Source organism: Hylobates moloch, unplaced genomic scaffold (genome assembly GCF_009828535.3).
Source record: "Hylobates moloch isolate HMO894 unplaced genomic scaffold, HMol_V3 SCAFFOLD_17, whole genome shotgun sequence".
NCBI lineage: Eukaryota > Metazoa > Chordata > Mammalia > Primates > Hylobatidae > Hylobates > Hylobates moloch.
In genome coordinates this window covers 436,261-504,738 of record NW_026652292.1, presented here as the reverse complement: position 1 = coordinate 504,738, position 68,478 = coordinate 436,261, and the positions used below count along the sequence as shown (strand labels likewise).

Genomic DNA, 68,478 nt, shown 5'->3' with positions numbered 1-68,478 from the left:
TTCCCTGACGGGACCCACGCGGCCCCCTCTCCGTGTGCTTGTCCGCATGCACGTGTCTTCTCTGGTGGTGTCTGCTTCAAATATTCCGCCCGTCTTTTCACATGGATTTTTTTTCTCACTGCTGAGTTTTAAGGTTCCTTTGTGTATCTCAGAGACAAGTCCTTTCTCAGACATGTCTCCTAGTCTGTGGCTTGTCTTCTCATTCCCTTAACGGTGTCTTCTGAGAGCACAGTTTCGAACGTTTTGATGAAGTCCAGTTCATCTATTTTTTCCACTACAGGCCATATTTTGTTGCCATTTCTAAGAAATCTTCACCTAACCCCAGGTAACAGAGATCTTCTCTTTGGTGTTCTTCTGGAAGTTTGTTTTAGCTTCATAATTAGGACTGTCATCTATTTTTAGTTTTGTATGTAGTGTGCAGTATAGACCAAAGTGCATTTTAATTTGCACAGGGATCACCAGTTGCTCCAGCTCCACTTGTGGAAGAAACAGTCCTTTCTCTCTGGCTTGCCTCTGCACCTGTGGACATCGGGGGGGCGGCATGCGTGTGGCTGAGCCGGACTCCCCTTGGGCTGCGGGGCTGGCCACCTGCCCGTGCCCACGTCGCTGCCACTTTGTAGTCAAGCCTCGATGAGCTTTGGAGTCGGGTAGTCAGTCCTCTGACTCTGTTCTCATTTCTTGAAATCGTTTTGGCTATTCTAGGCCCTCTGCTCATTGACTTCTGGAAAGGCTTGCTAGGGTTTTATGGGTCATGTGTCTCCTGACTCTTGGTCACTGTGGATTCTGCAGCTGGGAGTGCCCTTGGAATGCTTGGCCTGCTGGGTGCAGCCTTTCTCGCGCTGTCCAGAGGCTCCCTGGTGAAATGCACGTGCCTTTTGCAGTGCTGAGTCTCATCCACAGGATCTCGTTTGAAACTTTGAAAAACCCCACTTTGGGTTAGTTGTGGTAGATCTGGTCAGAGAAGAGAGATATTTTCTAATTAGTATTATTATATAAAAGACCAAGAATCAGTTTAGAACCCTCTGAAAGCGTCTGAATGGCCTGTGGTGGTAGGATGTTTGTAAGGCGTGGAGTGTGTTTAGATGCAGCGTGTTGTGTGACCAGAAGCTGCTCACGGCACCTCTGGCTCACGAGGCTCTGCACCCTGAGGCCAGGACAGTGCAGGGGCACAGCGGGGCCGCCTGGCGGGTTTTGGAGCCAGGGCGTCTGAGGTGTGGGCCTGCGCCCATGCTGCCAAGTGTCCAGGGGCGGCAGCCCCTCCTAACCATGTTCCTGTGTGGGGGACACCTCCACCTAGGACCCCAACACACACAGAGCCGGGGCCCCAGCAGGTCCTAGGACCCCCAACTCCCGACGCAGCTGGGCGGGGCTGTGGTGGCCCCGGGAGGAGGAGGTGGGCGCCGCTGCCTAATGGCCTCCCGCACCGCCCCGGCAGAGTGCAGACCCGCACACACCGTGTCAGAGCAGCCTGCAGGGCCGTGTGAGCATCCAGCTTTATAGAGGACCTGCTTCCGCCAAGCTTTCTTCCAAGACAGTTTGGATTTGCAGCACTACCAGGCCGGCCGCCTGCGGGTGAAGCCTGTGGGCTGCTGGGCCATGGCCGGCCAGCTCTGCTCGGACCCACGCTGGGGGAGAGCAGCCCTGGGCCGGCCCGCGCCCAGCCCTAAGTCGCCTGTGCCCCTGCAGAGGGAAGTCTTGCCGGACCATCACCTTTGAGCAGTTCCAGGAGGCGCTGGAGGAGCTCGCCAAGAAGCGATTCAAAGACAAGAGCAGCGAGGAGGCCGTTCGCGAGGTGCACAGGCTCATCGAGGGCAAGGCGCCCATCATCTCAGGGGTGACGGTGAGCAGGGCGGGGATGGAAGGCGGGGCCTGGAGGGGTGGGGGCGGGGCCTGGGGAGGGGTGATCAGGAGGGACATGGATTGGGGCGTGGCCTGGGGGGTGGGTGGGTCCTGGGAGGCGTGGTCAGGAGGGCATGGCCTGGTGTGGGGTCTGAGGAGGTGTGGTCAGAAGGGACATGAATGGGGCATAGCCTGGAGGGTGAGGTCTAGAGAGGCGTGGTCAGGAAGGGCATGGACTGGGGGCTTGGCCTGGGAGGGGGTGGGTGGGTCCTTGGAGGCGTGGCCAGGTGGGCGTGGCCAGGGGCGGGGTCTGGGGCAGCTTGGTCCGAAGGGGCATGGATTGGGGGGACGTAGCCTGGAGGGTGGGACCTGGCTGTCCTGACAGCCCCTTCCCTCTGAGGGTGCAGGTGGTAGGGTCCCCAACTGCATAAACACCAGGTGGACCTGGGCAATTGTTAGGGTCGTGGCACCCGGCAGGCCCAAGGCTGCCCCAGGGTCAGGAGAGGTAAAAATAAGAATTAAAATTAAAAGGGGCATAAACCCCAGGGTTTATGCCCCTTGCCCACTGCCCCACTGCTGGGAGACCTGCCCAGGGCACAGCCACCTCACTTGCTGGCCTCACCTGGCTCGCAACTCACCTGCCCCCTTCCTCCTGCTCCTCTTGCAGAAAGCCATCTCGTCGCCCACAGTGTCGAGGCTCACGGACACCACCAAGTTCACGGGCTCCCACAAGGAGCGCTTCGACCCCTCTGGCAAGGGCAAGGGCAAGGCTGGCCGTGTGGACCTGGTGGACGAGTCGGGCTATGTGTCCGGCTACAAGCACGCGGGCACCTATGACCAGAAGGTGCAAGGGGGCAAGTAGCCCCCGCTCCATGCCCCGTGGCACTGCCGGTGTCCCCGGAGCAGGGACTCTGTCACCTCGCACTTCATTACATTCCTGTGCTCACTCGGGCAGAACTCAGACGGGTGCCCCAGAGGGGGCTGGGGGGAGGCCAGGCCCAGACCTCCCTCCTGCCCCTCCTCCTGCCGGATGCCCCCAGTACTCCCCTCTCAAACCAGGTTTGGGCCCCAGTTCACTGACCCTCCTAATACACCTGCCTCGTCCTCAGCCATTTCCAAAGTGTCTCCCGGATCACACCACATTGGGCACGTGGTTTGCATGTCAAAGGGGTGTTTTAAAGGAGCTGGCTGTCATGGCAACAGGAGGCTGTGCTGACCTGCTGAGCGGCAGACACCTTCCAGGAGCCCTGAGGGCGGCAGGAGCTAACCCCAACCAGCAGGCAACCAACACAGAGTTGGCCCCACACCCGATGTGGGAGGTGTGTGTGGGGCCCGAGGCCTGTCCTGCGTGCAGCGGACACCACGGGGCCTTCCTGCTTTCCTGGGCAGAGGGCAGAGTGAGGCCACCTGGCGGTGGTGCTGGGCGCCTGGCACACGTGTGGGGAAGCCGGTCACATGGACACACGTGTGCACACATGCCTACGGGCCAGCTCTGCGCCAAGGGCAACCTCGGTAAAACGAAAGCTGTGGGGGGCAGTGGGCGGCTTCCTGGCTGACCACATTGGCTTGGACTGTGAGGGTGGAGCGGGCTCGCTTTGCTTTCCTGAGAAGATGTGGTGGCTGCCTGTGTTCTCAGAGCGGGTCTGGGAAGATTCAGAATGTCTGGTACCCGCGGTGTTGCCAGGCAAGACACACGAAGTTCCAAGACACTCCTCGCCTCACCGCGTGACAGGGCCTCTGCCCGGCCCTCCCGCTCGCCCGTCCTCGCTGCACCCTGTTTGCTCGCAGACCGCCCATTGCCACAGCCCAAGCACCTTCTTCAACTCTCCGGAAATGGCTTGGCCTAGCCTCTCCTGCTCCCCCCCACCCCACCGGAGAGCAGGACATTAGGGAGGACCCCCAGGCCTGCAGTGTCTGTGGGGGTTTCTCTGCCAGCAGGGGGCTGAGCAGAGCCCATCCAGGACGCTCCACACTGCCAGGACACACCCAGGCGGCCCGCCCTTACCTGTCTGCACCTGGGGAGAAGCCGGCGCTCCTGCTCCCTCCTGGGGAGGCTGAGGGTGTGGCCACCCGCTGTCAGAATGGCACACTGCCACTGTCCCTTGGCACGCACACAGCCACAGCCGCACGTGTGACGTGCTGGGCCGTGGTTCTGGAGTCTACCTGCGGATGAGCCTGCGGCAGTCTTGGGGAAACTCTTCCAGAGCCTGTTAGCCCGTGGCTACGGTCAGGCTCTGGCCAGGGCAGGGGGCTGCCCAGGGCCAGGCTCACAGTACAGGAGGACGGCGAGGCCCCTCCCTCACTGACATGCATGAGCGCCACCCGCCTCCGCTGACTCCCAAGAGTGCACCTGCTGCAGCCACAGCCCCAGCAGCAGGACTCCCCTGCTGGAGGAGTGGAAGGACTCCCCCTGCCTGAGCAGAGCAGGAGCCCCAGGGCGGAGCTCCCAGCCAGCATGGTCCACTGAGGGCTGGGGGTCTCCGAGGCCCCTCAACAGAGAAGCCTCCACCTGAGGACGGGGAGGACCTGGCAGGCAGCTTCCATGGCAGGGCTGGGAAGTTCATGGTGCCTGGCAATAAAGACCAAGGAAAAATGGACCTCAGGCTTCGTGGCTCTTTTAGGATGTCACCTCACCGGCCTGGGGAAGGCGGGGGGTGCCCAAGCCCAGCCCTGTGCCCCCGCTGAACCTGGGTGGACCGCGTGTGAAAGGCAGAACGTGCGGAAACATTTGAAAACAACTCTGAATGTGCAGTGCAGAATCGCCCGATCACAGCCCATCACAACTCCAAAGCCCTTGTGTTGAAGAGGCCGAGGACGAGTGCTCACCAAACAGCGTGGCTCCCCAGGTCCCGAAGCCTGAGACCCCGAAGGCCCTAGCACCTTACACCCTCAGACTCCTGCCCTCCTCGGCCTCCCTGGCCCCAGCGCGGCTCCACCCTGGGCTGCGTCTCCTGGTCCCAGGCTGCGTTTCTCCTTTTCTTCTGTCCGTGGGCAGCCCGGTCCCCACAGTCACGGCCAAGCCACGCAGAACAAACGTGACTCCAGAGGACCTCGCCCTGGAGCTGAGCCTGGCGCCGGGTCAGGACGGAGGGACAGGCGGGTTGGGGTCCGCGGGTCCTCACACCGCACGGCAGGCACAGAGGCTCGTCGGGCCCTGGTCTGGTCCGTGGGGACAAGGGACACTGAGGAGAGGTGCTGGGCACCAGGACGCTGCCTCCTGGTCCCTGGTTGGCCTCAGGCAAGAACGGCCTCGAGAAAAGAGCCAAGCGCATCGGGAACACACCAGAAACCGGCCCTGAGCATGAGAAGCACCTCCGCCCGGCCCGGGCACCACCCGACCTCGCAGGGAGCAGGCCCTGTCACCGACGGGTCACCTCGTCCATGCGGCCAGCACCGACTCACCACAGCCCTTCCCAGACCCGGCTGGAGTGGCCGGAGCGGCGGGACTCATGGCTCCCATCTTGGCCCCTGGAGGTGAGCTCCTTCACAGAAGTGCTCCCTTCACTGAGGAAAATCGCGGCATGCATCCCGAATCCTAGGACATGCCTGTGGGTTTCGTGAATGAGATCGAGGCTGCTGTGGCACCCAGCCCGTCCTAGCCTGGAGCACCCTGGGATCCTGGAGGGAGAGGCCCCACGCCCCCACTCTCCCTCCACGCTTCCAGGGTTGGTGCCCACGAGTCAGAGGCACGGCCTCCCCGGTGTCCCGCCCTCCCCCAACGGCCCCCAGGCTTTCCTCAGACATGCGGGAGCCAGGAGAGCACCCTTCTCCACTCGGCTCCAAAGCGAATCTTTGAAAACACCCACTCGGCTCCCATCTCTGTCACCTAGCCAGGAGGGGTAGCAAAAATAAAGTCACGAGGACATAGCGGTCACCATTGTCAGTTACAACTTGTCTGTGGAATCTGTAATTGCATCTGTGTGCCACCTCCAAACACAGAACATTGTTTGTTTGGACGGCAGCCCCACTGCACATAACAGACCCGTGCATCTTCCTCAGTTTCTGAATATTGTGAATTCAGGCAGGTGTGTGTTCTCTTCTGCATGTTTTTATGCACTGCCAACTAGCTTCTACTAACCATGGTTCAACAGAAAATAAATGTGTATTTGTTAATAACAAACTGCACAGCCTGCAAACCAGGAGAGAGGGACAGGTTCTGTCAGGGGTGACACCAGGACACAGGGACAGGTTCTGTTGGGGGTGACACCAGGACACAGGGACAGGTTGTCGGGGTGACACCGAGAGAGGGATAGGTTCTGTCAGGGTGACACCAGGACACAAGGACAGGTTCTGTAGGGGTGACAGGAGGACACAGGGACAGGTTCTGTGGGGGATGACACCAGGAGAGAGGGACAGGTTCTGGGGGGGGGTGACACCACGAGAGAGGGAGAGGTTCTGTCGGGGGTGACACCACGACACAGGGACAGGTTCTGTCGGGAGGACAGCGCTGATCGTATCTCAGCATCAGGAAAGGAGAAAGCAGAGGGAGAGCGTTGAGAAGACTGTTCGCACCAGAGTACTTATTTATTTTTATTTACTGCTATAGGATAAGCAACCAGGTAGTGTTCATAACAGTTAGCGTTACCAAAATTAAAGTTCAAATTATATGTTTAAAATATTGTAGCAGAAGATATATATTTATACTGGACTATTTTTACACCTTCTAATATCCTGTCCAAGTATGGGCGCAGATGGTGGTGTTGGGCTGGCATCATGTCCTGTGGCTGTCCCACTTGCCTGTTGGTGCCGCTCCATCCCGGGCCTCAGGGATGCCAGCTCAGGGCCGACCACAGCAGCCCTGTGTGGGTGTCACCTCCTACCCCAGCCCCTGTCCTGGGCTGCTGCAGCTGCCTGCTTTTGTGAATGGTGTTTTGTTGGCACAGGGCCTGTCCTGTGTGTTCACACATGCCTGTGGCTCCTTCTGCTGTACAACTGGAGTGGGGAGGAGTTGAGATGGAGATGCCTTGGCCCTGGACACTTATCTGTCCCTCTACTGGCCTAGCTCATCTCCTCCTGTGGGCAATCACGCATGCACTGGCCACCCTCCCACCCCACAGCACACACCACGAGGGGATGGCACAGGGGGACGATGAGGCTGGACCGTGATGTTATCAATAGGCTAGAATGTCCTTCAAACACTGAACCTGCATCTTTCCTCCTCTTACTACTGAATACTTTGTGAGCTCTGGTGATCCAGGGTGCAGCGTCTGTCCCCAGGCATGTGATGGGGAGTCCTGGGCACATCGAGATGCTTTACTTCTTTCTTTTGACCTCTTAAAAAACTAAACCAAGCCAAACCACAAAGGAAATCTGCACAACTTAAGAGAAACTTGAAAGGGATCGTGTAACTACTAGTTTGTACTAAGTTTTTTTCAAGAAAGGGAAACAAATTTATATATATATATATATGTGCAATATATTTTTACACTGTGTGATTAACATTAGGGAGTACTGAGCGCACCACTTTATCAGTGTGACGGGTGACGTCCACGTCATGGCTGTTCTGACTCTGAAAGGCACTTCTGCCGACGTCTAAACCGCACTCACTGGGGACGTCCGCGGGGTGGGGTGGCCCTGCTGTCCCTCCTGCAGGTGAGAGGCGTGCTGTTGCCTGTTGGACTTGCTGTTGAGCCTGGCTTGCAAACCTGTAGTGAAACAGCTCGTGTCTGTGTGCACACTACCCCTGTGTCTGCTGTCGTTAACATTGTGTGTCAAATTGGTAAAGTGACAAATAAAGGTGTTAAAACATGGATTTCTCTGTTCCTCGGAGCACACGTGTCTGTAACAGGTGATAACAGGGGACGGACACTGGAGGGGCCCCAGGTAGGGAGTGTGCTGAGGGCCTCCACTGGGCTGAAGCTCACAGGGCCCAGGGCATTGTGTCCCCTTTGCCCGAGGGAGTCTCGCTTCCTCATCTAGACAGGAGGTCTGTGAAGGAGAAGCAGGCAGACCAGCCATCTGTCAGGTGTGAGTCCTGGTCTAGCACTGGTGTAGCGCTGGGTGGGGTCTAGATTCAAGGGGAATGGACATGAACACTGTGAACACCACCACAGCCCCCCAAAACAGGACGATGTCATCACAGGCTGCTATAAAAAAAAAATGCCAACCTGAGATACTAGCCCAGCGAAACAGTTTTCCAAAATGAGGATACAATAAAGGCATTTTTGGACAATGAAAAGAGAATTTGTCACCAGCAGACGTTAAAAGAAATTCTAAATGCAGAAAGCAAAGGTGATCTCAAATGGCAAGTCTGGTTTGTGAAGCAAGTGGAGCAAAGAGAATAAACAGGTCGGTAACTCCAAATTAACAGGGGCTGTATCAATACTTTGTGAGATTAAAATGTTTCATAAAAATACTTGGGAACCCCCGCAGGTGAGCAGTGTTCCATCAAACATCCATGGAAGAAATAATTATAATCTTAAGTAAATTCTCCTAGAGAATGGAGAAAGAATACACAACCTAGCTCATTTTACGGTGGTGTAAAGACGCAAATCCTTTCAAGAGCAGCATTACAAAGGAAAATCGTTTAAGTGGCTGTCACCCGTGAAGAGAGACACTAACCACCTCACTAGAGCACGCAGCTACCCCGTGCTCAGGACGCACCAGATGCTGCCGAGAGTCCTATTCACAGTAACTCATTTCACCTTCACAACAATCCTGTGAGGAAGGCACTATGTCCCCATTTTACAGATGAGGAAATCAGGGCCCAAACACAGGTGGTAGGTGGTATAGCTGGGCCACAAAATGCTAAACAAAATATTAACAAACTAAATATAACAACATGTATGTAAAAGAAAATCCATAATTATTAAGTTGGACTTATCTCAGAAATTCAAGGTTTATTTATTTATTTATTTTGAAACGGAGTCTCGCTCTGTCGCCCAGGCTGGAGTGCAGTGGCGCGATCTCGGCTCACTGCCAGCTCCGCTTCCCGGGTTCACACCATTCTCCTGCCTCAGCCTCCCGAGTAGCTAGGACTACAGGCGCCCACCACCACACCTGGCTAATTTTTTTGTACTTTTAGTAGAGACGGAGTTTCACCGTATTAGCCAGGATGATCTCGATCTCCTGACAAGCCTTATTTTTAACAACAGCAAATTATGGTCGTTAACCACATCAATACATTAAATGATAAAAATCATGTGGTCATCTCAATCGTTGCAGAAAAAGTGATAAAATTCATCCATTCTTGATGCAAATTATTGATAGAAGAAGGTTTAAAACAAACAAACAATCTATTACAAGTGAGAGGATAAATGGTGAGAATTTATCACCCCTTTGAATATGAGGAAGAAGACAACGATGCCCACTCTGTTACCACCTCTAATCAGCATTGCTCTAGGAGTTCCGACCAGTGTAGAAAAGCAAAAAACAAACCAAAAATAAAAACATAAAGTAAAAATCCAGAACAACAGGAATGGGAAAGAAAACCCATTACTTACCGAAAACATGACTGTGCCTAAAAATCAGAAAACAGCTACAGGCAAATGATTAAAGTTACTAGATTGCTGGATACAAATTAATGCACAAAAACTGAATTTCCATGAAATGGCAACACATAATTAGGAAAATGAAATCCAAGCACATTTTTAAACACAGCATCACAAAATAACAAGGACCTAGGATTAAATGGAACAAAAGACATACAAGAGCACTGTGGGCCGGGCGCGGTGGCTCATGCCTGTAATCCCAGCACTTTGGGAGGCCGAGGTGGGCGGATCACGAGGTCAGGAGATCGAGACCATCCTGGCTAACACGATGAAACCCCGTCTCTACTAAAAACACAAAAAAATTAGCCGGGCGAGGTGGCGGGCGCCTGTAGTCCCAGTTACTCGGAGAGGCTGAGGCAGGAGAATGGCGGGAACCCGGGAGGCGGAGCTTGCAGTGAGCCGAGATCGCGCCACTGCACTCCAGCCTGGGTGAAAGAGCGAGACTCCGTCTCAAAAAAAAAAAAAAAGGCACTGTGAAAAGTATCAGGCTGTGTTAACACCCACCGAAGGAAGCCTTAACATTTGGAGAGACAGACACCGTATTCAGGGTTTGTAAAACCCAGTATTACAAGTATGTCAATGATTCCCAAGTTGATCTACAGGTTCAACACAATCCCAAACAAAATCCCAACTCAACCGGCCAGTTCTAAAATGTATGAAACACAAAGGGTCAAAAACAGCCAAGACGCCCTAACATAAGATGGAGGTACGCGCCCTAGAGTGTGTGGTATTGGCAGAGACAGACAAGGAGATGCAGAAACAGACACAGATCATCCTGACAAAGGAATCTTCAGCGGCCGGGGCTGGGAAAACTGGGCTTATGTCTGCAACACAATGAAACTGGATCCTTAAGCTTCACAACAGGCACAAAAATCAATTCTGGGTAGAATCTATATCTAAAATCCAAAATATACAAAACTATAAAATCTTATGGAAGATAACAAAGCATCTTTATGATCAAGGAAAAGTAAAGATTATTAAAAATTAGGATCCAAAATGCTTTAACCATGAAAGAAAATACTGATACATTGGGCCATATTAAAGTTTAAAATTTCTCTGAAAAGACACCATGAAAGTAAAAACACAAGAAAAGCGATTTGCAAATGTAACTCACAAAGCACTACTACCCAGAATCATAAATAACACCCGCAAATAAATGAGACAGACCAGCCAATAGAAAAGCAGGGAAAATACTTGAATAGGCACTTTACAAACAGGAAATCCCGATGAGCCGCAGACATGTGAGAAGGTGCTGAACAAGGAGAAGCCAATGAAACCAGAAAGAGGGTCTACCCCGCGGCCTCCGCCACCCCGCGCCCTCCGCCACCCCGCGCCCTCCGGAGCGAAGGTGCTCACACTTCAGGCAACGGGTGCTGAAAACATGGACCGGCAGACGTGGTCATACACAACTAGCAGTCGGGCCTGCTGGTACAACCACTTTGGAACAGTTGGGAATTTCTAGTAAACCTGTTAAAAACATGGTTAAGGAGTTAATGGAAACGTGAACATAATGGGATATAAAACTAATGAAAAGAATCAAATGGAGTTTTTTTGTTTTTGTTTTTTTTTTGAGACCAAGTCTTGCTCTGTCATCCAGGCTGGAGTGCAGTGGTGCAATCTTGGCTCACTGCAACCTCCGCCTCCCAGGTTCAAACGATTCTCCTGCCTCAGCCTCCCAAGAAGCTGGGACTACAGGTGGCCACCACCATGCCCGGCTAATTTTCATTTTTAGCAGAGATGGAGTTTCGCCATGTTGGCCAGGCTGGTCTCAAACTCTTGGCCTCAAGTGATCCTCCTGCCTCAGCCTCCCAAAGTGCTGGGATTACAGGTGTGAGCCACCCTGCCCAGCCTCAAATGGAATTTTAGAACTAAAAATATATCTAATTTCTGATATAAAAAATTCACTATACAAGCTTAACATCAAATTAGGCAAGTGGAAGAAAAGATTAGTAAGCCTCGCAACAGGACAATAAAACCATCTAAAGGAAAGGATGAGAGAAAAAGGATGAAAAAGCATCACGTTTAGTGACCCGTGAGATAGTATCAGTCTAACAGAAAGCTAACTGGAGTCCCAGACGGGGACAGGGAGGGTGAAGTGAGAGAGAGAGATGGGGTCAGACAAGAAATATGAATAGTGGCTGAAACTTTGCCAAATCTGATGAAAAATATGAACTCACAGGTCCAAGAAGCTCAATGAAACCCAAACGAGGTAAGCATCTATAAGCTTAAAGTGGATTAATAGTAACATCTTCTAACACTCTTACATACATAAATTACGTGATGACAAATTAACCCCATCCTAACCCTACAGAAAATAAATTTGGTATATACACATACACACACACACACACACACAGCACACACACACAGAGCACACACACACAGAGCTAGCACAGCGCATTTTCTTCTTAAGCCTGCTCATTCTTCCCAAATCAGTTGAACGTCATTTAAAAAAAGACCTTATCTTACCAATCACAGCCAAGTATGACATAAGATATGAAGTTTCCAAACTAAAAATCTAGTTTTGTGTCCCATTATGACATAATTTTCAGAACTACACTGCAAATGAGAGAGAGAGCCAGGGCTTGGGTAGATGTTTCCGCTGTGATATGTTAATATCATAAGACAATATTTTTAAGGTTTTTTCCCCCACCTCTATAAGTGTTAGTTTTGTTAAGTCTTTGAACTTAATTATTCCCGCTCACCTATCATGGTGCAGTTTGTTCTATAAAATAACTCAATGACAAACTCAGTTCTAATTTGTATACAGCCACTTAAAAAGTTAACTTTTCAGAACAATGTATTCGTTTATTAAATAAAGATTGCTTGTTACACAGAAAATTATTTTCTTTAATTATCATACATAGCTCTCTCTCACATCAGGCAGTAAAACACTGCATTTACTTCATCTCAGGATACTGGATAAAAGATTAACGGTCAGTTTGTCTCCAAATATGATTTTTTGTCTGAAAACATGCAAAGGGCTTGGAGTAATCATATCATTTGGAGGTGCTTTAGAAAACCAAGCTACAGGCCCTGAATGCATTCCAAAAATCCTAAATAATTACCAACAGAAGAGAGAACTCTTGCCAGCCAGTACACTCAGTTAAGAAGTATAAAGGTGCAGACAATGTAACTTTACCAGGGAGCTTAAGGGGCGGCCCAGCTTCTCGGCAGGAGTCAGCAGGCCTGGCAGCCTCCTTGGCTGGCGTTGCTGTGTGGAAACAGGGCCATGGTCTTCTTAAGCTCCTGGTAGCTCCAGTGCATCTGCTCCACCTCGGCTCTGTGCTGCGCCTGCACCTGGCTCAGCTCCTGCAGCAGGTGTTCATTGGTGCTGACCAGGGAGCTGCAGAACGACAGGGAAGCGGCTGATTGGCACTTCCGTCCTCTCCAGCGGTGTCGCCCTCATCTGCTGGGCCTGCCCACCTCCCTGCATGGGCACGAAGCTGCCCTGGCCCTGCACACAGACCTGTCTCTGTGGCCCCATCACCTTCTGTGTCCCACTGGCTACTGCCCACCTGCCTCCTTCCCAACCACTGCCCTGACCCCTGGGAGCAGCCTTGGAGGTGCTGCTCAGCACCTATGGAATGAATGAATAGGCTGAACAGGCTAATGAGTGACTGAATGGCGCCTTTGCTATTCCAGCTACGCATGGTTTTATGAGAAGATGATAAATGTCATGGCTAGCAATTCTATTCTAGTTCTAATTCTAGAAAAGATACAGGGACTGAAATATTTCTAATTCCCAGTCAAATACAATAATTTTGACATCATAATAGTGTAATAGGAGAGTCCTAGTCTTTAATGCTGTTGACCATTTTTATTTTAGAAGTAAAGTGCTACTGCATTTTACCAACTCTGTCACCTCCAAATTGCCCTCATCACCCAGTCAGTGATGACTTGAGGACACTCGGGACATTACACGTATTAGACAAGGCAGGGCCCACTGACCTCGGCCACATTAGCAGCAGAGATGGGCACCCCACTGGCAGGGCCACTGTGCAGGCCCCGGCCCTGTTCGCCTGAACAGCAAAGGAGCCGCAGGCCAGGACTGGATGGAGCCAGCATGAATCCTGGGGGCAGAAGCCCGATGCCACCATGTTTGGGAGCTGTGCACCCTGCCTTGTCCACATCCAGGCCACAGTGCTCAAGGAGAATGACCCCCAACTCTACCGGGACCTGCCACAGACAGGCCCACCAGGTTCCAGGGAGTGACATGGCCCTGCCCACAACTGTGCACTGCACCCGCGGCTGCCACAGTCCCCTTTCTGCTCCGCTGCGTCTCCTCTTGGCCCAGTCTCATCTTTTAGGACCCTTCCCCACTGTAACTTACACCTGTGATGGGCCCCAGGGGGGTCTGTGGCCTTTATCCTGGAAGGGGCAGAGCCTGGCTACGCCTATGAACAGACTGTAGTCAAACCCAGGAAAGTGTGGCAGCCTCAGCCTGAGGAGTGAGGGAGGGAGCGGGAATGGGAGGTGGCGGGAAAGGAAGAGGGAATGGGAGGGGAGGGGGAGGAACTGACCACAGACCAGCCTTCCCTGCTGAGGCCACAGGAACAGGGGTTCACACAACAGCACCCACAAAACCGCCCAGAGCAACGTGTCCTTGCCTCCTCCAGCAGCTCACCTCTTCCTTTCTGCACCCAGCCTCCAACCACTTCCCGGCACACAATTCTTTAAAGACAAACTAAGATTCTGCCTTGAAGATCCCCTCACACCCAGCCCCCTTCTCACCATCCCCCTATAGCCAGGGAGTAAAGGTGAAATCTCCATGTTTCCAACTGAACACGAACTGCAGTGAAGCGGGAAGCACAGCTGCCAGACTACGGCGCAGGGGAACCAGGTTGCCCCACCGTGCCCATCTCTCATGCGCCTGTCTCCCCGGTCACACTGCACACAGGTCATACCTCATAGTCCACCTCACATTCACAACTCACAGTCACACTTCACAGTCACGCCTCATAATCACGCCTAACAGTCACGCCTCACAGCCACACCTCAGTCACACCTCACAGTCACACTTCATAGTCACACCTCATGGTCACACCTCACATTCACACCTCAGTCACAACTCACAGTCCATACTTCACATTCACACTTCATAGTCACACCTCACGGTCATGCCTCAGTCACGCCTCACAGCCACACCTCAGTCACACCTCACAGTCACACTTCATATTCACACCTCACAGTCACACTTCATAGTCACACCTCATGGTCACACCTCAGTCACAACTCACAGTCCATACTTCACATTCACACTTCATAGTCATCCCTCACAGTCACACCTCACAGCCATGCCTCACAGTCACACCTCACGGTCCACACCCCACAGTCACACCTTACACTCAGGGTTGATACCTCACAGCCAACACCCCATGGTCACGTACCTGACAGTCCCATCTCACGGTCCATGCCTCATGGTCACACCTCATGGTCAGACCTCACATCCACACCTTGCAGTCACACCTCATGGGTCACACTTCATGATCCATGCCTCACACATGCGACAGCAGGAAGGGCCTCCGTTTTCAGAGAGGAAAGTTTATGGAAGTTTCAAATCAGCAGTGGTCCTGGATATCATCGGCCAAGGCTCATCAGGAGCTGCTCCTCTGTGCCTTCTGGGTGTGACCCAGTCCGGCCCAACCCTCCCTGTGCCTGGTCCTCCTCCCCTCGGGGGCCCACCCAGGCCTCATGGGCGGCACCTATGGCTCTCCTGCAGCATCTGCGTGAGCTCCTGGATCTTGTCGTAGTGCTCCAGGTGCTGCTTCAGTTCCACAATCTCCCCGCACAGCCTCCTCACGCTTGTTTGAAGTCCTGAAAGAAAGAAAAAAAGTACCATTATTGAGTAAAACTCATTCATACATTTTGAAAATGAAAACAATTCGATATTTAAACTGGATCTTGGTTACTAGAAAAAGAATATAGCTGGGAAAGATCAGTTTTAATGAGACTCAAAGACAGGGCGAGCATGAATGCCATGGCCCCACCCTGTGCTGTTTCTACCCTGGGCCCTCCCCAGGCTGAAGCTGTGTGGTCTGCCCTCCACAGGCCCCCACGGAGCCACATCCCTGTGTGAGGGCAGGGAGAGGTGGCACTGGCTGGCAGTCCCTCCACTGGGCCTGCCTGCTGGTTCCTCCTCCAAGAGGAAGCACACTCTGCCCCTGAAGGGAGGGCCTGTGGGTTTCGGGAAAAGCACCAAGCAGCCCACAGTGGCCACAGGTCTCTGAAGTGCCCTCTGACTCTGCATCCATCAGTGACGGAATATGTGGCTGGTTTCCATCTACAGACTCCTGCCTGTTTCTGGATTTCCAGCGCAAGAGGAGAAGAGGGATACTATTTAGTGGTTCCCCAAATCCAAACACGGGATACAAATAAACCCACATGTAAGACACACTCTTGCAAAACCACACGGTGACAGAGGCAGTGAGAAAGCCGGGGCAGGGGGAGGACGGTGGTGGGCAAAGGGTGACGGTGACACCGATGGCAGGCTCTTCTCACCCACAAGGCAGCAGTGCCGCAAGAGCATCCAGCGTGAAGGCCACGCCACGTGGAGTCTATGTCGACGGCCATGTTCACGGAGGGCATGAATGAAGGAAACGCAGGGCGGCACAGCTTCAGGACCTTCCAGTCCCCGTGGTGGTCAAACCAAGAGTCCTTAGACGGCAAAACCAGAACCCCGGGGACAACACTACAGCATCCCAGGGACAAGGAAGCCTTGGGACCCCAAACACAAGAGGCTGGGACAAACCCCCAGAGGCCACAAGTCACACATCATGTCCACCTCTGCGGGGGTGAGGCAGCCGTCAGCAGTGGGTGGCTGTCAGCTCTGAGAACGGGACAGCCCCCAAGTGTCCTTGCTCCCTTGGGAAACCCAGTGGGCTGACCAGGGAACCACGGCCCTGCCCCTCCCATGAGGGTGAGGCCAGGGGCCCCCGTGCAGTCTGGAAAAGCTGAGGCAGCCGTGCGATCCCTCAGAGCTGACCTGTCTGGTCCCTTCTAGAACAGAGCCTGCACCAAGAGGAACAGCTGGTGTGGGGTCAGGGTCAAGGTCAACCAGGATGACGGCATCAGAGAAGGGTGGAGGAGAGAACAGGGCCTGAGAATCCCCAAAAGGAGGCTGCCCTATCCTTGATGCGTGAGGTCAGAAAAGCTGCCCTGACCCTGCCTCCTCCTTGAAATTCAGAAGCATAATTTTCACGTAAAAAGCAGCAGAAAGTATTGAAGCCAAATCTCAGTTTCTGTAAGGCAAAGGGTTAGGGCGCAAGAATATCCCTACGAGACAAAAAGGAAATGACAGAAGAAACGAAAAAACAACGTAAGTCATAATCAGAAATGTCAGAAAAGAGGGTTCTGAACTCAGGGAAGAATTCCCAATAAAAGAAAAAATTCACACTGGAAGTGAAGGCTAAGAAGGAGTCTAACAGAAAGTCCAGAAAGTCCTTGCTTCACGCTGATAAGTTCCAGAAACGGCCACGAAGCAAAGCGACTGCCGTGGAACGAAGCCGAAGTCACCGTCCACACAGGCCGCCGACGGGAGCAAGAGTGACGCTCACACAGTGTAATGAAGGCGAATTCACCGTCCACACAGGCTGCTGACGGGAGTAGGAGTGACGCTCCCACAGCAATTTCTAGTCACAAGAACATCACCAAACCACCAAACAAAGACCAAAATACCTCTAACATTAAACATGAAAATAAATGGGAGCTATGCATACATTTAAGACCGAGTAATAAAAACAAGTTAGACCATTATTTACTCTGTTGTCCCAGTTCAGGGGCAGAGGTGGCTGCAGCCTATCCCAGCAGCTCAGGGCGTGGAGCGGGAACCAGCCCTGATCAGATGCCATCGCACGGCAGGGCGGCTCGTGCCTGCGCTCACTCGGGACGGGACAGGTCAGACACGCCAACGCCCTGGCGTGCACAGCTTTGGGGCACGGGGGGAAACCAGCGCACCCAGAGAAAGCCCACACAGCCGGGAGAGCAAACCACACACACAGTTCTCCCGGGCAGAGAACTGATTTTTTTTTTCTCATCACCTTTACGACGAAATGATGTTGAATGGACAGGGTTATTCAAGGAGCCGTTGTAAATATAACAATATCTTAAAGAAACAGAAGATAGAAAAGCAAAATTTATAAATAAAAAAGGAGACTCTAAGGAACTCTTACCGCTCGATAAAACAACCCAATAAAAACCAACGGGCGAAAGGTCCGAGGAGACGCTGCCCCAGAGGAGACAGAGCAGCCACAGGCCTCATCCGCGGCCGCCTCCCTGCCGCAAAGGCCACGGCTGGTTGGGACAGACACCGTGAGACCCACACGCCCTGAAACGGTTACTACCTGGCCTTTGAGAAAAAGTGCGTGAGCCCCTGAGACCAGGAAAAGATGCTCCACTTGCCAACCTCAGGGAAGTATTAGTTAAAACTTCCAAGAGACTCCACGCCACACCGAGAAGATTACCACGGACAGCAGACTCCATCAGCATTTCCTTATTTAAAATCCAGGTATCTAAACTTGAAATACTGAATACACTTTTGTAAAAACCGCAAAATAGAACAAAAAAAGTGAAGACAGGGAAATGAGAAAGATCTGGATCTGGACGAAACAGTGACCACAGCAGGCCTGCTCGGGAGAGAGACACGGTTCACCAGAAATGCAACCTGAATCTGGAACGCTGAGACGCTGGGCAACAGGCTCATTCACCAAATTCGATGGCAGCATAACCGTGGGAGGACGCCAGACAGGAGCAGCGAACCCCACAGCGACCAGGCCACTCCAGCAACTGCAGCCCCGACACCCTGTGCTGAGGGGAGGACGGCCGGGCAGGGTGAGGACAGGGGTGGCTTTGCCTCCCACATCCACGCCAGGACTGCCCCAGACACGCGCGTGTGCCACAAACTCCGGCCGAGGCAGCCTCCACGCCAGCCAGCGAGGCAGGGGCTCGGCTCCCCACTTACCAACTGCGTCTGCTGCTGCTCACTTCCCTCAGTGAAGAATTTAAAACAAAGTCTACGTAGGCACATTTGAACACTTAAAGTTTACAAAGTGACCAAATACACAATCAACTTACCAGCGATCTGCAAATTTAACGTGGCTGCAGTGTCTGCATTCTTCACTTCCTTTTTCATACTCAACAAAACTGATTTTAAGCTACTGTTCTCTTCCAAAGATTTATCTAAATGTTGTCTCAAATCATCCTGGGGACACAGAAAATACACTTAAATGCACAAGTCAAATTCAGTAAAATGCGTATAGAAAAGAAAACTGAACCCTGAGAATCCCCAGAGGGTTCCTTCTGCATACTTGGAGTCATGACGTGAAGGGCACTAATTCGGTTTCACGGTGCATCTCCTTGCTCCCAGCCCGCCCTGCCAGCCCTGCAGCACCCTCAGGGGAGGGGGCAGTGAGGGATGGAAAGGAGCACCCCAGCCCTGTGAGAATCCCACTCCTGAGTCTCCCTGAGACATGTGCTGCAGCGGGACCTGCAGGCCTGATGCTGGGCAGGGCAGCCGCTGGCGGCTGGGGGAACCCTGCCTCTTCCAGGACGCCCTCACAGACACTGCAGGTCCCAGGCCTTGGTGCCAGTGTGAGGCACCAGTGGCCCTGCAGGAACCCCCTTCTGTTCTGGCTCCTTTCATATCCTCAAAGTATGGAGAAGACCCGGAGCACGGACGAGCTGTCATCGAGGAGGGGAAAGGGCCACGCCTGCAGCCACATGGCAGCCTCTGCCCCTCCCCGGCCCCAGGGTGCCTGGTGAGGTGGGAGCCATCCAAGCCGCCAGCAGCTGCGGCCAGGGTCCCCAGAGATCCCATCTCACCTGGCTGCTGCTCTCTCAGGCATCAGCAGGCACATCCTGGGGCCGGGGGTGCTGAGCAGGCCCCAGCTCACTGCCACCAGGGGAGGGAGCGCCCGAGTCTGTGCAGCAGAAGCCTCGTGCTGCAGGTATCGCTGCTTCGTCCTTCTCTGCTCCGCGAGCCCACCCGCCGACAGCCCCCTCAGCATGCATGCGCCGGCCAGGCCCCCGACGCCCACAGTGAAAGCTGATCGCTGGGTCTGAGACCGTTCCCCTCAGGCTTATCTTGGCCAGTTCTTCATTTCGCGGCCTTCTCCTCAAGGTGTCTGTTGCAGTGGCGCCAACCAGCAAGACCTACCCTCTGCGTGGTGCTTTGGGTCGTCCAGAAAGCTCCTGGCAGAGCCACGTCTCATGATTTTGCCTCCCAAGGACGCGGTGAGCTCTTAAGGCAGGGCTGTGAGCTCCCAGCTCTTTTTGTTTCTTTGAGGCAAAGTCTCGCTCTGTCGTCCAAACTAGAGCGCAGTGGAGCAATCACAGCTCACTGCAGCCCCCAATGCCTGAGCCTCCTGCCTCTACCTCCCAAAATAGCCGGGATGACGGGAGTACGCCACCGCGCCTGGCTAATTTTTTATTTTTTATTTTTTGGTGTCGAGGCCACGGCAGGCGCAGGGAACAGAGGACCGACTGCACCCAGGCTGAGCACAGCCTATCTGCCTCGGAGGCCGTGCCAGGCACAGCAGCTGGGAGTGGGGCCACCTTGCCTCAGGACACCTGACTGCAGCTTCCAAAGGAAGCAAGGTCTAGGATCATGTGACCGAGGGATGAGCGTCCTCACGTGGCAGAGTGAACTTGGGTGCTTCTGGAGTGACAGATGTGCGCCTCCCTGGAAGGCAGTGCCCACCAGCCTGCCCGGCTGCTCCCTCCACCAGGTTCCTGACCGTGCTGACTGCTCCTTACCCGCGGGGCTCGGGCTGCCAGATTCTTCCGGATCACTCACCCTGACAGGGAACCGGGGCTGTTCTGTCCCGTGGCCCAGGACTGCCCCGAGGGATGGGGTTAGGCAAACTGCAGAGGGCGAAAAAGCAGGCGTCCACGGTGGCCATAGCTGCACGACTCCCACCACCAGTAGCACTGGCACTCCGCACACCTTCGGGCTCCGCCTGTTGGCTCCGTCTGGTCCCAGGCTCAGAAGGGCAAGGGGTGTGCCCGGCTGCGTCCCACAGAAAAGACATCATCAGTGATGGCGCCCAGCTCACTTTCCAGACAGCGGGTCACGTGTGTTTAAGTACAAAGGCTTCCAGACGGGGGGCCACACGTGTTTAAATCCAGAGGCTTCCAGAGGAGGGGCCACGTTGGTTTAAATGCAGAGGCTTCTGGACGGGGGAAGGGGGGGCCCTTCTGGAATGGGGGGGGGCCTGTGTATTTAAATGCAGAGACTTCTGGACGGGAGAAGGGGACCCACGTGTGTTTAAATACAGAGGCTTCCAGATGAAGGCCACATGCAGAGGCTTCCAGACGGTGGGGGGTGGGGGGGCACGTGCATTTAAACAAAGGCTGCCTGTGTTGTTTTGCCATCTGTGTTTTTTCTTCTCTAAAGAGGAAGCGTTGTGTGGGATCTCTGAGATGTAGGGTCCCACGAAACAGACAGTATGTACTTGTCAGACAAGTTCAGAGGCAGTTTTTGAAGCCATCCTGGGCCAACTTCACTCCCATTTTACAGACGCTGACAAGGCCCCCTGGGTGTGCACATCCTCACGTGGCTCTGCCCTCACACCAGGACTCCCGGAGGGCGGCTTCTGTCTGGGTGTGGCTCTCTGACCACCAGCTCTGTGTCCTAAGGATGCTAGCAGCCCGTGGGGAGGCCCTTGCAGCGTGGAGGGAGCCTGGGAGGATCCCGTCCCATGAGACCTCAGATGAGACGGCGGTGCCGGCCCACGGCTGAGACGGAGCCGTACGCGCCTGGCAGAGCTGAGCCTGAGGCCCAACACACAGAAATCCAAGGTGATAAATGTGGGTTTTCAGCTGCTCATTTTGGGGTAACTTGCCCTGTAGCCCCAGCTCACCATGGGACACTGGCCGTCATCTCCTTCATAAAAGGAGAGTGGCCTCAGCTGTCTCCAGTTTGAGGCCCTGAGACGGGTCAGCAAGACAAAGTCATGTCCAGGCCTGGCTGTCGCAGCGCCCGGCACCGCCCAATGGTGGAGGGTCCCTGGGGCCCGGGGAGAGAAGGTGGCCAGCGCCACTGCTGTCTCCAAAGTGCTCCAGGCCTGTTGTGAGACAGGGCAGGCCGCGTTCCTGGGGGTGGCTGGGTCCCGGGCAGGGAGGGGAGACCTGGGGCTGCAGAGATGGCGGTTGGGACAGTGTGGCATCGAGAAACTGCCCTCATTCCTGAAGTCAGAGCCGCGTTTCCCCCAGTCACATGGACACAGACACAGCACCAGGGCAGGCTCACCAGCTCCTTGTGTGTGCGGTGCAGCTCCGCCGTCACCTCGCTCATCTCCCGGGCGTGCCGCTGCTGCTGCTCAGCAAGGTGGCTTTGCAGGGACTTACTCTCCAGAGCCAGGGAGCCGACATCTTCACCCACCATCGCAGAGCCGTCCTGAGCTGCTATGAATTCTTCAACAGATGACAACATGTGTCTTGCCTGAGCTAGGAGTGAAAATCAAATATTACGTTAGCACTTAGGCTTAAAGGATGAAATATAAACAAAATCGGCTCAGTATGTTTTGAATCACACAGACGATGCCTCAAAAAGACGGCAGGCAGGGAGGGGGGAAAGGGGTGTTGGCGCCACAAAACCACCTCAGCCTCTGTGCGTCCACACACGGGCAGGGTGGGAACTGCAGAAAGAGAAGAGGTGACCTCCAAGAAAAGGGGCAACCAGGGGCCGCCACGTCTCAAGGTTTCAATGGTGCCGCCACAACTCGCTGCACCTTCCACAAGCACCGACTGCCCTGTGTGGAAACTGCCGTGCAGACAACAGCTGGCAACTCCACACTGGGACAGTGGCCTGGGCCTGGGACAGTGCCCCCGCCACTGACGATGACAAGCTCAGGAGGCTCCCGCAGGACACCAGCCTAGGGAGAGGGGAGGTTTATGGGGCTGGGGTCTGGGTGGGCTGTGACTGCAGGGCGTCCTCATTCTAGGAGTTGAGGGGCTATAACACTGCGAGGGGCACTCAGACAGCTCAGAGCCGTGCCCAGGGTCTGCCGGGAGGAGCACACTGGCTAGGCTCCTGAGGGACACACACGGCCACACCCCAGGCTGCAGGACAAAGAGAAGGTGCCACCGGGGACACAGCATCTCCTGGTCTCCCAGTGTGACCCCAGATGAGGGAGGCCCCAGTGTGCTCATGTACAGGTTGCCTGGCAGAATCAAACAGACCCAAGTCCTCTCTGGGGAGGGACCACCCTCCTGGGCCCCACGACAACCAAAAGCTCTGCAATCCAGGCCCGGCACAGGCTACATGTCTGGGTCGGGGGAGAAGATGCTGAGCAGCTTCCAAACTCCAAATCCCCACGTGAACACAGCCATCAGAACCAAGCCCCTTTGGACAACATTTTGAGCAAAATGAGGTGACAGCCCCCCAACACCCCAGAGCACAGCGGGGGACCCACAGGCCCAGGACCACGTGGTGCCTCCCAAGAGCCCTGGCCGCTGTGAGAGGCGGAGACTGCCAGGGAGGGCCCAGGCGTGGAACCACCACACGCTCGTGCGAGGGGATGCAGGACACCTGGGGCTGAGATGACTCCCAGGTCACCACACACAGAGGACCCTGGAACCCACACAGACGCTGCCTGGAGGGCAAGAGCAGCAGCCGCCCTGACTCACCGAGGAATGCCTCATTGCTGTGCAGGGACCTGCAGCCGCCCCAGCTCCTGTCCACCAGGTCCAAGAGTGCCTCCAGGAGCGCCGCCTGCAGGGCCATCTTCTTCTCGGATAGAGCCGAGTGTGACCCAGGAGACGGCTGTGATGGAAACAAAATCATGAGGCCAGTGAGTCAGTAACTGAGGTCCTGAATGCCAGCAAGTGCCCCAAGCGCACCCTGGGATGCCCTCGCACCACGGAGGGGAGGGCAGGTGCCGTAAGGCCCCAGCCCTGAGCCTGTGGGGGGCGGCTCAGCAGTGTCTGCCCAGTGAGGCTTAGCCAGGTGCACCGGTCCTGGACGAGTGAGGTCTTGATGACAGGACAGGACGGGGCCCACACATTCCCAACTCAAGCAGGCCCCAGACTCCTTCCCTCAACCCAGACAGGGAAGCGGAAGACACGCCCAGGCCGTGGTCAGGGCCTGTGTTCAAAGGGAGCTGCCCAGGAAGCAGCCTGCGCCCACAGTCAGGCTGGTAGAGGGTGCCAGACGCTGTCCCCAGCAACGGCCCGGAGTCAAACAATAACCCTGAAACAGACCGCCCACCTCCCCACCTCTGCCTCCTTCCAGCTCAGGACCTGCCGGGGACGTCAAACACACCCCACCCAGCTCTGGGCCCCCCCGACCCCGTGCTGCTAGGGAGCCGCCTCTAGCTCCCGCCATGCCTCCCTTCCCGTCCCACAATTCTGCACCTTCACGCTCCTCTGTCTGCCTGGAATCTGAAGCCCTCGTTGTGGCAAGTACCAAGTGAACAGCCCCTGCCTGTTCCCCTCTGGGTGGTCTGCGCTCATGTCTACAGCAGGCGTGTCTCAACGCCTCTGACTGGGCCTCTGCCAGTTGTCCCCCTGGCCTCTAGGTCACCCTGAGGGTGGAGCGACTCGGTCTCTCCTCACAACGACCTCCAGGATCCTCCCCTCACGACAGGGTCATCAATGGCTCAGCCGGCCAAGATGCCCGATTCCAACTTTGGAGACAAACGCCCTGTACACTGTAAGGCAGAGTCCCCTCTCCCCACCTTGGGGCTTCCACTCAGAACAGCACCGCAGGAGCAGCGTGTGGCACAGAGGCACGCGTCCAACAAAACGCAGCAGCAAGCACCCTGGAAACCTAAGTGTAATGGTTCTCTTTATCCTGGGACACGGTCAGTGCCGTAGGTGTAATCACAGCATTGCCAAAGCCGTAAACAGCCCCACATTAGGAAGGGACACGGTCAGTGCCGTAGGCGTAATTACAGCATCGCCAAAGCCGTAACAGCCCCGCAACAGGAAGGGACACGATCAGTGCCGTAGGCGTAATCACGGCATTGCCAAAGCCGTAAGAGCCCCGCATTAGGAAGGGGGCGCCGTGGGCCTGCTGCCCCCCAGCCCTTCTCTCACCTCTCTGGTGTCAGTCACGCTCCGAGACCTCTGCTCCTCAGTCTCCGAGGCCTCAGGCTGAGACAAGGTCCTCCCGGTCCTGCTTTCTGAGCTGTTCTGTCTACTCAGGCTCTCCTCGGGCATGGACGACCCATGAGTTCTCTCCAGGCAGCCCAGACCCTCCTGATCTGAAAACGCCTGGAATCTTCCACCAGGCATTCTTCGCTTCCTGCACTTTCCGGGGGCTGGCAGGGTACCAGGCAACATTTCTGCTGACAAATCCAACTTCTGAGAAGAGGCCGAGTCCTCGGTATCCACGGAGTCTGCAATACAGAGAGGACGGGACCCACGTCAGGCCAAGTTCTCTGGGCGCAGTGTTCACCACTGTAACTTTTAAAAGGCATGTGTGTGCCCATGTACATACGCACACGGACACACACACTTCCATATGTACACGCATACCTATCCACATGCATACATACATCCGTACACCTGCACAAAGACACACGCAGAAGGAGGGTGCCGAGGGAGGAAAGGGGCATACCAGGGCACACGTGCTAACACGCAAACTCTGGGGGAGTCTGGATGAAGCAGACATGGACCGCCCAGCTTAGCATGTTCACCCCGTGATGACCGACGTGCAATACGCTTCAACAAAGCGTTCCAAACGTCTAAGCACACATCCATCTCTGAAGACAGGTGAAGTGACAGACTGATGGTCCATAAAGTGGTGGGTCCTGTGCACTGTACCAACCATAAGCCCCCAGGACACACAAGACCCAGGGGAGGGTGAACTTGTCTGTGGAAGGACAATGAAGGCAGGAGAAGGCACAAAATGGGCACAGCCCTGGCCTCCACCACAGCCTGCACAACTCAAGATGACCCACCACGTCCTTCAGCGGCTGACAGACAACCTGGCTAGGTCCCCTGCCCTCTCACCAGTTGGGCATGAGCAAGCTTCCAGGAGGTGCCAGGGTCACTCAATACAAGGTTTCTCTTTCTTTTTCTTTTCTTTTTAATTTTTTTTTGAGTTGGAGTCTTGTTCTGTTGCCCAGGCTGGAGTGTGTAGTGATGTCATCTAGGCTCACTGCAACCTCCACCTCCCAGGTTCAAGCCATTCTCATGCCTCAGCCTCCTGAGTAGCTGGGACTATAGGCGCCCACCACCATGCCCAGCTATTTTTGTATATTTAGTAGAGACCTGGTTTCACCATGTTGGCCAGGCTGGTCTTAAACTCCTGACCTCAAATGATCCGCCGGCCTCGGCCTCCCAAAATGTTGGGATTACAGGCGTGAGCCACCGTGTCCGGCCTGCTCGCAGCAGGAGGTTTTCTGATACTTAGCCACATAGGTGGCCATCACATCGTATCACATGATGCTCTTGGTTAACTTTTCTCGCCTTTGATTTTCAAAACGTAGCTACTGCCATAACCTGGGCCCTACACTTAAAAGAAAGTGTGTGCGCGTTAGTGAGAGGGTGAGGGTGTGCACACACACGTGCAGAGAAAAAGCACCTATTTACCAACCATGAATCTAAACCATGAATGGATTATAAATTTCAATGTGCTGCATTCTTTCCAAAGACATTTTGGAGAGTTCCACAAACAAATAAATACAAAGAGAACAGGAGAAATTTCATAGTAAAAGCAAATGTTGTGAAAAATATTTAACTACTTAAAAAGGAACTGAAGGGAGTAAAAGCTGACAGGGATTTCATGTTGTTGTGGTTTGAAGGAATCCCCCAGAGTTCCTAAGCTGGAAACTTATTGCTATTGTAACAGTATTAAGCTGGGTGGGGGGGGGGGCCTTTAAGAGGTGAACAGGTCACAGGGCCAGCCCTCAGGGACGCAGGAATGCTGTATCGCAGGGCTGGGTTCCTGATACAGGATGAGTCTGGCTCCATTTCTCTGTCTTGAGCTTGCTTCTGCCTGCACCATGTGCCACAGGAAACCAGCACCGGTTGCCGGCACTGTGCTCTTGGACTTCCCAGCCTCCAGAACCATGAGCCACATAAGCTTCTGTTCTTTATCAATTCCTCAGTCTGTGGTTTTGTGTTACAGCAGCAGAAAACAGACTAAGACACGCGTAAGTACCTGGGAGTGGGGTGAAGTACGCGTGTGGCCCGGGAGCACGGGAGGCCTCCGGCTCCGCTCCGGATGGTGGTGGGAGCTCTCTACAGAGCCGGCTCCAAGGCACCTTCTCCAGACAGCACCCTCTGCAGCTGCTCCTCCCCGTCTCACGGCCCTGCTTCCTGGAGTCCCCATACTGGTACTGTACCAACTGCGGGCTCAACAGATGTCTGGATTCTATTTTATTAAAATATTGTAAATAAAATATTTCATAAAATATTGTAAAAGTTTTATTTCATTAAAAATTACATTTTAAGCTTCTGAATAGTGTATGGTATCTGTTAGACTGAGGGGTTAATCACGTGCCAGGTGATACCAGAGTGAATCCACAGTGACTTCTAACAGCAGGAGAGCTTGGAACTGGAAACTGGCGCCACTCGCCTGCAAGACTCAGGACAAGGCTGCAAGAATTAAGCTGCATGAAGTGGAGCAAAGTCAGACAAATTGATGCACAAAACAGAAGAGAGAGTCCAGACAGTCTCAGGTCAAAGGTGTCAAGTAACTAAACGAGGAAAAAGAGTCTTTTCAACAAAAGGCATCAGAACAACTGGATGTACTTCTGTCAACAACAGGCAACAGAACAACTGGACGTACAGTCATTCCTCAGTCTCCACAGAGGACTGGTTCCAGGCAACCCCCAGGACTGGCAAGATTCAAGGACATGCAACTCTCTTAGGTGAAATGGCGTATCTGTGTATAATCTGCATGCATCCTCCCGTATACTTTAGTCATCTCTTGCCTACTTAGGATACATAACACAATGTAAATGCTACTGTAGCTGGCCACAGCGGCACACGCCTGCGGTCGAGGATGCTGAGGAGGCTGAGGCAGGAGGATTGCCAGAGCCAGGAGTTTGAATCCAGCCTGGGCAACATAGCAAGACTCCATCTCTACAAAAATACAAAATAAATAAACGTTGTGTAAATAGTTGTACTGTATTACTTTTTAATTGCTGTATTGTAATTTTTTTGTTTTTTTCCAAATAGTTTCAATCCATGGTTGGTTGACTCCAGAGATTCAAAACCAGTGGATACAGAGACAACTGTACATGTAGGGGTGATGTCTTGACCCGTTAACTCACAAAACACACAAAAGCTCCAACAAGTGAACTGTACACCTAGACACTAAGACTATGGGACGTGTGTAAGGAAACATGGGAGAAAATCTTCATGATCATGCGGTGGACAAAGATTCCTTTACAGGGCACACAAAAGCCCAAACCATCAAAGGAAAGTACTCATAAACTGGACTAGAGTGAAATTAAAACTTGTGCCCTTCAGCCGGACGCGGTGGCTCACCCTGTAATCCCAGCACTTTGGGAGGCTGAGGTGGGTGGATCACGAGGTCAGGAGTTTGAAACCAGCCTGGCCAACATGGTGAAACCCTGTCTCTACTGAAAATACAAAACTAGCTGGGCGTGGTGGCGGGCGCCTGTAGTCCCAGCTACTCGGGAGGCTGAGGCAGGAGAATCACTTGAACCTGAGAGGCGAAGGCTGCAGTGAGCCAAGATTGCGCCACTGCCCTCCAGCCTGGGCAGCAGAGCAAAACTCCATCTCAAAATAAACAAAACAAAAAAACAAAACAAACTTGTGTCCTTCACAAACTGGACTGTACTCAAATTAAAACTTGTGCTCTTCAAAGCACTGTTCAGAAAATGAAAAGGCCAGCCACAGAAGGGAGGAAATGGGCAGCGCTTGTGCCTGAGAAAGAGCTTGTGTCAAAACCAAGATCTCTTAAGACTCAATACTAAGAGAAGCAACCCCAGAACAAAGGTGGGCAAACTTGGAGAGAAGAGAAGAGACAGGCGCGGCCAGTATTTCAACAGCAGCGGGATGCAAATTAAAGCCATAAACAGGGACCACAACCCCCTGACAGAGCAGCTAAGATTAAAGGACTCAGCGCCCAGTGCTGGCAAGGACACGGCTCGGGCACCGCTGCCGCGGGACAGAGGTCCTTGCACAGATGAACCTAAGACTTCAGCCCAAACTCAGGTCTCCACCTGTTGTTTCCATGAAAAGTTCTCAGAAACTCACAATGGAGGTGGAATAAATGAAGCTAAAGCCTATCAGCACATCCCAGTGGAGGGCGGTGCCACCGGGCAATGGAGTCTCCATGACACCCGTGTTGGGATCTAAAGGTCTACAAGTGGCGGCCTGAGCTCAGGGTTTCCCACAAGCTCAGTGACTATGCCCCCCCTGCAGCTGCCTCAGATGTCAGCCCCACTTCCCACAGGACACTAGGCTTCTTGTCTATTTTAGACAGTTTGCCTTTTCCCGTGATCTCAGAAGGATACAATTTAAACCATCATGCAGTATGACTATACTCAAATACGTTAACTTTCTCCTTTTGTAACTCTGTAGTCCAAATGGCTGGATTCGAAAGCACACAAAGACACATCATGAAGATCCTACCCTTCAAGGTAAGTCCCACAAAAAGTGCAACTGTGGACTCCGAGGCCAGTGACGACTATATATACCCCAGAGCCAGCAGCCCCACTGGTGTCCCGGCAGATGAGCAGCGCACCTTGGGAACCACGAGAGTCGGCCTCACGCTCCTTCTGGCTGGAGCTCGTGCTCCCAGGAGGCCTGCCGAGATCCCACTCGCACTCTGCAATGAGGTTCAGGACTGCCTTGTCATCCGCGTCCACGACCAGGCTCTGCTTGGCCGAGGCCTCGGTGCACTTGGCTCCGGGGTGGCGTGGTCTGTAAGGAAAAGCACTCATCAGCATCACTCAAGCCAGCCGTATGCTCCGGCCCACGCAGACCTCGAGAAGGAAAATTCCTGCACGGTCCCTGAGGGAAGCAGTGTACTGCAAATGTGGGGCAGTGGGTCTTGTTTCCACTACAGCGATGCTAAAGAGGGACTCACCAAGGACAATCGGTGAGCAACAGCCAGGTTACACGATACCATGACAGCATCCCAGCACTGGACAGAACCCCACCAGGACTGGGTCAAATCCCAGCACTGGACAGAACCCCACCAGGACTGGGCCAAATCCCGGCACTGGACAGAACCCCACTAGGATTGGTTCAAAAATTAAAGTTCTGGAAGGTTCTGTTCTGCTATGTCTTTAACCTGCTATGCAGGTTAAAATTCAAATTACACTTTTCCTAGCACATCCACAAGGAGATACATGTGATCAAGAAAGTTAAGTGTTCCAATTGTCCACTTTCACATTCAGGGAGAATGTTTCCATAATGGCTGAAATCAGAGGTGTGTCAGAATAGGACCCACCTTGGCATGGTGACCCTCTATACAGAGAAGAATGTGCTCAAAGGGGACCTTGTTTCTAACAAAGGCAGTTAAGAGATATGTACACAAGACAAACCCAAGGGCAGTGAGCAGGAACGCTGCTTTTGTGAGTGGCTCATGATACGACACCTGGTCCACCCAAGGCCCGTCCCACTCCCCGGGGCCTGCGACCTGAGTTCTCCGGAACGCTGCACAAAGAAGGGGGCTGGGTCCTGGGGCCGGGACCTCCCTGAAGCCTGACACTGAGCACAGTTCTGTGGGCATCCCCCACCTCCTCTGTGCCATACGGACATTGACCCATGTCATCTTACACTCTCATCTCCGTGATAATACACAGACGGGAACTGTGGACAATCTCAAGTGAGAGAATCCATGACTGAAGCTTCCACACCGGGACACAATGATTCTGAACGTCCACAAAGACGACCCGGCGGGTGTGTCAATCACTAACCCTCGTGTCTGTGCCACCTCGGTATGAAGCATATTCTGTTCTCATCACCTAGAGGTTAAAAGTCGCGTGTGGTATAAAGAGTAATCTTACGTGCAGTGGCGCTCCGTGTCTGCGCGCACCCTGAGTGGCGCTCCGGGTCTGCACTCACCCTGAGAAAGCAGGAAAGTGCATCCACACGTTGCGCTGGTCACGGTCAGCAGCGTGAATGGCAGGTGAAGACTTTTATTCCCTTTCTTTTCATTGGTTTCTGTGATGTTTGTGACTTTTACACCAATCAAATACTACTGTGAAGTTTTAATATAAGTAAATGTGAAGCCAAGTAAAATACTATTTTTTGACTAGAATACAGCATTTCCAACCACACGGAATATGTGCTTCCTTTATTCCTGTATGTATTATAACAAAAGAGAAAAAATTTGAAACAATCTCGTAATCAGAATAAAAACGTATTTGGAGTGGTGTCAGCAAAAAATGGCAAAGAAAAGAGCTCCAAATTCTAGCCCTCCATAAAAAACAACTATATAAAAAACAAGAAAAGGTATCAGAATGAGCTTTTTTGGAACTCAGAACCCAGCTAGCAACTGTGCAGGAAAACAGCCAGTTTTCAGTACAGACCGTGACTGTGACACTCTAACCCGCCGAGTCCGCTCCCCTCTCCCAGCTCAAGGGTAGCTGTGGAAGTGCCAGCCTGAGTTCCAGGTACAGGTTTAGCAGCCCTAATCCAAAAGTTCAAAATCCATAACACGCAAAGGAAATGTTAACTAAGAAAAAAGAAAACATGAATAACCGACATGAAAGAGGGGTTATCACCACAGATCCCAGAGACGTTAAAAGGGAAACAAAAGAAAAGAATGTGGTGAACATCTATCTAGACCCACCAACGTGACAACTCAGATGAGACGACCAGTTCCTTGAAAGAAACCATCTGCCAAAACAAACTGTAGAGATCTCTATTAAAGAAATCAAGTCAATAGTTAATAACCTTCCAAAACAGAAAGTACCAGGCCAGATGGGCTCACTGTACAGAATAAAGTATATCAATTCTCTACAGTATCTGCCAGAAGATGGAAGCAGAGACACGACTTCCTAACTCATTCTATGCGGTCAGCATGACCCTAAAACCAAAACCAGACAAAGACAATACAAGAAAACCACAGGCCAGTATCTCTTATGAATAGACACAAAAGTCCTCAATAAAAAAATCAGCAAACTGAATCCAACAATCCAACAGAATTCCATACCACGATCAGGCAGGATTTATTCTAGGTATGCACGGCTGGCTCAACATTGACTTCTATTTCTCTTACAGACAGGGTCTCACTCTGTCACCCAGGTTAGAGTGCAGTGGTGCGGTCATAGCTCACCACAGCCTCCAGCTCCCAGGCTCAGGGGTCTTCCTGCCTCCCGAGTAGCTGGGACTATAGGCACACACCACCATACCCAGTTAATTAAAAAAAAAAGTTTTCTTACAGACAGAGTCTCACTATGTTGTCCAGCCTGGTCTCCAACTCTTGGCCTCAAGCAGTCCTCCCACCTTGGCCTCCCAAAGCACTGAGATTCCAGGTGTGAGCCACTGTGCCTGGCCCGGTTCAATGCCTGAAAATCCTTCAAAGCAACAGGCTGAAGGAGAAAATCACAAGATCACATCATAGATGCAGAAAAAGCATTTGACAAAATGTAACACTCCTTCATGATTCCTTTCAGCAAACTGGGAGTAGAAGACAGCCTTCTCCGCGTGAAGACAACACCTATCATCCATGGTCAGCAGGCGCAAGGCTGCACTGGAAACCAGATGCTCTCCTACCAAGACAGGAGATGAGGCAAGATGCTCCCTCTTGCCAGACTTCCCAACGTCATGCTGGAAGCCCCAGATAAGGCAGTGAGATGAGAAAAGGAAATAAAAGGTATACCGATCCGGAAGGAATAAAACTGTTCACAGATGACATGATTTTCTCATAAAAAACGACAAAGAATCCACAAGAAAACCTCATGAAACTAACAAGTGATGACAGCCAGGGTGCAGGATTCCAGGAGTCAGGAGTGGCGCTGTGCCACCCTCCGCCAATGACAGCCAGGGTGCAGGATTCCAGGAGTCAGGAGTGGCGCTGTGCCCCCACCTCCCGCCCAAAAGATATGTTGAAGTCCTTAACCCAGTGCCTGGGAATGCAACCTTTCTTGGAAACAGCATCTTACAGAGGCAATCGAATTACCATGAGGCCATTAAGGTGGGCCCTGATCCATGATCACTGGTGTCCTTCTAAGAAGGGGAAACCTGGCCCCGTAGAGACAGGCACAGAGGAGAGATTCTGTGAAGAGACACAGGGGAAGACGGCCTGTGAGAGCAGGGCTGGAGGGAGGCCCTCCGAGACAATACCAGCGGCTGCATAGACCACCAGCAGCCAGGAGGGGCACGGAACAGCTTCTCCCGCACGGCTCACATGAGCAGAAGGTGCAGGTACTAGAGCGCTGCTGTCCACGCAGCAAGTAGTCTGGTTTGAAATGGGGTGGCGGGCGGGGGGCTGCAGGGCCGGTATCTGAGGGAAGAGGCGATCCCAAGGACGCAGAGCCATTTCGGAGACACTGGAACAGAAGTCAGCAAAAAACGGCCCAAATGGGGCCCCTGCCTGCGCTGTGGGCGGGCATCTTACGGGCACACCGTCCTGGCTTCTGTACTGCCACTGGCTGCCTCTGCCCTGCAAAGGCAGAGCTAAGAAGATGGGACAGGTCACGCAGCCTCCAGGGCCCAAAACGATCACACAAAAAAGCTGACTGACCCGTGCACTAGGAGTTTAAAATGAGTAGAGGAACCTCACACAAGAAAAAAAAGATTTGATTAAAAGCCTCAGACAAGACAAACGGGTACTCAAGAAAGTGTACAATCCGACCACTTCCCACGGCTATGCAGACAGAGTCCACTGACTTCTGCCCCTTGAATCAACCCATAAACAAAGCACGAAGTCTCTCTAGGGTTTTGGGATACACGCAGATACTATCAGCCGAACATAGAAATGCCGGCAGCAGGGCTGGGGCTGCAAGGGGAAGCAGGCCCGGCTCACACACACACCCACGGTCTCCGGAGGCCGCCTCACCAGCACCAGCCACGGGGAGGGAGACAGGAGGGCGCATCCCGGCACCGTCACACAAAGGGCAGGGGAGGAAGGAGTCCTTCTCCATCCAGGCAGGCGGGTCCTGCTGAATGTGCTCACGGCCAGAAATGGGATTTGGTTGGATGGGCAGCTAAGAAAGTAACTGAAGCGAGAGCTAGAAGCAGAGGCAACCACAGACGTGAGAGCTGCCAGCCCTGGGAAGAGGGACATGACAAGCCCTTTGCTGAGTTGATTTTACACATATTACCTTAATCAACAGTTTCCATATTAGAAATAACTCCTAGGAATGTGGAGAACAGGAGAGCAGCCCCATCCCACCGTCCACTGAGTCCCCGCTGGCCGGGCTCTGCCTTCCTCCCTCCTGGTGTCCGCCCCTGGAGAGTGACTGGCACACAGCGAATGACGTTCAGTTAATCCTCCTAATGGCAGGCCAGTCAGAAACACTCTGGGCATCCGTAGCACTTCCGTTCATACCTGCCCTCTTTCAAAGAAGCTGGGATGCTCTCTTTTGAGTCGAGTGAGTCCTCTGATGCAAAATGCAGTCGGGAAGCCTTCCGCTCGCTCTCTCTCACGGGGCGATCGTCTAGAAGAAAAGGCCACAGAAGACTGCGCAGGTGGCAAGCGGCGGGCGGCTGCATCCACCCTGGGGCATCTACACAGGGCAGGGTGTCCATCCCCTCAGGGCCAGCCCTGCTCCCGCTGACCTAGCACCGGAATGCTGGGCTCTGGTGGTCCCACAGCTTCCCGGAGATGCCCAGCGTGGTGCTGAGGCCGCCTGTCCCTCAGAGCTCACTGCTGCACACAGGAGCAGCCACACACACACACGCACACCCTTTCTCTAAAGTGCACACCGGGTGCGGGGTGGGATTCTCAAGTCACACTCGGGTAACCCAGAGAAGCCTCCACGGAGGGAGCCTGCCCGGCCCGAGAGGCTGCAACTTCCAGGAGGCCTTTTGGGTCTGTGCTTAGGGCTGGGCCTCAGGGACGTGCGTACCTGGGGCCACCAGGCTCCCCACCCAAGAACTCCTGGAGCTTCCTCATGTAAATCCCCGAAGATAAGAAGGTCCCCAGGCCTCCAACCTTGGCGCTTTGGAACTTGCAACACATCTTAACCCCCATTTGTAACGTGAATTCTGTGACAAGTTCCCATGCTGCCTCCATTTAGCCTACAGCACGCCCTGAAAACCACAGAATCACAGTAAGAAATGAGTGAGTAATAGCGCAATATAATGTTCAAAGCAGAAAAACGGAGGAATTCTGATAATCACACAAAGATGCTGAGTCAGAGGCCTCTGCAACCTGGGGCGCTCTCCACCCAGCACACAGGATGTCCCCAGGAGACACGCGCGCCAGGAGACCTGCCCCCCGACCCCACCATCCCGCAACCTTTCCACCCCGGCCTTCACCCGCCCTGCACTAACAACGCGTAGCTCTCTGCCCACCGAGACTTTGCCTCACTGCTGAGTCAGTTCCAAATCCCGCACTCCAAGAACATTTCTCTCGATTGTTGTGTAAATTCTAACACAGCACGTCCGAAGCCGACTGCAAACCCACCTTCACCCCAAGCCCACCCTCTCCTGCTGGCGCAGTCTCCCCAGACACCGCCTCCACCCCACACGCAGACCCTTGCTATCTGCCTCCTCCACCACCAGGGCCTCTCCATGACCCTGGCGGAGCCCAGGACCGAGCCCCTCCGGGAGGCACCACGCGGGGCAGCAGGCTGTCCCGGGGCCCAGTGCCTCCGTGGTTCCCGCAGTGCCTCTGACTGCCGGTGCCACTGCTGGAAGCATCTGTCACGTGCGGCAAGACTGTTGTGTTCCTTCTCTGTAGAAACACTAAGATTCTGAATCTAAAACTTGGATGACAGAGGCAATGATTTAGAACTGAAGATTCCAAAAATTATCCAGAATAAGGACTGTAGCTCCTGAAACAGCCAAACTCAACTGTTTATGAGTTACTTGGTTAATCAGCCAAATAAACGCTACAAACCAGGTGCTTATTCCTCCCAAACCTCTTACAATTAAACAGCAAAATCCTAATTGGGTTTGGAAACAGACAGTGTGTCTTGGGGGGGGTCCACTGTTAATACCCACGGCCCCATCCCAGGGGATAGAGTGTCAGGCAGTGCAGCCAGGCTCTCAGGTGGCCAGCACCACGCATGCACGCCGCATGCTCCCAAGGAGGCGCTCCTTGCTGCCAAGAGCTGCAGCACAGAGCTCTATCCACACTGCTCAGGCTCTGGAAGGCCAGCAGCAGGGCCTGTCCAGGGCCCAGCACTTGCCACATGAGCGGGTGAGCCCGGGTCTTCCCTGACAGTGATGTTGGGAGCTAGGTCTAGCTTTGGCCACACAGACGCCCTGAGCGCCTCCCAGCCCTTGCAGAGCAGCAAATGCACCCCCAGTCGCTTCCCTCCCATCCGATGCTCCTGCCACTGCCAACTGCCGGCCCCCAGTGCCCAGGCTAGCTGAACTCCTGCAGAAGCAAAGTCCACCAGGACCCAGGGATACTGTCAGCTTCTCAAGTCACTTTTAGAAGGTCAGAGAAAAATTGTTTTGATCGTTAGTTACTAAAAAATGGTCAAACTGTGGCAGACTGGGGCATTCTCACAAGAGGACTCCTTTAAACATTTCAATCCATACCACTAACCTACACTATCACCAAACAGAGGCTGTGTGTGCTGCATGCTGACAGACAGCTCTTTCCAGCATCTCCAGAAGCTTCTCCAAGTAGCAAAGCAGTGCAGTTTAAAATGTTAGAATTTGGCCAGGCTCAGTGGCCCACGCCTGTATTCCCAGCACTTTGGGAGGCCAGGAGTTTGAAACCAGCCTGGCCAACATGGCAAAACCCCATCTCTACTAAAAAGACACAAATTAGCAGGGCATGCTGGCACGCACCTGTAATCCCAGCTACTTGGGAGGCTGAGGCAGGAGTATTGCTTGAACCCGGGAGGCGGAGGTTGCAGTGAGCTGAGATCACGCCACTGCACTCCAGCCTGGGCGACGAAGCGAGACTATGTCCCAAAAATTAAATAAAATGTGAGAATTCCATTTACAAACATGTGTGATCACATCGCCGTCAAGACACCACAGGCCAGTCCTCCCTGTGATGAGGTGACATGGCCCTGCACGGCTCCACGATGGCCCCAGACAGCCTGCCCAGTCTACTTGCTGAGGCGCCCAGGCGCTCCTCCACCCGTTTTCCCACCTCCTGTGTGCAGCTTTGCACATGAACTTCACGGGGCTGACAGGGTGACGGCTGCCGGGTGTTCATCTGGTGGGTGGCAAAACCCCAGCTGGCCCTCAGTCCCGACGCCCACAACAGACATTACCCAGGGGCTGGGCACATCACCCACCAACGTGCTTCAGCTGCGGGGCCTCCTTCAGCTGCTGTTTACTTGAAATTGACATACAAATCTCAGTTCTCTAAAAGAACCTGAATGCTCCCACAGCCGTGGAAAACAGCCTGTTCAGGGCACTCGCAGTGGGAGAAAGTGTTCTGTCCTCTGTGATTCTGTTGGTCTTTTGTTCTAACAAGATAGTCGGGACTCTGTGATTCTTTTGTTTTTGATAAGGTCCTAGGTTCTTAGTAGGATGGGCAGGTGTTGAACAGCGGTGCATGGTAGGTCTGACCCTAACAACAGAAATAACCAGTGAACGTTTATAGGCCCCTGGCCATGCCGGGCAGTCTGGGAGCTTACAGATATTAACTCAGGTCTCCCCACCACGACATGTCAACACGGCATTCTTATCCCCCCACTTCACACAGGAGGACTGAGGTAAGAGGCCCTGCACCCTCTTCTTCCCCCATGGACTCTGGTCAGTGTGCCCCTGGGCTGAGGCCCCAGCTCTCTCCTGGATCTGTGACTTGGGGTAGAGTCAGCAGAGGCACCACCAGGCGCTCACAGCAACGGCAACAGCAACAATACCTCCGGGGAGGCAGGAGGCAGACGGGAAGGTGACCTGTGGCTGCCCCAACCCAGGGACCCTCCCTACTGGGCATCGCTGTGGGGGCCCTGGAAGTTCTGCCTACAAGACTGTCATGGAAACCCTTTTCCTTCAGGAGCATGATCCAAAGGTCACTGCACGTCCCCTCCCGACTCTGTCCCAATGGCGGGGCGTGGGGGACAATGATCTGCTTGTCCTGTGTGCTTCCAAGTGGGGCAAAACCAGGCAGTGTCCTGTTTAGCTACACCTGAGACGACGCCCGGGTGCTATGCGAGGAAACAGGACAGGAGATGTTCAGGAACGTGCCCAAGTCCAGCAGCCATGACGCAGAGCGCCGGAACAGGACAGGGCAGCCTGGTCCAGGGCTGTGCTCCCACGGCCCCAGCCCTGCGCCCTCCCAGGGTGCTCTCCTTCCAGCCCTGTCCTGTCCAGACACAGGGCTGCTAGAGCTGTGTGTCTGCAGGAACTCAAGCCATCAGTGTAGAAAACCAACTCCCTGTTCCAGAAGGAATCAAGCATGTGACGCTGAGCACACAGATACCCACCACGACTCCCATACCCCGCGGGGACAAAAGCGTGAGCATGGCCCTGCCTGACGCCTACCCAGCTGCCGGAGCTTGGGGAGCAGGTGCACAACAAAAAGGCGGTAGTCAGGCTCAACCTTCGCCACAGGGTTCAGCCGGAAGTCCACGTCCATGAGCTCGGTTAAGGCGTGGAGCCGAAACACTTCTGCCAACGAGGAGATGCAGTTGTAGTAGAGATTGAGACTCTCCAACGCAGTCAGGTACTGAATGCCCTGTCAACAGGAAAACAGTGAATTTGTTCACACTTTAAAAAAGAAATACACAGTGAAATAAGCCAGCAACACACACTGACCAACGAACTTAATGCATTTGCAATAAATACATGTCATTAACCAGCAAAAGTAGAAAAATGAAACACGTTCTCATCTGTGAAGTTCTCTGGGCCCCACGTGGTGAGATGATCGTTTATGGAACCCACATGTGCCACGGCGTAATGCAACTAAGCACAGCTAATATCTACTGAGGCCTCGGTGTGCAGCAAGCTGAGTGATTTGCACGCACAATTTCATTTAATCCAGATGCCGCCCTACAGGGTGAGAACCATCAGGGCGGCCCACATCGTGAGATGATCGTTTATGGAACCCACATGTGCCACAGCGTAATGCAACTAAGCACAGCTGGTATCTACTGAGGCCGCCTCAGTGAGCACCAAGCTGAGTGATTTACACGCACAATTTCATTTAATCCACACGTCACCCTACAGGTGAGAACCATCAGGGAGGCCCTCCCCCCGCCCTTCACAGATAAGAAAGCTGAGGCCTGGGAAGGGGAAAGATGAGGCAGCACTGGGTGCAGCCTGGGCTGGGTCCGCGTCTGACTTGGAGCAGACTCCCCAGCTGGTGTCAGACGCGGCCTCCCTAATGCTCAGGCACCACGCCCGGGGCAGGCGTATCCCACGGTTCTAGTCCCACCAATCAGGCCATGGCAGGTGTGCACAGCTCCCCTCACCACCACCTAGGCATCTCCCTCCAGGGTGACCCCGCCAGGAGCCCAGGAGGCAGCCCCAGGCCCACTGCGCTGCCACTCACTAAGTCTCAGGGGTCTCATTTCATTTCCTTTAAAGATATAACCATCGTCATCAGAGTGCTACAACACAACGTAACGTGATGTGTATGAAACGTAGCCCACGGTAAACACAAAAAAACACAACACAAAGTGTGCCGTTTACAGATGTAAGCAGAGGGTTACAAAACAGACTCCGTTTCTGCTGTGAATGGACTTTCCACTGATGTTGATAGCAATAAATTTTCTTTTAAGAAAGAGACCTAAAACTTACCTCCAGACTAACCAAAGAGTTGCGCGAGAGATCCAAAGATTTCAGACCCGTTAAACTCATCAGGGAATGCCCCAGGTGGGTAATCTTCTCTTGGTAAGTTCCAGGAATAGACAATGACCGAAGCTCAGCTAAGAATAAAAAAAATTATGAGATTTTAATCTTTTATTTTGCAAACAATTATTATAATAACAGTCAAGTTCTTGGTGTTTGGACATAGAGTAGAAACTGACACAGATTCTTGGTTTAATTCAACTTCACTCAGGCTCCTGAGTCTTCTCGGCCATCTGTGCCCTTCCTTGTAAAGTCCAGTTTAGTGCAGCCAAGACCCCCACCCTCAGTAGCTGCCCAGGTTCCTCATCCCCAGATCCCACAGGTGGTGTCTGGTCACCCTGGCCTCTCTTACGCAATAATCTTGTTCGGTCGGTTTAGCCCAAATCCCCTTATTCCTCACGTGTCCTCTCAGTCATTTTCCATCCACTGCCCCTGCCCTGATCCTCGGCTATAAACTACCCCCAGGCCCCTGCTGTACTTGGAGTTGAGCTCCATCTCTCTCCCCCACTGCAAAATCCCAGCGCAGTGGCCCCAGGCCCACCTCGATGGTTCTGAATAAAGCCTTCCTCACCATGCCTGACAGGGTCATTCAAAACATTTCTTCCTCTAACGGTATATGTAAAAAGATTGAAAGACAAATGTTAACACAAGTGTCCTATTGTGGAATAAATCCCTTTATTTTCCCCCTTACACATTTCTGTATTTTCAGCTTTTCTTGGAGAGATATGTACCCTCATAATCTGAAAGAGGCACCTAGAACCCAGTGCAATTCCTTTGGAGGTGGAATATCAGCACTGACAAGCAAGGAACGTACCTTAAGTTTCAGCTTATGTTTATCTCTACAATACCTCCAATCCCACACGCTTCTTCCCACCTTTACTGCCTCTCCCTCCAGAACCGTCTCTCCCCAGGAACACCTTCTAAACCATCTCCCGCCTCCACTTCTGGCTGCTCAATTCTGTCACTCCTTGCAGCCATCACCATCTGAAACCCACTAGTCGAGTAACCTCTCTGCTGTCCTCCTGTTACAACTGTGGTTGGGCTGTGCAAGCTCCGAGCACCCCATAAGCAGTCATTACATCAACGTTAACTACAAGATGAAAGTTTCCATAACCAAAAAGGCAGTTTAGATCTGAATACGTCAATCCTTTCCTGGGAACATTTATGTTTTAGAATATGTTTTGGTTTTTTTGTTTGTTTTGAGATGGAGTCTTACTCTGTCGCCCAGGCTGGAGTACCATGGTGCGATCTCGGCTCACTGCAACCTCCACCTCCTGGGTTCAAGTGAGTCTCCCGCCTCAGTCTCCTGAGTAGCTGGGATTACAGGGACGCGCCACCACATCCGGCTAATTTTTGTATTTTTGGTAGAGACGGCGTTTCTACTAAAACCCCACGTTTCCCTGTTTCCTCAGATAGCTCTCAGGCATCTCAGGTGCAGCTAAACAGAAGGACGCTGCCTGGTTTTGCCCCACTTGGAGGCACACAGGACAAGCAGCTCATTGTCCCCCATACCCTGCCACCGGTACAGGGTCAGGAGGGGACAAGGTGCAGTCACCTTTGGCTCATGTTCCTAAAAGAAAAGGGTTTCCGTGACAGTCTTGTGGTTTCCTGACCATGTTGGCCAGGCTGGTCTCGAACTCCTGACCTCAAGTGATCCATCCACCTCAGCCTCCCAAAGTGCTGGGACTACAGGCATGAGCCACCACGCCCAACCAGAATATGTTTTGATTAAGTTTAAAATTTGGTTTGAGCTCCTCCAGTTCCAGGCAACATGGAAGGGACACATTTCACCTGCTCCTCCCGCACATTAGACCCACCACCCTGGAGGAAAACATACAGAACAAGCACTGGGGGACTGAAAGGAACAGAAGCCAACCAGCCAGGGGCCTCGGCACTCGAGCGAGAACCCAGCGCTGAGTCCCTGGCTTGACTCTGGGGTTTTGTTTCTGCTTATCTACTACACATCCCACTCCGGGTGCTACAGAAGCCAGCAGCCCAGAAACACCAAAAGACCAAAAACCATAAGCCTGCTCTCGACGGCCAAAGGCCCAGGAGGGGCCTGGCAGGACAGACTGTCTGCACATCACCAGCCCTCCTGCAACCACACACACTGTTCACATCATCAGCCCTCCTGCAAGCAAACCCCCACCACACACACACACACACACACACATGCCCCTCGTACACCTGGCCTTGCGCAGCAGCCAGCACTGGGGTGTGAGAATGGATCCTGACTGCTGTCCTGGCCTGGCTAGAACGAGGTGGTGCCCTTCACCCTCCCAGCCAGTAGGGTCTGCCAGAGGCCGTGGGTGAGACAGGAGCTCCACGACTGTCCCGGCAACAAGGTGGCACCCAGCAGGCTCGAGTGAGGAGTCTTCTCAAGTAAGAGGATTTAAACAGGAAGCAGTCTCATGACATCATACCCAGCATGTCCACAATACGATAAAAAATGACCAAGAACCAGAAAAATGGCAATTTGAATGAGAAAACACAGTCAAACAACAGATACCACCAAGAGAGAACACAGAAGTCAGGTCTAACAAGGATTTTAAAGTGACTGTCATAAAAAATGCTTCAATGAACAATTACAAACCCTTGAGACAAAGGAAAAATAGCCTTAGCAAAGAAACAGAAGATATAAACAAGAAACAAATAGAAATTTCAAAGAAAAATACAGTAACAAAAAAATCACAAGAGCAGTTTAATAGCAAAATGGAGATGACAGATGAAAACTGTAAAACTGTAGAGAAAAACTAAGAGAACTTGTCACAAGCAGACCTGCCCTAAGACAATTGCTGAAGAAATTTTTTCAAATATAAAGGAAAAACAAAAGAAAGAAACCTAGAGCATTGTGGAATATAGAAAAAATAACGGAACAGATAAACATGCAAATAAATATGTTTCCTCCTGAGTTATTGAAAAGGCTAGGTATTTAAAAAAATCGTAATATTAATATGGTTCTCAAGGTATGCAGAGGAAATACTTAAGACAACTAAATTGTAAAGGGGAGAGGATAGAGACCTAAATGGTGATAAAGTTTCTGTATTTCACTTAGAAGTGGTAAAATATCTGTACAAGTAAACTGTGTTGAATGACATAAATACATTGTAATTTGTATAGCCACCACTATGAAAACGATACAAGGAGATATACACCAAAACATAACAGATAAATCAAAATGAGACACTAAGAATATTCCAGTAAGTCACAGGAGGCAGGAAAAAGGGTAACAGAAGAAAAAACACAGGAAACGATCAAAAAACAATAAAATGGTACACTTAAGTTCTAATATTTAACAATTAGATTAAATGTAAATGGCCTAAAACACTACTACAAGACAGAGATTAGCAGAGTGAATAAAAATAATGAACCAAGAAACTAATTTCAAATATAAAGATACAGGTAAGTTAAAAGTTCAAAGCAAATGGATAGGAAAAGATACGCCATGCAAAAACCAATCAAAAGAAGCTACAGTAACAACAGTAATATCAAATAAGACAGATGTCTCAACAAAGAAAATTACCAGGAAAAAAGAGGAAGAAGGTCCAGGCACGGTGGCTCACGCTCGTAATCCCAGCATTTTGGGAGCCCGGCAGAGATCACCTGAGGTCAGGAGTTCGAGACTAGCCTAGCCAACACGGAGAAACCCCGTCTCTACTAAACATACAAAAATTAGGCAGGCGTGGTGACAGGTGCCTGTAAACCCAGCTACTCGGGAAGCTGAAGCAGAGGAATCATGTGAACCTGGGAGACGGAGGTTGCAGTGACCCAAGATCGTGCCACTGCACTCCAGCCTGGGGGACAAGAAGGAAACTCTGTCTCAAAAAAAAAAGAGGGCGACTACATATACTAAAAGGGTCAGTCCACTAAGAAGGTATAAAAATCCTAGCTATGTAATTCAACAAACAGAGCTTCAAAACATAGAAAGTGAAAAAAGAAATAGACAAATCCACAATTATAGTTAAGGGTTCCACACCCCTCTCTCAGTCATTAATAGAGTCACTAGACAGAAAATCAGCAAGGATACAGAAGAACTGAACAATACCATTAACCAACAGGATCCAATTGATATTTACGTATTTACATAACACTCCACTCAACAACAGAATACACACACATTCAAGTGCACCTGGAACATTCAACAACATAGACCAGATGCTGGATCATAAAACAAACCTTGACAAATTTAAAAGAATTAAAATCATACAGATTATATTCTGGCCATAATGGAATCACACAGAAAAATAACAGGAAAATAGTCACACGTGGAACGTTAAAAACATACTCCTAAAATTCCACAGGTCAGGCCAGGCGCAGTGGCTCATGCCTGTAATCCCAGCACTTTGGGAGGCCGAGGTGGGTGGATCACGATGTCAGGAGATGGAGACCATCCTGGCTAACACGGTGAAACCCGGGCTCTACTAAAAAATACAAAAAAAAAAAAAAAAAAATTTGCTGGGCGTGGTGGCGGGTGCCTGTAGTCCCAGCTACTCGGGAGGCTGAGGCAGGAGAACGGCATGAACCCAGGAGGCAGAGCTTTCAATGAGCCAAGATCGTGCCACTGCACTCCAGCCTGGGTGACAGAGCGAGACTCCACCTCAAAAACAAAACAAACAAACAAAAAATTCACAGGTCAAACAGGAAGTATCGAGGAAAATTCTTAAAATATGCTGAACTGGATGAAAATTAAAATACAACATAACAAAATTTGTGGATACAGCCAAAGTAGTGCTTAGAGGGAAACTTGTGGCACTATTTATAATAGAAAATAAGAAAGTCTCAAATCAATAATCTACAGTTTTGCCTCAAGAATCTAGAAAAAGTATAAAATAAATGCAAAGCAAGCAGAAAGAAGGAAATAAAAAAAAAGCAGAAATCAATGAAATTTGAAACTAGAAAAACACTGGAGAAAAATCAAACCCAAAGTCGGTTCTTTGAAACTATCGATAACATTCGCAAGCCTCTAGAAAGACTAAAAAAGAAAGAATACACAGATTATCAATATCGGGAAAAGGGATATCCCGGTAAACCTTGTAGCACTAATCAGGGAAGAAGGGAGGACTCGGTGTGTCCCGAGGTCAGCTGCCCTCTCACCTGCTTCCTCAGAGCCACCTGCTGCCTACTGCCTCAGGATCACGTGGACTTTGTCACGAGGTTACAGTTCCCCTTAACTACTCTACAGATAATAACTTGGACATTATAAACCGTTAAGTTTTCCATTTGAGATATTCTTTCAGGACCTGGGGACTGATGCCAGCTGGTCTAAAGGACCCCACAAGCGGATTCACCAAAGAATGCAGTTTCCACACCCTGATAATTCCATGGCCCTTACCTTGACCAATTGACAACACCAATTTTCCAGCCCCTTACAATCCTGTTCCTTTAAAAATCCCAGCTCAGGCTGGGTGTGGTGGCTCATGCCTGTAATCCCAGCACTTTGGGGGGCCAAGGCAGGTGGATCACCTGAGATCAGGAGTTCAAGACCAGTCTGGCTAATATGGTGAAACCCTGTCTCTACTAAAAATATAAAAAATTAGCTGGGCATGGTGGCACGCGCTTGTAATCCCAGCTACTCAGGAGGCTGAGTGAATCACCTGAACCTGGGAGGTGGAGGTTGCAGTGAGCTGAGATTGTGCCACTGCACTCCAACCTGGACGACAGAGTGAGACTCCGTCTAAAAAAAAAAAAAAAAAAACGCTCAGATCTCCTTGGGGAGATGGATTGAGCCCTCCTTCCACCTCCCTGCTGGGCTCCTGCCAGCATTAAACTCCTTCTCTGCTGCAAACCCCGCTGTCTCAGTGTATCGGCCTGTGGCCCCCACAGCACCTGACTGAACCTGTTGGTCCAGTAACACCTGCAGACCACACACAGACATTAACAGGCTAACAACAGAACACCAGGAACAACTCTACACACACTCCACAAGTTAGTTCAAATAAGCCAACTCCACAAAACCCCACACAGCCGGCTCGCGGTAAACTAGTATGAACGGTTCTCTAACAACCAGAGATACAGAATTTGTCATTTAAAACCTTCAAAAACAGAAATTGACACGTCCATATGGTTTCACTGGAAAATTCCAGGAAACATTCAAACAATGAGCACAAACTCTACAGAACCTCTTCTAAATAAAAGAGAAGACAACACTTCTCAACAGTTTATGAGCTCGGCTTCACCCTGACGCCAAAACCAGACAAAAATAAGCCAACAAGAAGGAAACCGGCCACCAACATCCTCCACAGAGTGGGCCCAGGAGAACCAGGGAGGGGGTCCCCAGCGGGAGGGCGGGCTGCGCTCCTGGGCAGCAGGGCTGCCTCCCTCTTCTCAGCGGATGTAACCCCCCAGTCACGGAACCACAGTGGCCCGCTAGACAGGCAGGGGCCGGGACGCGGGAACCCGAACGCGGGGAGGGGCCGCACCTGGGCACGGGGGGTGGGTCGCTCACCTGGGCACGCGCGCCCCGCCCGCCCGCGACCGTTCTGGACGCCCGCGGCGCCGCGCAGAGGGGTCCCGCCTGCCCACGGTCCGCCGCCGCCCCGAGAAGCTCGGCACCCACCCCCCGCCACCCTCACGCTTGCACCCCCGCCCGCCCTCCGGCGCACCCAGGTCGCGGTGAGGCCCTAGGCCGCTCTTCGCCCGAACTGCCTCCTCGCTCAGCAGCAGCCGAGGCCCAGCCCGCGCCATGTTTCAAACGGAGCCCTCGGACGGCGCCTGCGCGGCGGGCGGGGGGAGGGGGCGGGGCCTGCGTGGGCGGAACCAAGAGCCTGGCGGGGGTGTCTCCTGAATGGCGGTTCTCCCAGGTACTGGCCACGCGACCCCAGCCCCCGCCCCAGATAGCGCCCTGTCAAGGCATCACTGGGCGCGGCCGCCTTCTAGGCCCGGGTCCTTGACACACGCCGTGTCCTCCCGGGGAAATCTCGAGTAGGCGCGGTGGAATCGCGGCTGGTGGTGGGCGTGGGGACCCTGCCCCATCCACACTCCGCTCCCACCCTGAACCCAGCGCCCCCGGGGACCCCCGACTCACCTAGACTCCCCCCCGACCCGACCCCCACGCGGGTACTCCTCCAGACCCCCCAGCACCCGCCCGGAGCCTTGTCTGCTGCGCCTCCCGTCCAGCCCCGGGCCTCCCAGAGGTGGGCGGGAGCTGAGCTTCTCCCCAGCCAGTGGCTCCCCACGGCCGGTCCTTCTCCACCCCAGAACCTCCAGAGATGTCACAGGCCCAGCACTGTGGCTCATGGCTGACGGCGCCCTGGAGGGTCCCCCTGTGTTTATCCCAGTGAGGTCCTTCTAGAGAGCTTTCAAGGAAGACAGAGTTCAGCCTGCTTATTGGGAAGACATTAATCCCGCTCAAGACACCTACTGTGTCACCATACTACTGTGGCCCAGCACCTGGTGGAGTGAGTGCAGAGCCCCAGGGGTGTCCCCTCCCGGCCTTTCTCCTGGTGTCTAGGGGCACCCAGAAACCCTCACCCCAGGTTAGACCAGCTCGTTGGCAACATCCCTGGTATGTCACAGCTTGGGGGGTGATACACAAGGCAGGGTAGTGGAGGGTACGTATGGTGGTAGTAGACAAGGGTATACACAGACAGAGGGTGTACACGGGGAGTGTGTGCAGGGAGTGTGTGCAGGGGCTGTATACAGGGGCTGTGTGCAGGGAGTGTGTGTGGATGTTGTAGGGGGTGTGTGCAGAGGTTGTATGCGTGTGCAGGAGGTGTACTCAGAATGTGTGCAGGGAGTGTGTGCAGAAGGTGTACATGGGGTGTATGCAGGAGGAGTGTGCAGAGGGTGTACATGTAGGGGGTGTGTGCAGACAGTATACACAAGGAGTGTGTGCAGAGGATGCACACAGGGTCTGTGCAGGGAGTATGTGCAGTGGTGTACATAAGGAGTATGCAGGGGTATATACAGGGTGTATGTGCAAGGGGTGTGTGCAGAGGGTGTGTGCAGGGGCTATGTGTGGGGGTGTGTGCAACAGTGTGTGCAGGAGGTGTGTGCAGAGGTGTGTGCAGGGGCTGTGTGTGGGTGTGTGCAACAGTGTGTGCAGGAGGTGTGTGCAGAGGTGTGTGCAGGGGCTATGTGTGGGGGTGTGTGCAATAGTGTGTGCAGGGGGTGTGTGCAGAGGTGTGTGCAGGGGCTGTGTGGGGGTGTGTGCAACAGTGTGTGCAGGAGGTGTGTGCAGAGGTATGTGCAGGGGCTATGTGTGGGGGCGTGTGCAATAGTGTGTACAGGGGGTGTGTGCAGAGGCGTGTGCAGGGGCTATGTGCAGGAGGTATGTGCAACAGTGTGCAGGGGGTGTACACAAGGTGTGTGCAGGAGGTGTGTGTAGAGGTGTGTGCAGGGGGTATACACAGGGTTTGTGCAGAGGATGTGTGTGGGAGGTGTGTGCAGGGGATCTGTGCAGGGAGTGTACACAGGCTGTGTGCAGAAGCTATGTGCAGGGGATGTGTGCAACAGTGTGCAGGGGGAGTATGTGCAGAGGTGTGTGCAGGGGGTATACACAGAGGGTGGTGGCAGGCGGTGGATGCAAGGCTACATCTGTTCAGCCCAAGACGTTCCCTTGGTCCAGTGGTGTTAGAGCACATTTGGCCAGATTGCCTTCATCGGATATTTGACAAGCTGCAAACCCGAGGGCGTGCTGGTGTCTGAGGGCGCCTCTGTGCTGACCTCAGCATGTGCAGCAAGAGCCAGGGCACGGGGGTGGCCTGGCCCATCTCAGGCAGTTGCTCTGTGGGAGGGTGGCTGTCTCCACTGACAACCCAGGGAGGTCAGCAAGGGGGAGCCCTGAGTTGGACTCGAGAGCTGTGGGAGCTGATGGCCCTTCTGGTCTCTGCCACAGCCCTTAGGCTGTAGGACACACAGCGTCATATTTGATCATATTTGATCACTGTTCATGGGGCCTGCCAAACACTCAGCATTCCTGAGTGCAGATTGTCCCGTAACTTTCCATGACCCCTCCTGCAAGACCGTGAAGGAGTTCAGGCACAGCTGAGCCCTCACACCCGCAGCCCCATCACTGCCCCTGATATGCAGAGTGGAATTCTGTCCAGCCAGGAGACAGAGAACAGTGGACAGCATCCCTGTTCTTCAGAAGCACACAACGACGGCAAACTGAAGGCCTCATGGGCCCTCACCCAACAGAAGTGGCTTTTCAGGGCATAACACAGGCCTCACACACTGAGCCTCTTCCTTCTGGGCAGGTACCCAGCTGGCCAGACAGGGCAGGGCAGGGCGAGTGGGACCTCAGTGGGCAGCCGGTCCAGGACAGAACCACACAGGGATGTGATGGAAGTACCAATGGGAACTTTGAAAACAATGCCTCTGCTCACCAAAGTATCCCAGCTTCACTGTCGAAAATATAGACACTACAGAAGGCCACCGAGATTTGATATGCCACCCTGCTGAGATAACCCATGCTAACATGCCCTCATGTATCCTGCAGGTGTTTCTCAAGCCTGTGCGTATTGACAGTCATGAGGTTATGCTAAGCATTGCCATATGTATCTGCCACTAAGTAGCCTTTAACATTGTTTATTAAACACTTTTAATGGTCACGTTACATCATAAACCAAACCCAACTTTATCATCCTGTCTTCTGCTGCTGAACGTTGTGTCTGTCTCCACTTCCCCACGGTGCTCACTCTGGTTGGCCACATCGTGAAGATCCACAGAGACGTGGGAGCCTTCCGGCCTGGAGTGGGGCCACGAAAGCACAGAGCCGCAGAGAAGCTGGGAAAGCAAAAGCAGGGGCTGAGGCGCCTGGGCTGGGCCCCATCAGCCCCATGGCAGCGGCACCCGCACAAGCCTGGGGTCCCCAGCAGCAGGGATGCTGTCTGTGGGCCCAGGGCTCCTCCACGGCTTTGGGGGTTTTCTGCCAGAGGAGGGGGGTGGTTCTCCCGGGAGGGGCCCCAAGACAGGAGTCCCCAGACCTGGGCACGCCTCACCTTGGGTAGGGCCCCAACGCTTCAGCGGGTCTCACTGGCATCCCTAAACCTAGACCAGAGGAGAGTGCGCTGTGCCATCATCACGATGACCCCTCCTCATCTCAGCACACGCTCCCACGATGACCCCCTTTCCATCCCAGCGCACACTCCCACAACGCACCGTGATCACAGTGACCCCTCCCCATCCCAGCACACGCTCCCACAACGCACCGTGATCACAGTGACCCCTCCCCATCCCAGCGCGTGATCCCACAATGCACCGTGATCACGATGACCCCTCCCCATCCCAGCACACACTCCCACGACGCACCATGATCACGACCCCTCCCCATCCCCACACTCCCTCCCCACACTCCCACAATGCACCATGATCATGACCCCTCCCCATCCCAGCGCACGCTCCCACAATGCACCATGATCACAATGACCCCATGGGCTATCTGCCGCTCCCAAGGACTAATGGAGGCCTCTGTCCCCAGGTTCTATCCCGGGTTCCTCACAGGGCACCAGCCCTCAGGCCCAGTTAAATTCTGGAGCGGCTCTTTAGGCCCACAGGCCCAAGCCGCTATGGCAGGACCCAGGTGGGAGATGCTCTCTGTATGCTGTCTCCCTGATAGGTGCCCCATCCATAGCTTTCTAGAACATTCCAGGGAGGCTCCCAGGCCCCGAGCCTCAATCCTCAAGCCTGTGGGTCCCAGACTGCAGGCTCAGTGAGCCCTACAGAGACCAGGCCAGCGGAAGGAAACAGGGAGACCCACATGGTCAGAGAAGAGGGCTGGAGGTGTGGTCTGAGGGGCCTCTGGGCTTTCTCTAAACAGAGCACGGGTGGGAGGAGGCTGTGATGTGCAGTGAGGGGACTTGAGAGGGAAATGGGGGCCTCCACCCACCCCAGGGACGGGCACTTATCCCAGGCCCACCTGGCTCGCAGCATCCAAGCCAGGACTATGCAGAGCAGCTGCGCCCAAACCCAGCTCCCTCTGGGTGCCTGAGCCAGGCTCGGAGATGCATCCTGCATCGTTCTTTCTCCATCCTGTGTCAAGAAGAAGACACAGGCAACCAGCGTGGCCGGGCTGGAAATCCACAGCCTAGCGGAGCGGCTTCGCCTGCATTCATGTGGCCAGTGGAACTCGCGGCACACACATTTGCACTGTCATGCTCAGTTCACGTGTGCACACGCTCACAGCCACAGCATACAGTTCACACACCTGCTCACACAGCATACACACACAGGTGTACGTGCACATGCACACTCATGTACACGCTCACCCACACACAGTCTCACACCCAGTTGCACACCCACACATGGACCTCCATCCACTGGTATCTGCCACACACCCACACGTGGACCTCCATCCACCGGTATCTGTCAAACACCCACGCGTGGACCTCCATCCACCGGTATCTGTCAAACACCCACGCGTGGACCTCCATCCTACTCCAAGGCCTTTCCCCACATCCACGGGCGGCAGGAGCCCAGCGGGCAGTGCAGAGGCATGGATGAGGGCCGGGGAGGCGGGTGGCACGAGCCACCTGCTCCCCACATCCTTCTCGAGAGGAAAGGAGGTGCCAGCCCACCCTGCCCACAGCTCCTCGGTGAAGCCACGTCTGGTCCAGGGCCAGCCGCCCCTTTGCTGGTTTCAGTTCCTCCTTTATCCATTCATAAACGTTGAACAAAAGCGCTCTTTTCCCTCACGGTATCTCTAGCAGTTAAGATCAACATCAATATTTGAGAACTGTCAATACCGCATTTTACCCACTAACCTTCCCAAAAGTGAAACCGGATGGCACACGTAGCCCTTGCTGGGCTGTTTCCAGTGAACACAATTGAGGGCGGGCTTGGGGGTTCTCCGCGTTGTAATGTCTTAGGAGGGGGTGGGGCCACACCTTCCCACTTCGTCCGAGTAACAGGCCATGTATGTGGTTTAGTTCACACCGTGGAGGAGGGGAGTGTGAGGGCAGCGGGTGGGCCACTGTGTCCTGGTCTCTGTCCCACTGTGTGGCCAGGGAGGGAGTGCGGCTGTCCGGTTTAGGTTGAAACACCATCCATCGACATCTTTGGGGGATGCTGCCACTGCCCTTGACTCCTGCCCTTGTGTCTGGAAAGGGGAGGCTTCAGAGTGAATGGCCCGCAGCCTTCCAGTTGCAGGAGCTGGTATGGGAAGGGGCATCCCCATGGCTATGGGCCGGAGCCCTGTAACGATGGGAAGTTTCAGTGCCCTCATAGGAGTTTCCCTGGAGCAGGTACTGTTGGTCTGGGAGCTTGTGAACCGCTCTGAGCTGCTGGGGCTGCACTGACAACATGCACAGAGCCAGCTACAAGTGGTGTGGCTGCAGGAGACGCCCTGGAGCCCCGAGGCAGGCTGGGTGTCTCTGCTGTCCCAGGACAGAACCCAGCTACAAGTGGTGTGGCTGCAGGAGACGCCCAGGAGCCCCGAGGCAGGGTGGGCGGCTCTGCTATCCCACGGGGTCAGGACGCTCAGCCCTCGCAGTCCTTGGCCAAGTGCTGCCCCACTCTGCAAGGGGCCCAGAGGGCTCCCACAGGCCTGCGGACCAGTGCTAGGCCTCACATCCCTGAACCACTCCAAAGCAGGGGCCGGGCCTCAGCTGGGGGGCATGGCACTGGGTGAGGTCAGAGGTGCCCCAAGCATGTGGCCTACAAGGTTTGTCCAAAACAAATTCTCTCCTGGACCCTGGAGGGGAAGCAGAGGCCGGCTGTTTCCTACAGTTTCCAACACCAGAAAGCCCAGGACTTCTCAGGGAAATCTTGTTTTCCAGCTTTTCCCGAAAGTGCCTGATAGGCAGGCATGCACCCCTCTCAGACAAGCCCCCCAGCCCCTCAGCCACTGAGCCATGACCCTCTCCCCAGGAAGGACTGGTGGGGCTGGGGCACTGCCACCACCTGGAGCTGCATCTTCAGCCGCCTGGCAGGAGCTGCGCCTGCACATGGCACCCGTGAACGCCGGCGTCTTCCTCTCTCCTCCCAGGCACTTGGCATCTTCCAGGGCTGCTGCCTCCTGAGCCCACTCGATATGGTTTAGATGTTTGTCCCCACAAATCTCATGTTGAAATGTAATCACCAGTGCTGGAGGTGGGGGCTGGTAGGAAGTGTTTGGATCACAGGAATGGGTCCTTCATGAATGGCGTGGGTCATCCTGTTGGTGATGAGTGAGTTCTCACTCTGGTAGATCTGGTAGTTTAAAAGTGTGTGGTGGCTGGGCGCAGTGGCTCACACCTATAATCCCAGCACTTTGGGCAACTGAGGCGGGTGGATCACTTGAGGTCAGGAGTTCAAGACCACCCTGGCCAACATGGTGAAACCCTGTCTCTACTGAAAACACAAAAATAATTAGCTGGGTGTGGTGGTATGCACCTGTTATCCCAGCTACTTGGGAGGCTGCGGCAGGAGAATTGCTTGAACCTGGGAGACAGAGGTTGCAGTGAGCTGAAATTACGCCACTGCACTCCAGCCTGGGCGACAGAGTGAGACTCCGTCTCAATTTAAAAAAAAAAATGTGAGGCACCTCCCCGCTCTGACTTGCCCCCCTCTCACAGCCCCCCTCTCACAATGTGAGGTGCCTCCCCCTCTGACTTGCCCCCCTCACAGCTCCCCTCTCACAATGTGAGGCGCCTACCCCCCCGACTTGCTCTCCTCTCACAATGAGGCACCTCCCCGCTCTGACTTGCTCTGCCTCTCACAATGTGAGATGCCTCCTCCCTCTGACTTGCCCCCCTCTTACAATGCCATGCATCTGCTCCCCCTTTACCTTCCACCACAACTGGAAGCTTCCTGAGGCCTCATCAGAAGCAGATCCTGGCACTACACTTCATGTACGGCCTACAAAACCATGAGCCAATTAAACCTCTTTTCTTTATAAATTACCCAGTCTCAGGTTTTCCTTATAGCAATGCAAGAATGGCCTAGTACACCACCTCTGCCTCTCTTTCCACCATCTGCTGTTAAAAGCAGGCTGATCAGGATCGGGGCCAGCATCAGATATAACCTGGCATCCCCTGCAAAGTCCCAGGCTTACCCCACTATGGCTTGGGGACCTGCAGCTGCTTGCTCCTCATCTCTGAGGCTTCAGGAGCCCAGAGCTCAGAGTCCCCTAGGGCCAGGGCAGAGTGTGGCCTGGGGGCCACCAGCCTCAGGAAGCCCAAGGCCTCCTCCAAGCAGGAGTTCGCTCAGAGCCAGAGCCGCCCCACCCCATATGGCCCAGTGACCATCACTCAAAGCTCACCTTCTCCTTGAGCCTCTGGTCAGCCGACCAGCCCTGACTGCTCCCTGGCCCCTGGCCACATCCCCCCTCCTGCCCCCTGCCCCCCGCGCTGACCAAGCTCCACCGCCTCAACCCCGCAGGCTCCAGCACCGCTGTCCACTGCCGCTGGGTGCATTCCATCGGGCAAAGCCTTGTCTCATGAGGCGGGGGCTCAGCATCACAGCCTCTCTGTCGGTTCCTGCAGGCAGTGGACATGGTGGGTCCCCACTGTGAAGATCCCAGCCTCTGGGGGCCCAGACGCAGGTTTCTGGCTGGGCACACACTGGGGTGAGCAGGCTCCCTGGCTGTGTGGCTGTGAACAAGCCCATCTCCGAACTCCAGTTTTCTCATCTCTAAAAAATAAAAATAAGAGGGCCCTCAAGGGGACTGGCAGTTCCCAGCCCTCTTGGGCCTTGCCCATTTCTGGTGTAGAGGATGGAGCCATTCTCACAGCTCGGATTGGTGACAAGCAAGCATGAGGCTACGGTGGCATTTTCGGGTAAGGTTTAGATTCTCCAGAAGAAGAAACGTGTAACTGGCACACACCCTGTCCCCCTTCTCCTTTGCACTGAACAAAGTGGTGGTGTCTGAAACTGCAGCAGCCGCCTTGGGATGATAAGGGCAAAGAAAATTGGCATCAGTGGGGTGCCCAACCTGGGCTCCAAACCACGGACACTGCTGCTAGGACCAGATTGTGGCTAAGAGAAAGAAAACACAACAGCTGAGTGACTGTTGCACCCAATGCCTTTCTGTGGACCCTGGCATCTGCCGAGGTGGTGGGCACGGCATAGGTGGCCCAGGCACGTGTGCAGGTGCCCGTAACAAGGCCTGGAAGGAGGCTGTGCCTGCCCAGTGGAGGGACCCCCTTTCTCCGTGGGGAGATAGAGCCCCGGGAGGGGGCAGGAGCTGCAGCATGGGAGCGGCTGGGGCTGCGGAGGGGAGCTCTTGAGGACCCCACCTTCTCAGGGCTCAGACAGAGGGAGCCAGCTGCTGGGGACGTCCCTCCATCTGTTGGGACAGAGGGAGCTGGCTGCTGGGGACGTCCCTCTGTCTGCCTCGTGTCCAGCCTGGCCTGAGTCCAGGTCCAAGCAGTCTGTGTGGATGAAGGAGTGGGTCGGGATGGGGAATAAACAAAAGCCTGAAATGTAATCAGCCGGCTTCGCAGCTATGTCGAGCAAGCAGGCCCCCTGCATCCTGGCAGTCAGCACTGAGCCCGCTGGAGCCAGCCTTGTCCTTAGAGGCAGCACCGGGAGAATGAAGTGCAGGTGAGAGGGGACCTTTGCTGCCCAGAGGCACGCGGCCTATTGGTTGCATGTTTGCCCTCCTGCAGGAGTCACGGGTGGAACCCCATCCCCAGTGCTGTGGCGTGTGGAATGGGGTCCTCCCAGTGGGATCAGTGCACTCATAGGAGAGGGTTGCCCTCCCCTTTCTCTGTCGCACCAAGAAACCAGGAAGGGCCCTCACCAGGAGGCCAGTCAGCTGGTGCCAGGATCTCCGGCTTCCACCCCAGAGCAGTGGGAGCTTCCTGTGTCTGCTGCTCAGGCTGCCTGTGTGTGATTTTCTGCTACAGCCACCTGAGCTGATTAAGACCTCCCTCAAAATCTGTGCAAAACCCCAGCGCTTCGAATGTCACCTCTGAGGCAAAAGCTGTGATAAACGTAGGGATCTTGAGAGGTGCTTTTCCTGGGTTATGCGGGGGTGGGGGTGGGGGGTCTAAATGCAATCACGCGTGTCCTTCTAAGAGACAGAAGAGAGACACAGAGAGAAGAGACACAGAGGAGCCGGCCATGGAGAGAGACAGCAGAAGCTGGAGGCAATGGGAGGATGCTGGTCCGGAGCCTCCGGAGGGAGTGGGGACCGTGTTCCAGAAGCGTGAGAGTCCTGTGTGTTGTTCTGAGCCCCTAAGGCTGGGGTAACTTGTTCCAGCAGTCATGGGAAACTGACATGTCCTAAACACAGCAGCAGGAGAACACAGGACTGAGACACCATCCCCATCACACCCCAACACACGAAGACTGACGGTGGCGGGTGCTGCACATCTCACCCGGAGCTCTGAAGGCATTTAGCTGAGTCCTGTTCTGACCTGAGGCCTGGCGCCTGCAGAGCCTTGTCCAGAACCGTCAGGGAGTCCTGGGTCCTTGCTTCCCTCTGGAGCTGTGCACCGACCTGCACCTGGACAGAGTGAGAGACATCAGCTTCCACTGCCAGGAAGACTCAGGGTCCTCAGGGACCAAGAGGCAGGACACGGCCGCTCCCAGGGTCCTCGGGACATCTGTGCGGCCTTCGCTACCCGAGCCCCGAGGCGCCATCCTCATGTGTCCTTCGGGCTGGTCCAGGAGGAGGCCCTGCGGCGGCCACAGACTTGGGGGACAAAGCCCCAGGAACTCAGAACCTCGTGGGTTTTGGAAGAGGAGCCGTGCAGCAAGGTCCCGACGCCTGCAGGGAGCTGAACGGGGAGCCGTGCGAGGAAGGGACCCAGTACCCAAATACTGACCCTACAAAACGCACCGCGGGTTCTCCAGCTGTGGGGATCGCCGCGGTGCTCTCCAGAGACCGCAGCTGCAGGAGCTGGGCGGTGGCCAGCAGGCATGTCCCTGGCAGGCGCCATGAGGGTGCGATCTCGGCGGAGAACCACAGGCGTCCACGGAGGGACTCATTCTCCGTGCCCATCGGACTCACTGGGTTCTGACCCAGACCCTTCTCTTCTGCAGGGTGGAGTCCTCCTCCCAGGGAAGCCCAGGCGTGCGTTTAGGAGACCCAGGGACACTCAGGGCTATCACCTGCCCCTCTCTGGGGCTCCCAGAGACTTCACACAGTGCCCAGTGTCCTCCCGCTGGGATCCTCCTGCCCGCGAGGGGCGTCCGTGTCCCAGCACCCCAAGGAAGAGAATGAGCTGTCTTTGGTGGGTGCTGTGCTATTTTCTGTCCTTATTTCACCTAGAATGGCCATTTCCAGAACTCAATCCCTGCAAATGAATTTTTTCAAACGCCCCTTTTCAGTATCAAGGAGCAGGAAGCAATATCCTTTAAAAACCGATCGGCCATACATTTCTGCTCATTAAATAAATATTTTTACTTTGGACCCGATTGATTTTTCAGACACACGGAACAATGGGACTGACTCACCTGTGTGCAGCTGGGAGCCTCCTTCCTCCCCGGGGACCTTTGAAGTCACAGTGAGGTGGCCACACCTGGTGCACAGGTGGAGCCCGGCCGATAGGCACCTGAATTCTCACCAACTTCACAGGGTGTTCAGAAACGGGCTCTCACTCGGCCGACACGCCCCCTTCCTGGATCCCTGGGGTGGGATGCCCAGTGTGGCATGCACGGGAGAAAGGGTGAAAACCAGCGGAGAGAGGGCGGGGAAAGGCTCCCCCACAGGCATGTCAAGGAGAGAACCTGCAGTTCCACCACACCCTCCAGCCCCCTCCCAGGCAATCTCCCCGCTCCAGCATCTCAGCCTCGGCCCCCGACCCCTGACCACCTCGCTCCTTGGTATCCAGAGCGAGGCTGGGACTCAGGGAGGGCTGCACCGTTCACTTCTGTAAGGGAGCCTCCGTTCAGTCAGTCATTCAACAAACATGAATCCAGAGCCGCATGCACTGCTGGTCCCATCCCAGGTGCTGGTCATGGAGCGGAGAAAGCTTGAAGGCCGTGGTGTCTACTGAGGGGGGCAGATGACAAACTAGGAGCACGAGTCACAGCACACACTGGTGCAGCTGCAGGGAGCTGGGCAGAGCCGGACCTGTCACATGGGGCAGGAGGCTGCGGCCCTAACATGGTGGTGGGTGCCACAGACCTTGTCAGAAGGTGTCTGAGCAGAGACGTTGATTTGGTTTCATTATCATATACAACAGAATAGAAAACTCAGACATGAAGCTGCACACCTGCACCTATCTGATCTTTGACAAGACCAACAAAAACAAGCCGCGGGGAAAGGACTCCCCCTCCAATAGATGGTGCTGGGATAAGCAGCTCAGTCACAGGCAAAAGCAGGAAACTGGACTCTTACCCTTCCGCATAGACGAAAATCAACTCTAGATGGATTAAAGACTCAAATGCAAGACGTCAAACTATAAACATCCTGGAAGACAACGTCTTCTTGACGTTGGTGTTGGCAAATAACTCTGGCTAAGTCCCCAAAAGCAATTGCAACAAAAACAAAAATGGACAAGTGAGACCTAATTAAACTAAAGAGCTTCTGCTCCGTAGAAGAAACTGCCAATGGAGGAAACAGACACCTTACAGAATGGGAGAAAATGTCTGCAAACTACGCATCTGACAAAGGCCTAATATCCAGCATCTATAGGACGCTTAAACAAATCAACAAGCAAAAAACAACCCCATTAAAAAATGGGTAAAGGACAGGAACAGATACTTCTCAAAAGAAGACATACAAGTGACCAACAAGAAAAAATTCTTCATATCAGAGAAATGCAAATCAACACCACAATGAGATGCCAGCTCAGCAGTCGGAATGGCGATTATTACAAAATCAAAAAACAACAGATGATGGTGAAGCCAAAGGAAAAAGGTGATGCTCACACACTGCTAGTGGGAACACAAATTAGCCCAGGCCCGTGGAGAGCACTCTGGAGATTCCTCAAAGATTTTAAAACACAGCTACCGTTCAACCTAGCAATCCCATTACCGGGTATATACCCAAAAGAAAATAAAGGATTCTACCAAAAGGACACATACGTTCGTCACAGCGTTATTCACAATAGCAAGACATGGAGCCAACCCAGGTGCCCGTCAGTGGTAGAATACATAAAGAAAATGTGGTACATACACACTGTGGAATACTACATAGCCATAAAAAGAATGGAATCGTGTCCTTTGCAGCAACATGGATGCAGCTGGAGACCATTCTCCTAAGCAAATTAACGCAGGAACAGAAAACCAAATACCGCATGTTCTCACTTACAAGTGGGAGCTAAACATTGAGGACACGTGGACAAAAATATGGGAACAAAAGTCACTGGGGCCTCCTGGAGGGTTGGGGATGGAGGATTAAAGAACTTCCTTCAGGTATGATGCTCGCCATCTGGGTGATGGCACCCGTCCTCCAAAGCTCAGCATCACGCAATATTCTCATGTAACAAATCTGCATGTGTGCCCCCTAAATCTAAAATAAAAGTTGAAATTTTAAAAGTAAAGTAAGATAAATGTCATATCAGTTATTTAATCAGTCAAACGTTTCCTTTAACACCTTAAATAGAAACAGTCGTAGGTATTGGAAGAATAAATAAAGAATTGGAATGGAAGTCCACAGACGCAAAATGGGCAAACAATTAACATATGTAAGCAGGTATTTGTTGTTTTTAGTAGGTCTCAATGTTGTTGTTTACACATTTGTCAGTTGGTTGGTTGTTTTTGGTGAATATTCATTGGATTCAGGTAAGTGGTTCATTTTCCAATTCCTGGAGTGAAGCCGCTACAAACAGTCATGTGTAGATTTTCCTGTGAAATAAACTTTCATTTCTCCAGCATGCGTGTCCAGGCAGGGGATTGCTGGATCCCAAGGTAAGCGTAGTCGTAATGTTAAAATACACTGCCACCTTGTCGTCTGGAGCAGCTGCCGCACGTCACGCCCCCAGCAGCGGCGCGGGAGAGCCAGGGCTCCGCGTCCTCGCCAGCGCTGGGTGTGACCACGTGTTTCCTTTTTCCTTGCGCTGTTCTCACAGGTGTGTGGTGGTTCCACGCATCAGTGGTGTACATTTTTATTCCCTCGTGGCTGATGATGTCGAGCATCTCATGTTCTTATCTGCCATCCAAATGTCTTTGGTGAATGAGTTCTTCCCTCTTTTGCCCATTATTCATCTACTTGCGTTGTGTTAGTGTGTTTGTGTTTCATTCTCGTGGCAGGGCTGTCAGTGGGACTGAGACTTAAAAACTTCAATTCCCACGTGTCCACTGTTATCAGATAAAAACGCTGTTGACACGTGTGTGCTGATCTTGTATCCTGTGACACTGCTGAACTCATGGACTAGTTATACGTGAGGTTTTTGTGTCCTTTTTGGTAAATTCCTCGGAATATTCTACGTAAACAATTATGCTCTCTGTAAATAGAGATGGTTTTATTTCTTCCTTTCTTGTCTGAATGCCTTTTGTTTCCTTCTCTTGCTTTATTGCACTAGCTAGGACTTTCAGGATGATGTTGGCAAGGATGGGAGTGGGGACCGCCTATCCTCATTCCAGATTTTAGGGAGGAAGTATCCAGTTTTTCACCACTATGAGCAATGTCATCTGCGGGTTTTTAATGGATACATTCCATCTGGTTAAGGAAGTTCCTCACTGCTCCTAGTTTGCTGAGACTTTTTCCATGAATGATTCTTGAATTTCGTCATTGTTTTTTGCGTCATTTGAGATGATCATGTGTGTTTTCTTCTTTGGTCTGTCAATGCAGTGGAGAGTGCTGATTGAATTTCAAATGTTTAGCCAGACTTGCATGCTACTGTCACAATTTATGCTGGTTCTTCTATATTACTTACTTTTGCATCTATGTTCATGAGAGATATTTGTACGTAGTTTTGTTTCTCTTACTGTCATTTATCTGGCATTGGCACTGGAGTAATGCTGTTCTCATAACATGAGTAGGAAAGCATTTCTCTTCTATTTTCTGGAGGAGATTGTGCAGAATTGGTAACATTTCTTCATTACCTGTTCATAAAATCTGCTAATGAAACCATCTGTGTCTGGAATTTTCATTTTTAGAAAGTTTTTCTGCTATGAATTCAATTACTTTAATACAAAAGGGCTGTTCAGGCCATCTATTTCTTGTTGAGTGAGTTTTGGTAGTTTGTGGCTTTTAAAGAATTGGCTTATTTCTTCAAAGTTGCCAGATGTATGTGCAGGGAGTAGCTCATAATGTTCGCGCGTTGCCCTCTTAATGTCTGTGGGTCAATAGTGATATATCCTCTTTCATTACTGATACTGGTAATTTCTCTCTCTTTCTCCCTCACTAATCAGTCTGGTTAAAGCTTTATCAATTTTACTGATCTTTTCAAAGAACCAGCCTCTAGTTTATTGATTTTTCTTTGTTGTCTTTCTGTTTTCTATTTCATTGGTTTCTCTAATCTTTACTCTTTCCTTCCTTCTGCCTGCTTTCGGTTTAATTTGCTCCTATTTTTGTAATTTCTTAAGGTGGAAGCTTAGATTGTTGATTTATAATTTTCTTCTGTTTTTAATATTAGCATTTCTTTATTCTTTTCTAACTAAATGCTTCTAGGGCTATAAGCATTTAGTTCTATAAATTTCCCTCTAAGCACTGTTTCATTTTGCTGTGTTATATTTTTCATTTTCATTCAGTTCAAGTGATTTCCAGTTTTTCTGAGCCATTCTCAACATTTGCATTGTCTAAGGAGTGTGTTGTTTAATTTCCACCTATTTGGAGGTTTTCTAGGCATTTTTATGTTATTGATTTCTAGTTTAACGCCATTGTAGGTTTTTTGTTATTTTAAATTTGTTCACATGCATTTTATGACCAAAAAGAACATGTATGTAGATGTTGTTTGGCAGAACGTTTTATAAATGTTAGTTAAGTCCAGTTGGTTCCTGGAGCTGGTCAGTTCTTCCATATCCTTGCTAATTTACTGTCCACTTTTCTGTCAGCTACTGAGAGAGGAGTTGTTATGGACTGAATTGTGTCCCACAAAATTCACATGTTGAAGCCCTAACCCCCAATGTAACTGTGTTTAGAGACAGGGCCTGTGAGGAGGTGATTATGGTTGCAAGAAGTCATATGAGGAGGCCCGATTCAGTAGGACTTGTGTCCTTACAAGAAGATGGAAAGAAGCCAGGAATCGTTCACTCTCCACACCAGCACAAAAAAATACCATGTGAGAACACTGAGAAGTCAACCCCAACAGCCTTCATCTTGGTCCTCCAGCTTCCAGAATGGTGAGAAAACAAATTTTTGCCCTTTAAGGCCCCGGTCTGTGGTATTTTGACATGGCAGCCCTAACCGACTGAGATGGGAATGTTGGGGCCACCAATTCCAGTGTGGAGCTGCCTGTTCCCTTTCAGGTCTATTGTCTTTGTCTTGTGTGTTTGGAAGCCCTGTTGTTGGGTGCATATGTGTTTAGGATTACTAGGTCTTCTTGGGTAGTTGATCCCTTGTCATTATGCAACATCCCTCTTTACTCTTAGGAATTTTCCTTGCTCTGAAATCTACTTTGTCACTTCAGTTTTTTAATTGGTGTTTGCTTGGCATATCTTTTTCTATGCTTTTACGTTTAATCTGCCTATATTTTGTATTTAAAGAGGGTTTTTGTAGACAGCCTGTAGATAAGACTTGCCTTTATCCAGTCTGATAATTTCTGCCTTTAATCAGTATATTTAGATCATCTACATTTATATTCATTACTGATGTGTCTGAATTTAGGTCCAGCATTTCTTGCATGTCCTCTGTTGTGTGCCTCTGATTTTTTCCCTTTTTCCCCTTTGCATGCCTTCTTTTGGATTATTGGGATATTTTCTAGTATTTCATTTTGATTTATGTAATGGTCTCTTGAATTCTATCTCTGTGTATTGTCATTCTAAGGATTGCAATATACATTCTAACTCTTCCTCACCTTGCCAGTCTATGCAGAATTAATATTTTATCACTTCTGGCTGGAATGCTGGGACCTTGTCCCCACCAAGGCCCCTTCACTGTGCCCTTTGTCACAGTCATCATATCACATCTGCACATACTGAAAATTCAACCATGCAATGTTGTTCATTGTTGCTTTCAACCATCATATGTACTTTAAAGACTCATCTACATGCTGTCTACAAGAAATTCATTTTAAATGTAATGATACAGACTGTCTCACAGTAAAAGGATGGGAAAAGACCTATCAGGCCAACATCAGTTACACAAAAATCCTCAAACAGCTCTATTCAAGTTAGACAAAATAGATTCAGAGCAAGAAAAGTCACTCGGGGTAAAGAGGAGAACAATAGTGTGCTGTGTTTCCTTGGACATTTACTGCTTGTCTTGCCCTTTCTTCCTTCTTGGGGTTGTGGGTTTTCCTCTGGTGTCTTCCCTCAAGCTGAAGAACTTGCTTTAGCATCTTTTCAAGCAGGTGTCCTGGCTACAGATTCTCTTAGTGCATCCTCACTGGAGAATGTCAATTTTTCTTTCATTTCTGAAGGGTGTTCTCATGTCGATTTTTCCTTCATTTCCGAAGGGTGTTCTCGCGTCGATTTTTCCTTCATTTCCGAAGGGTGTTCTCGCGTCGATTTTTCCTTCATTTCCGAAGGGTATTCTTGCATCAATTTTCCCTCCATTTCTGAAATTCTTGCAGATGCACAACTCTGGCTTGGTGCTTCCTTTGGTTTCATGTTTTCAATGTTCTTCCACATTGTGCTCTGCACAGCATCTGGTGAGAAATTGCAGCCTGGATTATTGTGCCCTGTAGGGGATGTGTCATTTCTGTCTGACTGCTTCTCTGGAACTAATTAAATGAGTTAAACCAATGCTTTTTCTCCAGCAAACATTTGGACACCTGTCTTTTATCACCTACTTGTCACTGTGGGAAACTCAGCTCTCAGCCCAGGGGGTAAAGCAGATATTGACAGGTGGTTGGAAATCAGTTGCCCTCCTTGGCTGACATGAGCCCCAGGGAGCATGTTGACTAATCAATGGCCTTTGGGGAAAGAGCAGTATCAGGTCCAGAGAGAGGGAACCATCCCCAGCTTATCCAAAAGAGGAGGGTACGATTGAGTCCCCCCTCAAAAGGTATGTCCAAATCCCAACATCCAGTGCCTTATTTGGAAATCAGGTCTTTGCAGATGTCATTAAATAAGATGAGGTCACACTGGACTGGAGCGAGCCTAATGATGACACCTTTATAAGAGAGAGAAATTTGGACACACAGAGAAGGAAGGCCAGCATAGTGTGATGTTGTCACAAGCGAGGGACAACTCAGGATTGTGGACAACACCAGAAAGGGAAAGAGGCAAGGAAGATTCCTCCCTGGAGCCTTTGGAGAATGCATGGTCCTGTGGACACCTTGAATTACATGTCTGGTCTCTGAAACAGTGACAGAATACACTTCCAGTGTTTCCAGCCGTATAGTATTCAATAATTTGTCATAGAAGTCCTAGAAAACACATACACACACCTTTCCTTTGTGTATTTAGCCTCTTTGTCCTTAAATCCCATAGGCCTGCTTTGGCCAAAGATACAGGTTCCTACTTCTTGGCCATGAAGAGAAGGTTTCCCTGGCCTGGCCACATTGCTTTTGGGTTCAGCCTCATTGCTGACTTAGGGACAGCAGGAACTTGTCCCCAGGAGAGGTTCTGAGGGAAGCAAGAGGCTCTGTAGCCTCTCGCCAGGGGACAGGCGTCTCTTCAGTATGGACAGAATTGAACGAGTGAATGGCCGGCTCCTGAGTCCCACTGGCTAAATGGGGGGTCGGGCTTTGCTTTCCACCCCGAGTGTGAGTGCAGCAGGCCAGGCTCCCCATCACAGCACAGGGTGGCACATGGATGGGGCACTGCCTCTTCCACAGGAACGTCAGCAAAGCCACATCCTGAGGCCATAAGGTGGCTCCAGTGGTCAGTAAAGATCTGACCTGGGCAATGTGTGGGACTCATGGGACATATCACAGAACAGAGTGTCTAACGGCAACACGCTGGGCTGTGACTTCTGCCCCGGGCCAGGGACATGCACAGTGTGTCTTTTTGTTGTTGTTGTTTTTGAGACAAAGTCTCGCTGTCACCCAGGCTGGAGTGCAGTGGTGTAATCTCAGTTCACTGCAAACTCCACCTACCTGGTTCAAGCGATTCTCCTAATTCAGCCTCCTGAGTAGCTGGAATTACAGGTGCACGCCACCACACCCGGCTAATTTTTGTATTTTTAGTAGAGACGGGGTTTCACCATGATGGCCAGGCTGGTCTCAAACTCCTGACCTCAGGCGATCCACCTACATGGGCCTCCCAAAGTGCTGGGATTACAAATGTGAGCCACCGCACATGGCCCACAGTGCATCTTTAAATATTAAACTGGAAAACAAATCAACCCAGGAAATTCCACTTCCAAAAATGGAAGTCTAAATCATCTATACCCACCCAGATGCCAAGGACAACTGGAAAACTTGGACAAAATAGAACCATATCTGCTTGAAGGCATTGGAAGCCAACCAAGTAGTGTAGACACGCCTGGTCGGCAGCCAGGAGAAATGCGACTGTAGGTGGGTGATCCTGGGATCTGGGTGTAGACACGCCTGGTTGGCAGCCAGGAGAAATGTGACTGTAGGTGGGTGAGCCTGGGATCTGCGGACATGCCTTCTGTGGGCCATGCCAATTCCAGGAGCAGTGGCTAAAAATCAGCACCATCCTTTTGAAAGTACTTTGGGGTCGGAGGACAAGTGTTGGCACAAAGACCCAGGAGGAATAAAGTTTCTGCTCTGTATCCCCTGCTTGGGAAGAAAACCTATATAGCTCTTCGTGGGGATAAAAGGTAAACTGAGGTCAACCAGCCTGCCAGGGGCTGCAGCCCAACTCCAAGTCATCTGGGAACTCCAGGACCCCCCTGTCCCTGATCCTGGGTTACAGTGTTCTCAGACCAATGGTGTGTCCAGGTGGGGAGGCACGAAGCCTTAAAACCCTGCTTGCTTTCTCAGCTGGGAAGCATATAGCCTAGGGTAGGTTTGCAGCCCTGTTCACCCACTGCCTGGGAACAGACTTTGTGCTGTTGGAGGTGGCGGTGAATGGCAGGAGTGAGACTGGCCTTGCTGGCTGTGTGGGAGCAAGGTAAGGCCTGTAACTGCCTGCTTCCCCATACTTCCCTGGCGACCTGTATGACACAGCAGAGGCAGCCATAATCCCTCTGGGAACATAACTCCACTGACCAGGGAACCACACCCCATCTCCTACAGCAGCTGCAGCAAGCCCCATCCAAGGAGAGGCTGAGTTCGGACATGCCTAACCCTGCCCCGACCTGGTGATCTTTCTCTACCTGGCCTGGTAGCTGAAGACAAAGGACATAATCTCCTGGGGGCTCTAGGACAAGCTTCTATCTTCTCTATAAAACCGCGGCTGATGCACTCTTGAAAGCACCACCTCCTGGCTGGAGGCCAACCTATACCAAACCAGCGCACTTAACAACACTACCTGAAGACAGATCATGTCACAAGACTCTGTGCAGACACTCCCCTGTACCAGCCTGGAGCCCAGTAGCTCCACTGGGTGGCTAGACCAAGAAGAGCAAAACAATCACTGCAGTTCGGCCCTCAGGAAGCCCCATCACTAAAGGAAGGGGGAGAGCACCATCTCAAGGGAACATGCTGTGGGACAAAAGAATCTGAACAGCAGCCCTTGAGCCGCAGATCTTCCCTCTGACATAGTCTACCAAATGAGAAGGAACCAGAAAAACAATTCTAGTCATACGACAAAACAACATTCTTTAGTACCCCAAAAGGGCATGCTAGCTCACCAGCAATGGATCCAAACCAATAAGAAATCCCTGAAGTGCCAGAAAAAGAATTCAAAAGGTCTATTAAGCTAATCAAGGAGTTACTAGAGAAAGGTGAAGTTCAACTTACGAAATTTTTAAAAAATGATACAAGATTTGAAGGGAAAAATCTCCAGTGAAATAGGTAGCATAAATAGAAATCCACACGTTAGACACACTATAGTGAACTACAGAAAACCAAAATAAAAATAAGCATCACAAAAGCAACCAGCATACAAAGTAAGATTACTTTAGAAGGAGCAAAAATTTGATAGACATCCATCCAACTTCTCAGCAAAAACAATGGAAGCCAGAGGACAATGCAATAAAATCTTTAAATGGTGTGAGAAAGAAAAAATAACGCCCAGCCTAGGATATTACTCCCAGTAAAAATATCATTCAAGAACAAAGTCAAAATAAAGCTATTTTTTTTAACAAAGACAAAACAAAAATGAGAGAACCACAAAGATGCTGGCAAAGCAGTAGGGGGAAGAAAACGATCTTTTCAGAAAATGGTCAGTTTTATGTCTCCTCCCATGGAGACATGGATGAAATGTAACCTCCACCTGACATGGGCCCCCCCCCACTCTGAGCCCCAAGACAACAGCTAAAGCTGGCAGGTGCCCCTCCTCAGAGGTCTTGATTTTAAAATAGTAGTAGTTCCAATATTTCCCCTTTGTTCCTCCAGCCACAGGCATAGTAGCTTCCTCTAGTAGCCTCTACCTTCAAGATATCTTTTAGTTGCCTGCTAAACTCCAAGCCTGGTTAACAATCCTTCATTTCAGTTTTCTGTGTTCAAATAATTGCTGTGGTTTCTGTCTCTTGATTGTACCCTGACTGATATGTAGGGTTCATGAAAACCTGTTATTGACTAAAATGGTAATCTATATTTTCCAGTATAAATAATATATTCATGACAACACATCAACATTCTTAATAAGAAAATTCTTTTTGGATATTAGGGGAACATATCTAATTATACCTAACACTCCCTTGTTTGGTTACAGGAAACTCTGGAATTTTATGGAAAATACTATGACCATGATTCATTAACTTATTTAAAAAGCATTTATCATCCCAAGAATATTTTCAGACTCTTAAAGGCAAGGATTGTGCTTTTTCCTTTGGAATTTTGTGGACAAAAATAGAAATGGGAATTAGAGACACAAATTCTAATAACAACTCTATCACTAGCTAATTGTGTCTTGTATTGCGGGCAAGTCTCTGTCCCTCTCATTTAGGCTAGTTCCTTCTGCAGCAGAATTGGAAAATTACACAGTTTAATTGTTCAGGTCTTGTCAGATACATGACTTTTTGCTATAGCATTCAACTCATTAGAAATACATCAGGCAGCCAGTAAATGTTTACAACAGAAATGATGTGGTTTGGCTGTGTCCCCAGCTAAATCTCATCTTGAACTGTAGTTCCCATAATCCCCATGTGTCATGGGAGGGACCTGGTGGGAAGTCATTGTATCATGAGGACAGTTACCCTCATGCTGTTCTCATGATAGTGGATGATTTTCACAAGATCTGATGGTTTTACAAAGGGCTTCCCCCTTCTATCTGCACATGTTTGCTTCCCCTTCCACCATGATTGTAAGTTTCCTGAGGCCTCCCCAGCCTTGTGAAACTGTGAGTCAATTAAACCTCTTTCCTTCATAAATTACCCAGTCCCAGGCAGTTCTTTATAGCAGCATGAGAACAAACCACTACAAGAGGAAGTGCATTTGAATACACCCACTTTGGTGCTAGCAGCCTCCATGGTGCCACAACCTGACCATGCCTCCTGGTATTCATTTCTCATCACACTAGGTTGGACCCATGCCAAATGACCGTGGCAGATGTGGTGGGTGTCACTTCTGAGATCAGTCTGTGGAAGACCACGGCTCCATTCCAAGTGCTCACTCTCACATCACTAGCTCTAGGAGATACTTAAGGAGAGCAACTATTAGGTTGGTGCGAAAGTAATTGCAGTTTTCGTTATTACTTTCAATATTTTAACAGCACCTCCTGCCAAACTCATTTGAGAGACCTCGAAAGCAGATCTGCAGCCCCAGTCGAGCCTTCAAACTACCACAGCCCCAGGCATGAGCTTGACAGCAGCCACGTGAGAGCCCCTGAGACAGAACCACCCAACTACACCACTCCCAGCTTCCTCATCCACAGAAACTGTAAGATGATGAGTGCTTGTTGCTCAAGCTGCTAAGCTGTGGGGATTTATTACACAGCCATGGATAATGGACACACTTCTCAATGGGACGGTTAGGGTGCAGCCGACGTGGAGGAGTGAACTATGTGGGCAGCTGACGCCTTCCTCTCCCTCTTGCATATGAATGATGGTTTGGGAGCTTCTGTCTTCAAAGCCACAATGTGTTCCCGATCACATTATTTATGGCTTAGCAAGGCAATGGTGTCACTGCAAGACGAGGGCATAGATCACAACGTCCTGAAGTCGAGAAAACACCTGGCTCAAGTTCACGGTTGAGAAAGCACCTGCTAAGCCTGGCACTTATGAGGATGCCTTCCTGGAGGCTTCAGTGTCAGACAGTGTGGAGTTATGCTTTTCCTCTTTCGGGGGCAGAAAATTCCAGAGCTGGTGAGCTGCAGGATGACCCCCCAATGTTCTGACGGTTGTGGGTGTGGTGGGTGCCAAGAATAACGCACACCCTCTGCATTCCAGCCTGGATGGGCTGTGGGT

At 52.1% G+C, this 68,478-nt stretch overlaps 2 protein-coding genes across 2 annotated transcripts in view; one reads left to right on the top strand and one right to left on the bottom strand.

The window, feature by feature from the left end:
• TPPP (tubulin polymerization promoting protein) overlaps window positions 1-4,606 on the top strand; it is a 14,081-nt gene extending 9,475 nt beyond the window's left edge. The window contains exons 2-3 of the mRNA XM_032135571.2: window positions 1,687-1,840; window positions 2,507-4,606. Of these exons, the coding sequence (XP_031991462.1) occupies window positions 1,687-1,840; window positions 2,507-2,701 (349 nt within the window). The 3' untranslated portion in view covers window positions 2,702-4,606. The remainder of the gene's footprint in view (window positions 1-1,686; window positions 1,841-2,506) is intronic.
• Window positions 4,607-11,665: 7,059 nt separating this feature from the next.
• Window positions 11,666-45,843, bottom strand: CEP72 (centrosomal protein 72). The gene is made up of 12 exons (XM_032135771.2): window positions 45,740-45,843; window positions 39,087-39,214; window positions 37,830-38,022; window positions 33,757-33,865; window positions 28,996-29,174; window positions 26,437-26,649; window positions 24,366-24,667; window positions 22,956-23,091; window positions 21,577-21,773; window positions 18,402-18,528; window positions 15,035-15,146; window positions 11,666-12,675 (listed from the first exon to the last, which is right to left on the bottom strand). The coding sequence occupies exons 1-12, from the start codon at window positions 45,819-45,821 to the stop codon at window positions 12,510-12,512; spliced, it is 1,944 nt and encodes a 647-aa protein (XP_031991662.1). The 5' UTR covers window positions 45,822-45,843; the 3' UTR covers window positions 11,666-12,509.
• Window positions 45,844-68,478: the final 22,635 nt, after the last annotated feature.

Excerpts from the sequence above, each read along its gene's own strand:
- CEP72 (XM_032135771.2), bottom strand. The coding sequence starts at position 45,821 with ATGGCGCGGGCTGGGCCTCGGCTGCTGCTGAGCGAGGAGGCAGTTCGG. Across the intron at positions 23,092-24,365 it reads GCGTGACTGACACCAGAGAG|CCGTCTCCTGGGTCACACTC; the intron begins GTGAGAGAAGGG and ends TTTCCATCACAG. Across the intron at positions 21,774-22,955 it reads CAGCAATGAGGCATTCCTCG|CTCAGGCAAGACACATGTTG; the intron begins GTGAGTCAGGGC and ends TTTCACTCCTAG.